The sequence below is a fragment of the Macrosteles quadrilineatus genome, unplaced genomic scaffold (genome assembly GCF_028750875.1).
Source record: "Macrosteles quadrilineatus isolate MER2022 unplaced genomic scaffold, UCM_ALF_1.0 Scaffold_1__1_contigs__length_201487025, whole genome shotgun sequence".
NCBI classification, from domain to species: domain Eukaryota; kingdom Metazoa; phylum Arthropoda; class Insecta; order Hemiptera; family Cicadellidae; genus Macrosteles; species Macrosteles quadrilineatus.
The window spans coordinates 154231809-154292756 of NW_026542594.1; the positions used below are offsets into that span (position 1 = coordinate 154231809).

The following is a 60948-nucleotide window of genomic DNA, read 5'->3' on the forward strand; positions in this document are numbered from 1 at the left end:
AATTCGCTAATACTTCCCTATAGGGAAATTCGCTAAAACAGACATGAACAGCGATTTAGATGGTGCAGCAAACCTTATCTTAACCAATTCTAGATAAACTGTCGTACAGGATAACTGCCAGCGCCTGGGCAAAAGTCAGTTTATTAACACTTATTTGTAAACTAGTTAGTTTAACCGGTGTTTTCTAAGAATCTATAATTAGAGAAGAGAAGAATCTATAGCATTATTAGATTTTTTATGGATTAGCAGATGTAAATTAATTCTGGATTTTATTTTATGAAAAACTGTTAATAAGTGGGAAATAGAAAACTCATATCAGCAGCATAGACATCAAATTATTCAAAACACTGGCTCATCAGTGGATAAGGAACCTGCCCAGAAGTAGATCTATGTTTATTCTATCGTTTTATGTTTGGCTAAGCATGGGAAGTGTAATAGGCATTATGAGAAAAGAACTACTGTTTTGGAAAGAGGTGTTGGATAAAATTTATTCTTAAGTAAAGTTTGACCTCCAGTGTATGGCATTGGTGTGTATGTTATTGATAGATTTTCCCTTTGTTCCAGATCTTGCAGTTTTAAGGAAAGGAGAGTGTTGATGATCACTATTCACTTCTGTATTTGTCAGTTCCTACTCACCAGTTACCAAATCTAATTATAAGTGTTTTTTTTTCTACTTAAGTTTTTCCTAATTTTAATATTATTTTGTGTATAGAATATTATCAATAGGATATTTTTTAGTTAGTAATATAAAGTTAATTGCCAGTACAAACATCTTGCCTGTATGTAATCATCTCCATGTTTGATTACCTCTCTCATGGATGTTTTCAAAGAGCCTCACATAGGGATACTGTATTTAGGAGGTAATACTAAATTGGTTTCATAAACTCATCATACAGCTATACACATCAATACACCATCGTTTATTGTATAATATTGGTTGTTTTAATCCAACATAAGCCACTTAGTTATTATGAGTGTATTATTTCAATAAGCAACCTTGATGTTTGTATTTTTCTAAAAAAAAATAGCCTTTGATTTAATAAAACCGTTTATACCCAAAGTAAAATTAACAATTTTATGTATTTTATTTCTCTTTCCTTATTTTATTCAAATTCAAGCGCATTGTTTGAAGGTGATTTTTGGTGATGCTAGTAAAATGTACTCTGTTATTTGAGGGATTATGTGAACATTTACCTTCCAAATTTTCCATTTCTTTATCCAATTGGGTATGCAATCCAATGATTTTATAGTAAAACAGTAGCTTTGTCAATGTGAAAAACATTGATGTGAAATTGGGGGCTAATTTCCACATTTGTTTTAAGTAGATACATACAGTACCACCCAGTGGTGTAAGTACATTGAGCGACACCCCACTCCTTCCCACCAAAACTTCACCACTTATGTTTTATTTGTTTATCTCAGCAAAAGCCGAGATTTTACGAAAAATTTTAGAGACAGTTAGAAACCAGCTGTTAGTTAAACCATAGACAAAATTTTTGTCTATGGTTAAACCAAATTACATTAAAACAAATGTAAAATGATAGTCAGCTGCTAGACTTTTTAAAATTAAAACTTACATCCTAAAAAACTGAAACGCCAAACTGCCTTCGACATTCTCTTACTTTCAAAATTATCTTTCTTTCAACACAAAAATCGTGAAAATCCATCAAGTGGTTCTGGTTGAGTACGAATCGTGAAATGAAAAACCCTCTCACAATGTAGTACATAAGAAGAGCATTTAAACCCTAGTGGAAGACATCAATAGAAATCAATAGAAAAAATCTATTGTTATCACTAGATGCTTAGTGATATCAATAGATGTTCATGGATATCATTACAAGTAAATACAAACAAATAGACATCACTGAAAACTTAGTCTATACATATCACTAGACATCTATAAACATAAAATATATCAATATAGATCATTAGAGCAAACAAATCGTTCATTGATATCAATAGAGAATATTTTTTTAATATGTTAGATGTAAATATAAATCAATAGACATCAATACGGGTAAATAAAATTCAAAATATCTCTCAAATGTATCACAAATGAGCATTATGGATTATACAAAATATCAATGTAAAGTGGTTAAATAAACAGTAATAAAAATGTTATTTTTTGAAAAAAGGAAAAACTTTAGTTTTAGGTCATAGACGTTAGCTGAGTGAGGTGCCTAAAACCATAGACAAAAAGAATTAAATATAGACCGTCAGCTGTGCTGCGGTTACCATAGGTTCTGGCGCACACCGCTTGGAGCACCACGGTAGTTACGGCGTACGCGCTACATAAACTACAGCGGTGTGCGCCGGAACCTATGGTAACCATGGCAACCGCAGCACGGCTGACAGTCTATATTTCATTCTTTTTGTCTATGCTAAAACTCAATATAATTTAAAAATATATCATTTTAAAATTGTTGTAAAACAGTTACAACTTGTATTAAATCTTATTTTTTAAACTGCCAAAAACTGATTGCTAAATAATTTTAAAATTGTTATAAAACAGTTTACAACTTGTATTAAAACTAATTTTCTTAAACTTCAAAAAACTGATTGTAAAACAATTTTAAAATTGTTGTAAAACAGTTACAGCTCGTATTGAAACTTATTTTTTCAACTGCAAAAAACTTATTGTTAAACATTTTTAAAATTGTTTCAATCTTATATCAACATTGTTGTAATATGAAGTTTAAATCAAAATGTTTTAAAATTGTTATACAACAATTGTAATACAACTTTCGACAACTTTTAACAATTTCTTTCCTAATGGGTTATTAGGGATAAAAATTACTCACAAATTCATTATTGAATTGAATTCCTTATTTCTAGAAATCAATAAAAATAAATTGTATTGACACTATTCACATCACCCAAGTAGCAAGAAAACAGTTTGAACTGGTAATAAAACAGTTTTGAAACATGTTGAAGCATATAGGTACATGCTTGAAATGACACAAATGCCATTGAAAAATCTTTTCAAAGTTTAATTATGAGGCCTAACACAGCTTCTCGCATTCAAAGTGGCTATCATTACTTAGTCAGACATGAAGCGTCCGTGGCGTAATGGCTTAGACATCCGTCTACCATGCTGGAGTCCCAGGATCAAATTTCGGGAACGCCTAGAGCTTTTTGACAAGAATTTTTTTACTTTTTCATTTTTATTTTATTTTTAGTGCATAGTAGATGTGATTCAATGTGTTGAAACAAATTAAAAATTGTTTTTTAACAAGCTACAAATTATTTTCAATTAAGCTAATGACTCGGATCCTATATTTACTTGTATTGATATGTATTGATGTGTATTGGCCCAAATACACATACGTATCAATACGTATCAATATACAATTTTTGTATTGATATATATTGATCACTTCCACTAGGGAAACCTTTATGATTATCATATTGTTTGACACATCATTTTTTTATGAGGTATTGTCTTTTTAGAAGCTGCCTTACCTTGAGGAGGAGGAGTACCTGAAACTGATGAAGTGATTTTGAGCTCTCACTGAAACAGTGTAATATGCTAGCTTCCGATAATTTTTATAACCAAAACCTTTGGCTACTTTAGAAAACTGATGACTAACTAAAATGCTAAACAAAAGGAGCGTACCTCCAAATGTATTGTAGCAGCATATATTATTTGGCATGAAAACTGTTTCTGATACACATATATTTGGTTTTAGCTATTTGTCTTGTCTCTTTTTGTTTAAGGAACCTCTTAAAAAATTATAGGCCTACAACTATTTTTAAGGGGCATAGCAAGTGTTTGGATGGAAGATAACCGTTTCTTCTAAAAAAATATTATTGTAGAAACTCTTTATGCTTATGAAAAATGGTATAAAAACGCCTTGATTCACCCGCCCTTAAAGAAAGATCATGGCACGCTGAGCGACACAATCCGTGTATTGTGTATATTACAAAAGACGTTACAGTACTGTCCATATAGAGAACGTGTTAGTAAGTTTGGGCCGTTTTAATTTAAGATGTTATTCATTGTGACCCTTGGTTGGAATAAATTATAGATAAAATAAAAAAATTTTACAGTATTTTAAAAAGAATTTTTACATACCACAATGTTTTAATATATTAATGATGTGGTTGCATACAATGACCTGACAAAGTTCTAAGGAACAAAACTAAATGTCATACCAGCAACTGTGGTTGGATAAGGTAATCCTTTTATTTTATCATCAATTTAAGAATTAAAACATACACACTTTTAAGGTTACTCGTTTGAAATGTGTTAACTAAAAAAAAAAATAAAAAACCACAAGAGATTTTGTGTAGAGGTAATTAGACTTAAGTTAGTTTTTATTTATATTTACAAAAAAATTTAAGTTTTTTTACACATTATTTAAATGTTGGAGTTTTTATTATTGAGCACATCGCAACCATGTTATCGCTATAACCTGTGTATTGATTTGTATAACTAATAACGGTGTGAGAAGAAGGATTTGAGAACGGGTTATTTTCTATTTGCTTTTTACTTTATGGAATCTAAATAGCACCAGGTTCAGGTTGCAAACTTTGAATCTATTTGTCAATGCATTTTACTTTTACTTTCTTCCCCCTATACCATAGTATGAGAAAGTATAGAGTCCATCAAAATTTTTGAGTTTGATTTTTGAGTGGATTTATACGTTTTGGGACCCCCTGGACTCAAACAAGTGTGTCTGTCTGTCTGTATGTGTAGCTGTGTAAAGAACTACAGACCACACCTGGGGTCAAATGTTGGCGAAATTTTGTATGTAAGTACGAATCCGTGGTACCTCCATCAGGTGTTTTTTCATAAAAAAATTTAATGGGGACTTTCTAAAAAAACCCATAAATTAACAGTAAGATCGCCCTAAATTTGAATATAGCCCTTTTAATTCCGAACAAAATGGTAAAACTCCCATTGCTGTAAAAACTACGGTTCAAAAGTTTTTACAACTTTGGTGACTTTCCCTTTAAAACATAGTTACTGACTGTTTGACTGCCACCGCTTACCCATGATAAAGGTTGTTGAGAAAGTATTTGTCAGATTGCTGATTTAGTTTATTATCAATTGTATAGGCTTCAAGGCGCTGTATACAGTACTGCATTGTTGTGGTAATATAGATCAATAGTCGAGGCTATTCTAGGTGCGTTAGTTGGTTGTGTGGTGAATGTTGAGCTCCGCGGGATGCACGATAGACACAGTGCTTTGCAGTGATTGTGTCCTTCAATGTGAATGCGAAACGCGATGTCAAGCGACTGGGGCTGAAACTCCCGCGAGAACGTCTTTACTGTAGACAAATTTGGGATTGTCAGGAATAAATCTCTCCTCTTCAGTTCAGAAATGGTCTTACTTACTTCTGCTTTCGTAAACTATGTTGGTGTTATTGTAACAGGCAAATGAATGAAACCTGGATAGCTCGGACTTATACCTAACCTGACTAGCTTGGTTGGAAATTATTCAACTTTTTTACAACTAAATCTCGTGATATTTCAGCTATTTTTATACTATCTTTAATGCAAAATAAAAGTTTGTATCTACGGTATCTTTAGGAGATTTTTTTTCAGTTTTTTTAAATTTTGATTTACCCATTAAAGCCATTTAAAATAACGGAAAATCCGATTAATAAAAAACTGCTCCAACGATTTTGTTTAAAATTTAGTCTGTTATAGTCCTTTTAACTCTAAACAAATTAGTTTGACCATTGCTTTAAAAATTACGATTCAAAAGTTATTGCAACTTTTGTGATATTTCCCATTAAATATCATAATTACTTCCACCCAAGGGTTGTTAACGGGCTAATTGGAGAAAGTATGTGGCAAATTGCTGATACCTTTAATTTTGATCAGAAATCAAGAATCAAGTATTAATTGCAACACATTAAAAAATATAGATTGCATAGTTGGACGTCAACACATGAATATGCTTAATGCTCCACAGCAGTTAACATGGACATCCAGCCAGAACACTAAAATAAAATAAAATTTACAAGATATTTAACAACCAGTAAAAAGTTTACTTTTAAATAACTTTAAATCAACACAGTGTGCTTCAGCTGGCAAACGATTAGCCTACAGTTAACGTTTTTGACCCAACATAAAAAATAGTATTTTTCATCACTAGGGCCTAAAGTGACTCTTTTCACCCCAGCAAAAGTTTTACGATCGAGGCGAAGGCGAGGTCGGAAAACGAGCGAGAGCGAGGGTTGAAAATACACTTTTCCTACAGTTACCTAACAATGTACATGTCTCTCACTGATTTGAGAAAGCAAAGTGGCCAAACTCGCTCATCAGTGAGACAATGTTAACATTGTCTCACTCCAGATTTGCAACGTGAAGGCACGAAATAGTGAGCGCGTAAGCAGGCAACGTCGTATGCGCGCGAAATACGTTGGCAGCACTGGCTGTAAATCAGCTGGTCAGCTGTTGCACTATTGTATATGTCACTTCACGTTATATTAAAAGTTCACTTTTGTGTAAAAATAGGTTATGTTTCTTCACCAATTTACTAGTTTTATGGTAACTGTAGGAAAAGTATAATGTGCAACTCGAGTGCAAAGTACAATTATTGCCTCACTCGAGAAACCATTCCTCACTCGCCTACGGCTCGTGAGTAAGGATTTCTCTCGAGTGAGTCAATTGCCCACTTTTCTCACTAGTTGCACAAATCTATTTCCTACAGTCACGTGACAAAGTGAGCTTTCTTAAACTGATTATGCCACAGAGCTTTGCTAATTGCTGCATGCTGCATTTACTTACTTTTGCCGCACTGTTTTTACGATTGCCGCACTCCAGTAGTCCGACCAACAACATAAATAAGCAGTTGACTTTTAGTCCAGTCAAGGAATGAGGTGTAGAGTGCGTGAGTTGGTAACTAAGCCATTCCTTCAGAAACTTGTTCAGGAGGCTTAGGGTGTTAACATACCAAAAGTCCTGACTCCTAGGTGGTGAGCCAGGGGGTGGAGGGGGGAAAAAGGGGGGGAGAAAGGTACGCATTTTGGGTTTTTTGATTATATCTCAAAAACTATCAACTTTTTGTATACTATAGTAAATTATAAAATTGAAGAAGATTAAATATTCTACAAGAAAAGTATATAATGTGTTTATTATGGTTCAACAGTTTACGAGTTATAACTTATTTAATAAATATCTTATCAAAATACTCCTTACATAAGAAATACATGTAAATTAGTATGTGAAATGGGGCGAATCCTATCCGCCCAAAGGAAATATAACTGATATTCTGGAAATCTTGACAAAATTTTCAGTAATTTGACACTTTAATCATTAAAATTTATCCAAAATTAAGGCGAGGGCGAGGTAACAAAATGTTGAGTTTTGGTGTTTTTCTATTGGAAATATAAAAAAACCTCAAATCATCCCGTTTTAAAACGCTCACCCTCGCTTTAATCTTTGACAAAATTTCATGATTAAAGTGTCAAATTACTGGAAATTTTGTCAAGATTTCCAGAATATCAGTTATATTTCCTTTGGGCGGATAGGATTCGCTCCATTTCGCATACTAATTTACATGTATTTCTTATGGAAGGAGTATTTTGATAAGATATTAATTAAATAAGTTATAACTCGTAATCTGTTGAACCAAAATAAACACATTATATACTTTTCTTGTAAAAAATTTAATCTTCTTCAATTTTATAATTTACTATAGTATACAAAAAGTTGATATTTTTTGAGATAAAATCAAAAAACCCAAAATGCGTACCTTTCTCCCCCCCTTTTCCCCCCTCCACCCCCTGGCTCACCACCTAGGAGTCAGGACTTTTGGTATGTTAACACCCTAAGCCCCCTGAACAAGTTTATGAAGGAATCGCTTAGTTACCTGCTCACGCACTCTACACCTACTTTTGGATCATTCATTGACTGGACTATTTTATTAGGCACGTAGTACGTGTACGCTTGAAAATAAGTTGGCAGATACTACGACTACGATCAGCTGATGCAGTGTTTCTCATTTCGTTCAATGCTTGGATTTAACCATAAAACATATATTAAATTTAACCTAAAAACGTGTTGTATCTATCTATATCTTATCGACCAAATTTGAAGATAAGGCATTTATCATGGGGTTAGCGAGTTCCAGAGTTAGCCAATTCTGCGGACCCAATAAAAGTTATGCTAAAGAAAAATATTGCTAAAATTTATAGGGTTATTCATTTGCACAGTATTACGGTATGATGACCGACGGACGAAGGAAAAATGGGCTTCCCTTTGAAGTAAGAACGTGGCCTTCTCAACAAACAGATAATTTCTAAAAAAAAAAAAAAACACACACAAATGGTTCAAATGGTTCACCTAAACATGCAGGCCGTGAGTTGAATGTGAGGTGGCGGGGAGACCGTCTTCAGTATTGTCCTACACCCAAATATCTTGGTGTCATACTGGACCGCACACTGACATTTAAGGCGCATTGTATTGAGACAAGAGGTAAAGTCTCAGCTAGGAATAATATCATCAGGAAGCTCACCAGCAGATGCTGGGGTGCTAACCCTAATGTCCTCAGAACCTCAGCTTCAGCGTGTCGGCTGCGGAGTACGCTGCACCAGTATGGAATGCATCGTCACATGCAAAAAAGGTTGACATTGCAGTAAATGACATGGCTCGGATTGTAACTGGGTGTTTGAAACCAACCCCAATACACAAACTTTATCCGATCGTAGGGATCGCCCCTCCATCAATCCGACGTGATGTCGCTGCTGACGCAGAAAGGACTAAGCAAGAGACGAGCCCTCGTCACCCATTACACGGCCACCAACCTACAGAGCGACGGCTTCGGTCCAGAAAGAGCTTTTTATCACGGACACGAGTCCTGGATGGATCACTCTCAAGCAATTGGGTGGCAAGGTGGGAGGCCACGTTGACTAACCCTCCCATACCAGCCAGGGAGGAACTGGCTCCTGGTGGAGGCCTTCATTACACGGTGTGGAAGACCCTAAATCGAATCAGGGTCGAGGTACCAAAATGCAAGACAAACATGCAGAAATGGGGTCTCTTACCAGACGAAGAAAACATCTTGTGTGCGTGTGGTGCTGTTCAGGATCCTGGCCATCTGCTGATCTGTCCACGCCTAGACCAGTCTTGCACATTAGATGATCTTTTACAAGCGAATGACAAAGCCATATCGGTAGCTAATTTTTGGAAAAGCGAAGTCTGATTTCCGGACACGGAAAGTAAGTAAGTATCTTCAGTCTCTTAAACGTGGAGAAAAGACACTCAAGTATAAGGAATAGTGATGATTTGATGAATGCTCTAAACTAGTCCGATTCTTTTAGTCTTTAAAAGTGTCAGGATTAAATATCTCAGGTAGTATTGCAAGGGTTTCTCATACTAACAAAAATATACGTTTGATACATTACTAATTCATAAAATAATATATTGTTTAAACTTTATCTTTATATCTTTGTAGCATTTGTTGTAGCTTGATTAATACTTCAACTATTTATTTCTGTTTCCATGGATATAAAAAAAAACATATATTATATAATTCAATACGCAGCAATTTAAACTTTGAAACGTTTACAAAAGAAATAACTGTATTCACCCGGTGTGAACCAGGGAATGTAAAGTTTGATAAAACTGCTCGACCCGGAAGAAAAGGAATTTGAAGACATAGAATCGAAACATGATACTTGGATACCGAGAACACCGCAGAAACCCTGTCCTCTCCAGATGATTGCACGCTACGTAAATATTAGGTACTACACGTTACAGTAGGTAACGTAATGTAATAATAGTAGTAATGTATTTAATACTAAATCTATTTTAAGGGTTGTTTAAACCATAAAGTAACCAATCTGATCAGTTATATTCAGCAATACAAAAACAATCCATTTCTTGTTAGAAATTATCCAATGCTTAACTTATTGGGCTACGTCCACATCCCTACATTAAATGAAGGTGTTTACCGATCATTAGTTTCACCTTTGTTGTGGATTGAACCACGGATAGCCTAATTGAAGGAAGTTTATTTAAACCGTTCCTCGATCTCGGGCAAGATCGAGTCACAGTTTTTCAGAGAGTATTCAAGTTTTCAAGACTTAACATAGCCAGAAGATGGTATATATCGATAAAAACAAATATTTTCTGAATTTTACTTCATCTAAATACTTTTGTTTGGTTTCATGTATGTGGTCGTCTATGCGAGAGATTATAAAGATGGATACTTAAACACGAGTAGCGCTGGAAATTGGAAGAAGAATATACGAAATGGAAAATAACATTTCTAACACGAATCTTAGGTGAGTTTCATCCTAAACTTCAATTTTTGTTACAAGGTTAGGTATAAATAATTTCACATTTAACACCTAAATAAATGTTATTAATAAAGGAAAAACTTTAATTTAAAAAAGCATTGATATAAATTTACAGTACCAGTCTGCAGTTATAACCTTAACCGTGTCACATCATTTTCCGACAGAATGCCATTTACAAAACACCTCACATACATTTGAATCAATCGAAATGTCCAACAAAATGTTTACTAGTGAAGAGATTAAATGCATACTAAGGGAACATATAGCACGAGTAGGAATACGCTTTAGTAACACCCGTTATGATTGAAACTTCTGACAGATTCTGTACATTTATATGTATTTTTTTAATATGTCAAATCAAAATAGTATTCAAATTATCGAATTCGGCATACTCATAAAGCTTGTCCCCTCCAGATTTGTTAAATTTGTAATATTTAATTTCAGTTAGCCAAACACCTTGTACAGTTATGTGCCAGAATTTAGGATAATATCGTGATTTTAAGTGAATGGCAAAAACTACAATTTATACTAAAAAAATCTTCCATTTATTAACAGACACACGAAGACACGTATGAAATGAAGATGAAATCTTCCTTGAGAACACATCACAACCTATGAAAGTGGATCACACGACGGAGGGAAATTAAATGTCGTTTCATTGAGTGCAGAAAGCAGAAAACTTCACGAACGTATAAGAGCCTAATGAGGAAATTGAATATGTACCTTGATTTGTATTCGAAAAATTAAGTATATGTTTGTCTATATTGTATTGGCGTTTATTATCTATCTATCTATCTATCTCTAATATATAAAATTCTCGTGTCACAGTGTTTGTCTGCAAACTCCTCCGGAACGACTTCACCGATCGTTATGAAATTTGGTGTGTAAATTCTGTAGGTATGCGAATCGGACGTAAACTATTTCCCGTTTCGAAATTCTTAAAAAGGGCTCCGCCCCAGTGGCTCTGGAGTTTCCCATGTTAACCTTATGAGAAATGGAATTAATGAATCTTAACAGCTGTTTCAATTAAACAAGTTGGTTCTCGTTCTATGATGTTCAATAGCATTAAAGTTACAAGGATTACCAACAGGGTGCAGCACTATTATTTCTTTTACATTTATGACAACAGCTAATTTGCAACCAAAAGGTGAGTGAGCGTAGCGAACGAACTTCAACCTGGAGGCGAGTTAGCGTAGCGAACGAGCTAACCTGAAGGCAAGTGAGCGCAGCGAACGAGCTCCAACCTAAAGGTGAGTGAGCGTAGCGAACGAGCTCCAACCCAAAGGTGAGTGAGCGTAGCGAACGAACTTCAATACTATTATAAAAAAGAGGTGGTTGCTGTATGTGTGTATGTGTGTATGGGAAAAGTAAACTCGAAAAATACTGGTCGGATTGGGCTGAAATTTGACATGATGATAGCTCACATTCCCGATTAACATATAGGCATATTCTTATTTCAAAAATCCTTTCGGGCTCCGCCCCAGTGGCTCTGGAGTTTCCCATGGTAACCTTATGAGAAATGGAATTATTGAATCTTAACAGCTGTTTCAATTAGCCTAAACAAGTTGGTTCTGTTCTATGATGTTCAATAGCATTAAAGTTACAAGGATTATCAACAGGGTGCAGCACTATTATTTCTTTTACATTTATGACAACAGCTAATTTGCAACCAAAAGGTGAGTGAGCGTAGCGAACGAACTTCAACCTGGAGGCGAGTTAGCGTAGCGAACGAGCTAACCTGAAGGCAAGTGAGCGCAGCGAACGAGCTCCAACCTAAAGGTGAGTGAGCGTAGCGAACGAGCTCCAACCTAAAGGTGAGTGAGCGTAGCGAACAAACTTCAACCAGGACGTGATTGAGCCATGCGAACGAGATAATCTTGAAAATTAAGAAGTTAAACGGGGCAAAGCCCGCGGGTTACAGCTAGTCTATATATATAATACGCTAAGCCGATTTTTGTGAACAGAACTCCTCCCACATTTTTGGTCTGATTTTGGTGATTAAAGTGTCAAAAAAATGGCCCTGATCTGTAGTTTTGCAAAGTGTTTTTGGGTTTTTGAAATCTTTATTAGTTTGGGCAGGATCTTCCATCAAAGTTGGGATTTCTCCCATAAGATTAACATGGGGAATCTTAATATTTAATTGGAAACTTTGTCTCCACTAATTTGAGAGAACGGCTGGGCGTAGAAACTTGGTAGAGGTGTCAAAAGAAAGGTCTGTGTAGATCATTTATCGAAAGAAAACCGAAATAAATTCTCTTAGGGCTCTGCTCCAGAAGCCTTTAAAGATCCCTCCACAGATTTGTTTACATTTTGGCCATGTGGATAATACTTTGAAACAGCTGTTCATTTTTAAATTGTAATTTAAACAACACACATTTTATTGGAAGTTACTGAATTGTCCAAAATAAGTATTTGCAACGCTATTTTCTGATTTTAAAATAATTGATTTTCGTCTGTATCATGTCATGTTTTGCATTATAGATAGATTATTAAATTTAATCTGCATAACACTGATGAAATCGTAGAAGTGTGTTCCACAAAAGATCCAGGATCCACCAATACGATTTTAATACTATTCAAAGATTCTTCCAAAAGCATTCTTCATTTTATTATATTCATCAAAAAGATGATAAACCAGTTAACATAGGAACAATAACTCCTATGACGGAGGGTATAAGAAATATGTTATTCTTTGAATGATCAACCATATTTTGTAACTAGCAAATTTCCAGAGTTCGCGAACCAGCATAATCGGATTATGGGAATGGGAGTTTATGAGGGGTGTGGTAAAAATTGATTTTCCCATTTTTGACCCTAAAATACAAAAATTCATAATTTCTCTCCAAACCATTTTGTAGAGCTTAAAAAATAAATAATTTTGTATATTGAAGCGTTGCTGTATGCCCAACGGGTCTGCAGGTTTGCTGCGACGAGGGTATATTATTAGTTTGCTTATTCCCCAGGTGTTGTTACGTATAAAGTAGGGATGTCAAGTCGCCTCGCTATTAGTCCTTGTAGGCGCCTTAAAATAAGAAAATAAATAGCAAAACCTAGAAATAATTAGAACACAGATGAAACCATTGTTGTTCGATAGTGAAAAGTATTGTGAATAACATATCAAAAGTCTCCAAAAATATCTTTGGTGGAACACCACCATTTTTCCAAAATGGCGGCCAAATCCAGTAGTTTTTTGCTTTTTATTGAAATTCTGACTTTCCAGTCAATGTTGGTGAAAAGTCGTCAATACATTTAATGTTCCTCCTGAAATTACCTTTAAAATGATACCAAATACATGTACCTACAACAAAAAATAAACCCCGTAGAAATAATAAAACATTTCAAATAAAAATATTTGTTATAAATTAATGTAATAGTCCATAAGCAAACTAAAAATAACGTACACAGGGATCGTATAAAAATTTGCAAGTAAACATTTTATGGTTTTATTTTTATTGTTGTGGTGTGCAGAGTGACATACCAAAAGTTGCAAAAAATCAGTCCACCGGAAACCCCTAAATTAAGGGGAAAATGGCGGCTTATCCCAATATTGGACAAATTTTGCAAAAAAAAAGATATCACATGTTTTTTGCACATTTTTCAAGATATTGACTTGGAACCACGACAGAAATTTTTTTGGATGGTCCGTACTTAATTTCAATAGGGGACGCTTTTTGGGCCGCCATCTTGGATCAGCCATATTGGATCTGCCATATTGGATATAAATATTTTTAAATGTAATTATAGTGTGACACATCATTATGAACTAGATTTCCACGCTGATTTCAATGCTGAAATAAGTTTTTAAATGGCGTTTTACGATTTTAAGATATATAAAAACGAAAACTCTCCCCCATACATTTCTTATGGACGTTTCGTACTTTGACAATTTAAAAACACATTGAAAACTACCACAGCCTAAGATTGTACCATCAGGTTCAAGTATGGCGTGGAAATAGTTCACCAGCAGATCCAACAGATGGGAGTGGTGTTTGACTGATGGTACCTATGACTAACTTACTTATAAATAACTGTACTTATAAATAACTGTAACTGTGTAACTTGGAAATTTTATTTAGATAAACATAGGATATGGCCATTAACAAATTTCAACAAACGTTTTATGGTTTTATTTTGTAGTGTTGTGCAGAGTGAAAAGGGGAAAAACTCGCCATAGCTATTCGTTTAAGTATTGCCTTTTATTTTAGCTATGGATTCCTTATTGGGAGTTATTTAGAATTGGGGATAAATGTCTTTAACTAAAGACAAATTTCAAAATAATAATTCATTCAATAGTTCATTGAAGGTAGGCCTACATGAACAGAAACTGATAAAAAAAGTTAAATTTAATTTTGTGTTGGGGTTTGTGCCTCGTCTACAACTAGTCTGTTTTAACTATAAATAAAACAAAATGAAAGCTAACTAAAATGACAGCTCTTTAATCACTGAATATTTTAAGGCTAGAACGAACTGCAAGCATTAATAATACCTGGAGAAGAATAATCCAAACACATTTTCAAAGTACGATACGTCCATAAGTGATGTATAGGGAAGAGTTTTCGTTTTAATATATCTTAAGCAACGAAAAAACCTATTTAAAAACGGATTTCAGCATTGAAATCAGCGTGGAAATCTAGTTCATAATGTTGTGTCACAACACTATAATTACATTTAAAAATATTTATATCCAATATGGCAGATCCAATATGGCTGATCCAAGATGGTGGCCCAAAAAGCGTCCCCTATTGAAATTAAGTACGGACCATCCAAAAAAATTTCGGTCGTGGTTCCAAGTCAATATCTCGAAAAATGTGCAAAAAACATTTGATATCTTTTTTTTTGCAAAATTTGTCCAATATTGGGATAAGCCGCCATTTTTTCCTTAATTTAGGGGTTTCCGGTGGACTGATTTTTTGCAACTTTTGGTATGTCACTCTGCACACCACAACAATAAAAATAAAACCATAAAATGTTTACTTGCAAATTTTTATACGACCCCTGTGTACGTTATTTTTAGTTTGCTTATGGACTATTACATTAATTTATAACAAATATTTTTATTTGAAATGTTTTATTATTTCTACGGGGTTTATTTTTTGTTGTAGGTACATGTATTTGGTATCATTTTAAAGGTAATTTTAGGAGGAACATTAAATGTATTGACGACTTTTCGCCAATATTGACTGGAAAGTCAGAATTTCAATAAAAAGCAAAAAACTAGTGGATTTGGCCGCTATTTTGGAAAAATGGTGGTGTTCCACCAAAGATATTTTTGGAGACTTTTGATATGTTATTCACAATACTTTTCACTATCGAACAACAATAGTTTCATCTGTGTTATAATTATTTCTAGGTCAAACCATATATTCAGGGGCCTATTGGTCAACTGATGATTAACCGATCATTCAATGTTTTATCCAATCCACAGACTTATTGCGCAAATCGTGGATAAGTTAAAGTAAATTTAACTCGTGGTATTACATTTTTTGTGTGAAACCACTTGGTTCTGAGCAGGTCAGATTTCATTTTTACGCGTTGTTTTTAGCTCAATCCTCCTCCACTTGTATGTGAGTAACTTAGTTTTCAATCCATGTCGTGTTTTACCCTCCTGTTACGCGGCGTCTCCCCTCTGTCATACAGGTCACTTATCCACTCCCGCCAATCTGCGCTGGACCCCCGCCAAAATTGGCTAATTGATCGCGAATTGAGCTACAATCGCACCACTCAATCTGTCTTCACCAAAATGCCATCATTATGACAGCCTTATATCTTGTTTCACTCGTTGTTTCTCTCGGTCTTCTTTAGTATTTTGTCTTGGAACTCGGACCAAATTACATACGGCGTCCCTTCGATATGCGTTTGAGTCTTACATAAACTTTTCAAATCCTGGGAAATAGTAGGATGTCGTGAAGATCTCTGGGATATAACATACCGGTGTTTCTAAAGGACCCTAGATTTACTGGGAGATTATGGGATATCACATGGCTATCCACAATATCCTACATGATCGCGGGGACATTCAATTTATTACCCCTAGACAAAATATAGATCTGTAATATTGATATCGTAATGTTATTTTATTTAGAAGCTAGGTTTTTACCATTATTTAATCTAACTTTTAACTTTAAACACAAAACTTACGTGCTTACGTATTATTGATTTAAACTTAAGTACCTTGCATGGGTATATGAATCCTACCCACGCACGGGATGACGGGGACATAAAATATCGTGAGGATGTATTATGTATTGCCAATATAAATATGATAGATTTAGACATCCCAAGGATATCCATCGTATCCCGGTAAAGTCCGAGGGAAAACATGAATATGCAGGGTGAGGCAGTAAAGCACGATTCCGATACCAGCTGACAATTAATTGGGGGACCCCTAAGAGTTTAGGGGAAATGACCATAGGCGTCTAGACAAGTGGAAATTTCAGTAACCATGAGACTACTGAATTGCTTTAGCGTTGGGCCGTAAGTAAGCGTTGGACGAGTGCACAACACGCGTTTGCTGTAAAGGCATTTTACAAAAACGTGGATATTATGGTTTGATCAAAATATTTCTATTTCGTGTTCTCTTCCCGTTACAAAGCACGGGTACAACAGCTAGTATTGACAATATAGGCAAGCATGTTTCTTTACAACCTTTTTATCAGATGGTGAACATCACAGAGAAAATATCCACATATCGGTGGAAATGTATTTTCCACAGAATGTCTTTATAAATTAAAATAGGCTAAAAAGACATAAAAAAAAGAATTACAAATTTTTAAAAACTAACGTGGGTTTGACGGGTTGCCATGCTGGTGACGAAATAACAACTAATTATGAAAATAAAATCAAAACAAATGAAAAATATTCCAATCACATGTATTATTTACAGTGTATGTTAAATAGAGTAGTCTGTACATTGCATAGTTTTTGCCGAGTTTTCAACCGCTGGACCTCAACTTCATTGTACACTTCATTGTGCATTGTTCACTGGGAAATCCATTGTAAATTATAAGAAATGCACACTAATCAATGCAAATACATTAAGGTTATGTGAAAAAATATTTAAAGGAATCAGCAAAAATAGTAATACACAATTGCTAGGCAGCGGTCTATTGCAATTCTAAGGATATACTGCTTGTATATTTAATGGTATATAAATGTTTTAATTAAATAAGCGATTTTCGGTACTAGGGCTGGAAAATTGTAATTACAACTATAGCTGCCATTTCAACCCTGGACAGCAATGCGTAGCTTTCAGCCTCCAATTAACGTCTGTAAAACTACTAAAACATTGTAGTGCGGTTAAAAATATTTGCAAATCATACTCAATTGACTCGGAACACTGCAGTCCTGATTTAATTAAAGGTATTATTAAAAAGTACTCGTGCAGTAATCAACTAAACAGGGTAACGAATTGAAGGATAGATACAACTAGACTATAAGGACGCAAAATACGCGTAGGTACAACTAGTCGTAGGTACAACTAGACGTAGGGACCACTAGACGGAGGGACCACTAGTCGTAGGGACTAATAGTCGTAGGGACAACTGGTCGCATCCGTACAAGCTAGGTGATACTACTTGTCGGTGGGATACACGTCTAGTTGTACCTACGTCTACTTGTACCTACGTCTAGTTGTACCTACGACTAGTTGTCCCTAGGGTTCGAGGTACAAGTAGACGTAGGTACAACTAGACGGAGGGACAACGAGACGCGGTCCCTTTGTGCTCAGCGTACTTTCCGTTGTGAGTCCAGTCTATCGCCACGGGCTCCCTACCATCAATCCTCCTTTGGGTAAACAAGCCACTGCTAGCACGACAAAACGCTATAAAACGATTGCAGACGTTATGCAAACGCTAAAAAACTTCATGGGCTGATTTAAATTCATAATTCAACAATGTGTGCAAAACCAAGTAGGCATACGCAATTTTACTGACAATGTATAAAAAAATATTTTTAAGATAAAACATTAATTTCCACTCATGTACTTCTTTTTTTCTAAATTAATTATTAGTGATTTTTAAAAATCGTGCCGTTTTACTGCCTCACTCTATATACTTTATAACTAATATTTGCGATGGAATTTTATACTGCGACTGTGAATATAGTTTGCAGCTTTTGTCTTATCAAATAGTTACAGTAACTATTTTCAATAGTTGATCGAGCTAATATTAATCACTTGAATCGTTATTCCCTTATTTATGCTAACCACAGCAAATGGAATTCGCTGAACTTTTAGCTACACTATACCACAAATTCATTATCAATAACATTACAGAGCGACGGTAGGCTGTTAAGTTCTTGGTCAACAATACGGTAAAAATGAAGTTTAGCAAATAGTTGCCAGACATCCCGCATTTTTCTGATAACGCTCATATCAGTTACCAGAAAAGATGATCAGCTACTAGAAAGATTAGTCCATGTTTAAACTGAGTTCAGATTGACAATAAGGCTGATAATGACGCTCCTCCATCGGTTCTATGTTTGATAGGTCGCAGCAGACCTGGGATCACATCTGGTTGGATAGCGGTTCTAAGGATTGGGAATCGGAACTTACTTGTTTCGTTGCTGAGCATGTTAAATTATTCACACGGCGTTTTTCTGATGTTTTGTAATATTTGACTATTTGTAGGGCTACATAAATTTTAAGAAAATCGCCGAACTTTCCAAGCGTTATTTATTTTTCCCGATCAAAAGGTTGACTTTCATAATACTACAATTACAGACATAAACACTTCTTAAAACACAGTTTGTCATCAACAGTATCTATCAGGCGAAATACATAAATTATTGGATTAATAAGTAATTGATGGTTTAGGCTACACTATTTACCATGTATATCATTTACTAATTGAATATACAGTCCAGAGGGAGATTACGCAACCCCAGCAGCTAAGGTGCTTTGTGTAAACGTAAAGTAGCTTGTAATTGTAAACACAAGCCAATGTTGTAGATTAGTCTAGTATCCCAAGGCAACCGAGTGAACTGATGACGCCGTGTGGCTGCTACGCCCGACAGGGAAACCCTAATCTACATCATTGCCGAGAGAGTACTTCAGTTTCTAAAAGGAACCTTATGTCTTACATGGAACAAAAAATCTGCAAAAACTTTAAATATCTATCATCGTTGGGTGAACACTCCCAGCTTGTCAGTTGACCCATGCATTGCTATTAAAAAAACTACAACTACATCGTCAAGTGAATACTACCGCTTGTCAGTTGACTCCTACATTCAAACCAGGAATAGGAAAGCTACAACTACATCGTCGGATAAATACTACCATTGACAGGTTGACCCTTATATTGTGTGTGGGCTGGAAAATGCTACAGCTAAACATCGTCCGCTTAACATTATGCACAAGCACACACTCAACGATAAGTACGAAGTGCGTCGCATCTCGCATCCTAACAGCTGACACGGGTAGTGGTCGTTATGCAATCTCTGCAAATTGCATTGTCCCCCCCTGACCTTTCTGCGACCTGTCAGCGTTATCCCCCCTTTCCCCGTGAACTGATAAAACCGGTGCCCCACAGCCGCGCAGCCACAGAAATGGCGTCCATCCAGCTCGGAACACTCTTAGGTATGTACCTGTATCACCAACATCAGATTAAACCTCACACTCTAGGTACTTTTTTGCGGTCGTTGGAAACAAATAAACATATAGTTTCGTTTAGTACCCACATAAATGGTAGCTGCATTGATTGTAGCCTATGTGTAGTGAATGGTAATTAATTATGAGTAACAATAACACATTACTTCAATGTTAAATTGTATGTATAAAATCCATATACATTTTTGAAATATTTTTCTTTCACTAGAAATATATCTTCTTTTTGTTCACATCTCAACAACAGATATCCATCAAGGTCGGAAAAATAAAGAAATGGTCCATTTTGTTATTATTCCGACCTTGCAATTCCTAATCACTCAACGTCAATTATTCCAAAAGAATTTTCAATACAATGCCGTCAAACTTTTTAAAACCTTCCTCCTTCCCTAAAGACCGAACAGGATTTAAATAGATATCAGAAAAGACAAAGATTTTTTTGCTGGATAATGCCTTCTGCAGCGTTCAGTGAGTTTCTTTGCCATAGAACTGGTAGTGTAAATACAGTAGCATAGTTGAAAGTTTTAATTTAGATAAGAGGTTTTTGTTTAGTTTATGTAAATATTTCATTGTGTTTTTGACGTAGCTAATGCATTTTATGTTAATTTTGCTGAATAAACTACTTATGACTTAGGAAATTTCTCTAAACACGTCGGCGTGCTGCTTTAGAACTTCATTTTGGCTCGGATAAATCAACGGGATAAACCGGACTATAAGAGATGAGTACGAGCGAATTATTTGTCACGTTTATCCTATCCCATCCCATATTAATATGAGTAAAGTTTGAATATTCGTCACTTCGATCTCGGCATTATCGGCACAAAGAAACATGTTTATACTTACGGTATGACTTATTATGGGTAAAAAATAAGTTCTAGACCAGTGGTATAGCCAGGAAACCCCTATTTTTGCCATGGCAACTTTCAAAAAATGTATTCCACCATTACGGTCGACTGATCATTTTTATTTCATGAATCACGATCGTTAACATGATTGTAACATTATGTTTATACAGACAAAGAGAAAAGAATAATCAGAAATCATACTATTGAGCATATTATACTACAAAGATGAATGACAAATTAGAATTAGGCCAATGTCGAGTAGTGACATTTATGAGAGAGTAAAACGGAATACTCGCTTAACTTTAACTCTTTATCTGTTTTTAGATGTATTTGATAGCAGATTTTAAATAGCAAAAATAGCAAAGCTCGATCCCCTGGTACGGTATATTAATTGAAAATTAGACATTCATCCGAAAGAGTTAAATTATTGATCAGTTAAAACAATAGGTTAAGGTTTTAATTACTAAAATCGTACTAATGTGGTCCTGGGCTAGAGAAAAAAATATGCTGTACTAGCTAATATACAAATATTTTCTCCTGTCAAATCCTAAAAAGCACAGCAGACAAAAATCTGCCCATTCTTGTACAGTAATTTGAAACAAAAATATGATTTTTTTATTGTCTTAGATATCACATTTTGAGTTTACATATTACATAAATTAGTAGTTTTGTTATTCATTTACTTTTTCTGTTTGGTTCTGTACGATCAACCACTTACTTCTAGTTTATATATATATACATAAACATGCAGATTTTTTTAGAAGCATTGCTTTGTCATTTACTTTTATGAATTATTCAAGCATTAAAATTATACACGTGTATAAATTTTACGTAATTTATTTCGAACATTGTAGACTACCAATTTAATATAGTTAAATAGAACCTTTTGTACTTTTGTGTCAAAATTATTTTATTTGTGATAAAACTTGATTTGCTTTTAAGTTCTTAAATACTTGTATTTTATTTAAAAACCAAAATAAACTGTTATAAACTATAGGCTATGAACGACCGTATTCATTACTAAATGTTGTACAAGAGAAATTGGTCATGAATCTAATAACAAACACTAGTGAAGCCGTACCGGTACGGCTCAACGCGCCGCAAAATAACATTTATGATTTACAAAACAAATCCATCGTGTTATATATTGACTCTTTAAGTCGAAAATAAAATACGGTAATGAACGAAGCCTTAGAAGGAAAGTAGTCCATCCATTATATCCTATTTTATTCACAAAAGTACTTCCTTGAATAACTTACTAAGTGTTTTAGTCGTGAAATCACCTTCAGGAAAATTACCCTGGTCAGAATTTTACGTGATGAATATGGGTATATGGGTACACCATCAAAATATGTAGCCATACTTAAAGCAACATATAGTTGCCAATGACTGAAAACTGGTCTGGGTAAGAACAGTGCTACTACTCTTTTAAGTGATAGCCCATTTGCTTTATTGATTAGGTATCATTGCAAATGATAAAGCTAACGAAAATTGGCATCTTTCCATTTTAAATGGTAAGTTTGTTTCCGACGGGCACATTCTTTTCTCGGAATCAAAATATGTCCCTCCTCACTTGTTCCAGTTAGGACTTTACATTCCATTAAATTGTTACCCATTTTGTTCACTTGGAGGGGAGCCTTGTTCCATTAATGAGGACCTTTGGAGTATTGATATTCCTCATCAATAAAACCACTGCCCCCTTTCTTAAATCAATCTATGTCTTAGCAATCCACTGGCCTCTGTATTGTTTAAAAACTCTGTTGGGCATTCTAGATGGGCATTTAAATTATCTGCAAGCAAACTATCAATGCTTTCGTACACCTTGGGCTCACGTGGCAATTTACCCAAGACTTTGTTGTCAATCAAATCACATTCACTTTTATTTGGCGCTAAAATGGCTTTGTCTTTCATTTGAGCATTTTGTATACTTTCAACGACGTTTTGGTAGATGAAATCAACAGGGCATCCAACTCCAAGCAATCTTGCTAGCAAAATAGGGAATCCATCAGCTTTAGCCTATTTGGACACTTTAATTTTATTCTCGTGCACGTATTTGCGTCATGAAGGTTCATATATAGCTCTGCTCAAAGTTTTGACTCTTCCCTATGAATGAAACCGAGACGTTCACCTTCAATTCTGGTAAAAATGTCAACTATATATTGAAGTTTAACCTTACTACCACAGCTACCTACACCTAAACATATGGCTATCAGGCTTGTGTGCCGCGAACTGCAGTTGTGTCAGTGTCAGTGTAGTTGCCCGATCCGCATTTTGTGGCATTCCTCGTTACCAACCCTCATCTCCATAAGGGAAAAGCGAGGGATAGGCTATTGGATCAAGACCTGAACAGTGTGCAACCAAATCTTCTGGGGTCCCATTTTTTAAAGATAGGTACACACAAAAAAAAATAAAAAAATTATATAGCAACAAACATGAAGTAGTAGTCACAGAGGATTTGTTTTGTTTTGATGTATAATTGTCTGGTAGATCAGCTGTTTCGTTTCAAATTAATGAATGTCAAAGATTTGTGATTTTAAATATTACAGTACAGTTTTGTAAATCATGGTAACTTATTCTCAACTAAATTTCACTATTCCCAGCATTAAAATAAAGTTGTATGATCCATTACACTTAAAGGTACCCAATACATAATTAAAATTTAATATACATTAACAGTCATAATAAACAACAATTTCTTATGTAGTAGACTTTGACTATTTTCAACTAAAAACATATGTTTTTATAAATAAAAAAATATCTCCCATGTTATCCTTATGGAGAAAAAACTGACTTTAAGGGCCTCTGACGCCCTTACCAACGACTTTATCAAAAATCTAATACCGTTGGCCACAACTACACGTTTTAACCTTTATTTTGAGACCTCAAACGTCAAAATCGGGCGAATAATAACGGAGGAGTTCGATTAACAAAAAAGGGCTTAGCCTATTATACAGAAGAAATATGCAGTTGGCGGGAATCATCTATTGACGTAGGGGGCACAATTTTTTTGAATTCAACGTTACATTCACATTCCCCCCCCTTTTCCCCCTGCCCCCAACTTTTTTTTTTTAAATAGCAAGGTACCCCTTGTGACATATCAAATAAAAGAGCATGAAAAAATAAAATGTTTGATGAAAAAAATTGAAAATCGGTTCATAAATTTGTGAGATATTCTCCCCCTCCCCCCCCCCCCCCCGGAACTTAATGTTTTTAAAGCATGGTACCCCTTGTGACATATCAAATGAAAGAGCATGAAAAAAGAAAATTTTTGTGAAAAAAAAATTAAAATCGGCTCATGAATTTGTGAGATAATCCCCCCCCCTTTTCCCCTACCCATAACTTGTTTTTTAACAGCAAGGTACCCACCCTTGTGACATATCAAATGAAAAATAAATTTCACCAAACATTTTCTTTTTTCATGCTCTTTCAATTGATATGTCACAAGGGGTACCTTGCTATAAAAAAAAAATTAAGTTCCGGGGAAGGGGGGAGGGAATATCTCACAAATTTATGAACCGATTTTCAATTTTTTTTCATCAAACATTTTATTTTTTCATGCTCTTTCATTTGATATGTCACAAGGGGTACCTTGCTATTTAAACAAATTAAGTTGGGGGCAGGGGGGATAGGGGGGGAATGTGAATGTAACGTTCAATTCAAAACAATTGGGCCCCCTACGTCAATAGATGATTCCCACAAACTGCATATTTCTATATATTGCAGTTTTTATATAAATAAAGATGCAAGTTTTTAAAAAAACACCCTGTATATATAGATATAGATAGATAGATAGATAATATTAATACATCATGGAAATATTGATCACATTTCTTAGATGTAACTCACCAACATATTATTATGTTTCTGACTGTTGTCAATAATTGTTGGTTTCATTAATTTTCTGCCTAAATTTGAATAAATTTTACTCATAATTTATTTTTATTTGAAGTGCTTTTGACAATTAAAATAAGATTAAACCCCTCTTTTTTTGTTTAAAAACTGCAAAACTTTCCACCCCCGCCGTTTGTTGGGGGATATTCCATACCCCCCATACCCACTGGTGTTGGCCCCCCCCAACCCCAAAGGATTTGGTGAAATGACGCCACTGTTATAAATAGACATTTTCAATAATATTTTACACTCTCTACAGTCCAGTGTAAGGTAGACAAAACTTGTGTAAAATAATTAAATTTTTCTCAAAAATAACAAATCCAAACTTTCATTGTAGATTAAGGGCTTATACACGTTTTTATCCTGTGCCTACTATTTTTATTGGAAATTTAATGTGTATTCTGAAAATTACAATACAATGAACTCTGAAGAAAAGCTACATTTTTAGTGCACTTATATGGCCATTATATCTAAGCATGGACTTAGTAGTTTAACATGTACATTTTTTAACACTAACTTTGTTCCACCATGTATTTTGATCAAACTTGGAAAATGTATTTTTTATACTTAAAGCTATTATATTTTACTAAAAACACACTTTATAACCCTCCATGTAGCATCAAACCTAATTTACTTGTTTGACCTAATGCTATTTAAATGGGGAATACATCTGGTGAGCTTAAAGGAAATAGTTTAATAAAAATTTAATCAGGCAAATGGAAATTCGCTGAGTCTGCAGGTTTGCAGCGACAGTGGTATTTTATTTAAATTGTCAAGAGAAAAGCCACAACGGGTTGAGCTTGAGCTAGTGTGAGCATAAAATAATGTGAGAATAATTATAATTGCGGGAAGTAATTTTTAGTTGACATTTCAAACCTATGCTATGACAACTTGAAACAGATTTGCTATACCATAATTTTTTATATTTTATAATTTAAACTTTGAGTAATTTCTAGCATTGTGATGAAACGTATTGTTCAATACTCATATCCTAAAATCCAATTTCGGGCTTGTTAGAAGTTTTTGCACCGAAATGGATTATTTTTGGCACAGATTTACTAGAAATATATGAGAGCTACATTAAAATGTATGCATGTCATTTTGACTAGCGTGACATAAGTAAAATTATCTATCAAAATCATAATAGAGTGCCGGACAATGAACACATCTGTCTAGAATAGTTCCACTTGAAACCATAATTGGTTTTAGTTTTCAGACAAAGTTTTTTACATAGAATAGAAAATGTTGGATTGAAAATTACAATTATATCCAATGTGGGAAATTTAAGTGAAGTGGGATGGGAAAATGAGTTGTGGTATGGACTCAATGTTGATACCTACGTAGAAAAGCTAACATAACGAAACATTAAACATATTATTTTTCAATTGTAGTGTTGGCGTGTGTGTGTGTTGTGGTGCTGGGAGCTCCCAAGAAGGACAGCTATGGAGGATCAGTGAAGAAGGCAACCTCCACCACCACCAAGCCTCCCAAGCCCAAGTGTGACGAGAAATGTCCAGAGGACTACACTCCAGTGTGTGGCAAGGAGAAGGACAGCACTGAGAAACCAAAGAGCTTCGGCAACATCTGTGTCATGAACAAGTTCAACTGTGAACATGGCACCAGTAAGTGGACCAACCCAATACTACTGTACTGGTATTCTTTCAACCAAGTGGGGGCTTCCTTTCAAACTGGCTGGGTGGCCAAATGGTTATAGTGCCTGCTCAGCAATCGAAAGGTTGCCGATTAGATCCTGACACAGATAAAACATACTCCCTTAGTAGATTTCTCATCCTTATAGAACAGCTGAAGACAATTTTATTGTTAGTTCTGTACAGTTTATGTAGAGGTTGTGTTTTGTTTACAATTTGTTTCCTGTTATTACAGTAATTTAAAACCTCGTTTAACCAAATAATACGATCTAATCACAAACAATAACTTGTCCCTTAGTTATATAACCAAACAGTAAAGCCCAAATCAAGAAATTAACCCTAATGGAAACAAGATTTCGTCGACACTAGCGCCAAGTGTCACTGTACATGAACTAGACACGAAAAACAAACTTCAAAATTACAATGGGATGAGAAGTCTACTTGTGTTGGTTAGTCTATGATCCTGAGAGCTTTTTGATTGTTCGAAACTGAACCAAGCTGTTCCTGATCATTGGGCTTAAATAATCTATTTTTACTTATTTAATACGCAAGCAGGTTCTTTGTGACAATTACTCCTCCGAAACTACTGAACCGATTGACATGTTTTTGGTGTCATTGGAAAGAGCGTAACGTGAAGTTTTGCAGGAAACTTTCATTTCAGGGAAATAATTAGAGAGTGAGGCCTGGGGCCCTTTAAAGTTTCGTATTTCTCCGTAAGATTAACATGGGAAACAAACATTGTTATGAATCTCCAGATGTTGTCAGAAATTAAAAGTGAGAAGAAGAACATATGCTAATTGTAAACATTCGATGTGTAAATAATCCATGTTGCATTAAAAATGTGTATAGTTTTGGATGCTGGTTTGTGTTTAGTGATATAAGTTATTAATTATTGAATTTTGTATAAGTCAGGAAATGTTTGTAGAAAAACACTAAAAAACAATATCAGCTTATGATACATATTCACAGGAAATGTTGATTACAGTATATTGAACTGTTATATACATCGTGAGTATTTCCATAAGTTACACACCGACAATCTTTGAGCTGACTCTTTTTAACTCATTGTAAATGTGACTGTTATTCGTTTTGAAATAACTTCTGTAATACTTGGCAATTGCTCGAATTCGAGCAACAGGGACACTAGTAAATAAATAATAATGTGTTATATTTTAGATATGCATATTTGTGTGATTACTTTAGCCTTTTAAGCCCTTCAAGTTGGATACTCCTACTGTATGCATTCCATGTACAGATTCAATATTCGGATGTGCTGTGTGAAAAGACTTATGTAGGCATATCAAAAAGCAATAGACCTACAGTGTTGAACAAACTTTTAATGTGGCTTTTATAACAGCTTGTAACCATTCTAAATCCTTTAAGAAAACATCACACAAATGAAAAAGAACGTTTTTATCAAGGTAACTGATTTGTTTCAGATCTTATCAAGGAGTCAGACGGAGAGTGCAAGGACGGAAGTGGAGTCAGGCTGGCTTAAACAAAACTGATTTTAAATATTTTGTATTAATTTTTTTACAAAACATTTCTATGTTCAATAAATAAGTTATTGTACCACAGATGTTTTATTTCCCGGTTAATGAGATTTATTTAAAATAATTGTACTCTGTGTTGTTCATGATTTAGAAAAAAAAGGTGTTAGTAAAATAGTTTGCTAATCAGGGCCGCTCTAATAAATGGGCCTGGTGGAACTGGGTCCAGGGGGGAAAGAGGTTTTGGGTTTGTTGGGGGCGCTAGGAAGAGGAAAATCTCCTATGAGGAAGGATGGAGGGAGGGGGTTCAATTATCTCTTATGCCCATAGCATGTCACATGCTAACCATGGCCTATTGCTATAGTGGTAGCAAAACGGGAGTGCCAATGGAGACCTGTGGGGGTGCGTGCGTTTAAAGGGACTTGACCTGGTCTCCATCGGCACTCCCGTTTTGCTACCACTATACTTAGCTGGATGGTTCTCAAACAATTAAGTCTTATTCTTTGTTGCAGCTAGTAGCTAGATCTTCTTTGTATTTATTTTGTTTTACCTAATTTTTTAGACCAAATGGTTAAATTTCCATATTTCCCTGTCAGTATGGATTGGTTAGATTATCAAACATATATTGACTTTATCCTGTTAAATAACAATCTGTGTGAAGACTTTCTTCTAAAATCAAAATTTACCATCAAAAATAATATGTATTAAATAAATTAGGTTTGAATGCCATTTTGAAATTTGAAAGTAATTGACATAGGCCAATTCTTTTTCACTCAAATGTCTTGAAAATAATGGTGTTAAACATTGGTTTACTTGCATTATGTAGCACACATGAGTTTTTTCTTAAAACAAAGAAGAGAAGCCAGAAAATTAAAGGACTTAGAAAAGTATGTTTCAAAAGTGCAGACTTTTGTTGCTTCCTTTGGTTTATAATCAAAGAATAATTTAGTTTTACAAAAACCACATGACTACTTTTATCCACTATAGTGATCACCACCAACCTCCAATCCCAACTGGTTGGACAGCAACAAACAGCTTCTAAAACACTTATTCCTCTCAAAGGTATTCTTTGAGATGGTGTACTTTTACATAACACTAACGCTTTCTATTAGGAGTAATATGTTTTACTAACATGACTTTGACATCAGATATTTTACAGCAAAAACCTGTAAGCGATCCGAATATGTTGAGTTTACACCCAACCAGGCTTACTAACAACTGTTTTACCGGTATTTAATTATGTACTTATAGTCTGTAATATTTCCTTTACAAATTACTAAAGAATCTAATTATTAGGAGCTGCTGTCTATCAATATGCATCAGTCTTGTAAGCATAAGATGAACTAGAGGTATTCAGGTAATTAGTAGCCTGAGTAAGTAGAGATAGATACAGTGAGTGATGGACGGATGAAGGTCTGATCAACATCAGGATGTCCTTCATTGTATCAGGACAAGGACATCCAAACTAAATGAGGATAATCAACAACAAAGCAATAGCTGAGTCAGTATGTAAGCTCTAACTCTGCCAAGGTCATCATAATACAATTAACAAACAATAAAGAAATTAAACTCTTATTGTAAGAATTATACATATAACTAGTGGGAAAATCATAGGTTTATCCGGTTAACAAAATGTTTGTTTCTGTTTGTTAATGTGACTTATATCATATAAAAATAGAGTCTGTATTAATCTCAACATTAAAATTTTTAGTCGGAAACTCTAATCACATTTGAAACAATTTTGAGGATAAATTAAAGATTAGGAAATGTTGTATTTACTAAGATAATTATTGAAACAAAGTTGTTTTAACGCTTTTCCCACCACTGCATGGAAATATCACATTGCATGTTTTCAATTCACGCGTTGCAGGGCTAAAGTGGCTCTTTTTCTCCCTAGGGAAACAAAAAATCAGCTGGAGTGGAGGACATGAGCAGTTTATTTTTAGTTGTAAAGTTCGTTCAGTGATTTTGCCAAATATATTGTATCATTATACAAATTCGTTCAGATCATGTTAGGCAAATATTTCATAACAAATTGACCTTTTATTGACATCCAAACGAATTGAAATGTTAAAAAATTTCAGTAACTGTATATACAGTACGACCCCTCATATCCACATAGTCAACCCCTCAGGATATCCAACGTAGTGTCTGACCATCGCGTCTGACCATAAGTGTGGCCACAGAACTCCTTTTTTTTCTGGTCGGGATTCCCAGTCGCCAAGTTCACGATTTACTAGGGGTCTGCTGGTCCCAAATCTGTTTGGGTCTGATCGGGTTAACAGTTGGCCCAAACACGTACAGGCAAAATATGTTGGGCCAAGCTCGGTTCGAGTCCATATTTTTGCAACTGCGGAAAGCGTTAGCATAGTTGTGCAATCAAAAATTGACAATGTTGCACAGAAGATGTTCTCAATTTTGCTGTGAATGTCAAAGATGTTAAAGATTTTGCTATGAACTTGGAAGATATTCACGATTTTGCTGTGACTGGGATGGATGTTCTTAATTTTACCTTTTACCATGACAGCAGAAATTTTTCACAGTTTTGCTATGACGACTGAAGATGTTGTCTATATTCCAAGACCCTAGATGATGTTCAAAATTTTGCCTTGACTGCAGCTGCAGATTGAAATTAGGTAAAATGTTCAGTATGATTCCCGTTTTTTTTTTTTTTTTTTTTTTGTAATTTATGGTCTGTTCACACCCTGCTAAATAGATTTTTGGCTAAAGAGAGACTATTTGATAAATGATAATGTATTAATTGATGAGTATATTGTTTAATGGTGGAATAAATAAACCTTCTTACTTGTAAAAAGAGGTGTTTTCTCCCGATATCTGACTTTTCGGCCCAGTGCCGGTTGGATATAAGGGGTTCTACTGTAGTATCGAAACTGAAGGAAACCATTTTGGGAGCTGTTTTATATAATAACAATGTACGTTTTGTAAATTATTTAGCTTAAAGAATGGTGCAATATGACAAAAAATGCAGTTCATCACACAGGTGAATAGTGTCCTTTCAGCCCTCATTTCCTAGCCATCATTAAACTTGGGCTCAGGCTGAAAAAAAGGTTCTAGTGAAATATACTATTTTGCCAAAAAGTATAAATACTTCTATTTAGATTGTTGTGAAAAAAAACAAAAGTAAAAGATAGCAATTATGGAGGGATACAAGGTAAATTTAAATCATTCTAAAATATTTAAATAAATTTAATACATAGAATTTTCAAAGGCAAATAAACTAATGTACAAAATTACTGTATAGTCTTTGATGACTTAGATGGTTTTTTTAATGTGTACATCCCGCAGCACAGCAAGGGATCTGGAAAATAAAAGTACAATTCAAGCAATTACTGCCATCAATTCTCAATACTTTTCTCAACATGTTTCGCCTAGCTAAACCAAACACTGTATACTTTAAGCAAATATCTTGACTTTAAGCGTAATATGTGTTCTTCATTCATAGGAGCCACATTTAATACAGTATCTCTGTTGCTATTGTTTTTTTACTCTATCCCCCTATATACAATATGGAGAAAGTATTGTTTTCATCAAAATTTAGGAGTTTGAGTTTAAGAAGGAGATATTCGTTTTTGGTCCCCCTGAACGAAAAAAAAAAATGTAACTAGTCAAAAACTGATAAATGAAAGAAATTGAACAAAACAACCATTTCTCTAGTATTTGCTAACAATTAGTTTTGATAGTTTATTTTCTTCACAACTCACATCAGCCGATGGGTTCAGTCTCTCTACGCAGCCAATCAGCTGTATCATTGTGTCCCAGTTTGAGCAAAAGTGGAGTCAGTTTCTCTCTAACCTCCGTGTGGTACCGGTTCAGCCATTCAATCTATTACATTGCAACTTTATTACAATAATAATTAAATAAGAATTAATAATAGGTACCTTACTTTATTTGAAATCAAGAGACCCAAAAGAGTCTAAAAACATACAGCTTGATATTAATCTTTCCTAAGTTTGATAGGATCTCAGATGTTTCCCTCTAATTCTTAAATTTTAATCAATCAACCTGTTATCAATCAACCATTATTTAATATATTTGCATGTTGCTACCCCCCCCCCCCCCCCCCCGGACTCTTTGGGACCGAGGCCAGTACGGATAACAGGTTTTCTGGTTACCCCAAATTTTTTTTTTTTTAACGGCGGACCGTTTAAATGCATACTGTATACAATATTTGTCTTAAATTTAGGAGAGCATTGTATTTAGCCATGTGATCACTGGTCTCAAATCTTTCCCACGAGAACAGTCGTTTCAGTACTGCCCACTTCCTGCCGATCTAGTCCCGTTAAACCGATGTGCTGATAAAAATTGTCCGGTTAAAGAGATGTCATTTCCACCGAGTGTAGTCCGGTTAAAGAGATGTCATTTCCACCGAGTGTAGTCCGGTTAAAGAGATGTCATTTCCACCGAGTGTAGTCCGGTTAAACCGATGTCCACTTAAAAGGTGTCCCGATAAGAGGGAGTCTACTGTAGTAAGACAACAAAAACTACAGTGCAATTTTATTTAACACTTTAAAGTAATCTGTATTTTTAGATATAATAAAATTAATTAACTAACCTCTTCCTTAGTTAGTAGCTTAGGTTCTAGCAGCTTTACTTGAATCGGAGCTAGAGACACTACTTCAAAGCTAAGGAATTTTTTTTTCTGATACTTTGTTTTTGCTGGAATTATCCTTTGGATGTTTTCAATACGAATTCCAAACTGTCCATCTTCATAATATCCTGGTTCTGAAAACATAATGAAATCACACTTACACTGTTGAATGTTTATTTACATTTAGAAACATACTTATTTTGCCACACTTAACTATTGCACTACTCAATAGTTTTCTGCAATTAATCTATTACGATCTGCATTATATAATTTGTTGAAAAAATTAGAAATTTTCTCAAAAGAATAAAAAAATATGTGTATGAATGGAGATGAGTGTAGGAGTGGCCCGATCTTGAAGTCTTCTTAGTGACTAAGGCCGACTTATTCCTTGGACACAGCTGTTAATTAATAGCCCATACAGCAAATGGCAACTAAGAGACCTACAGTTTATAGTGGAATCCGAACCACATTTTTGCCTCTGGTGTATATGAATTGGTCCAATTTTCAGGATAGTACTGCGGATAGTTGTAGTACTCACTCGTGCGAACGTTACCAGGGATAAGAGATGACAATATAATACCAAATTCATATGTATCAATTATGAAAAACAAACCCAAAATGTTAAAAACTAACTAACCATTGGAGAGGAACATGCCCTCTTGCAGGCCAGGGTCATCCGGGTAGGGTCGCCATGAGATGCCCATCGGACCTTCATGTACATTGAGGTAAGAGCCGATGCCGTGACCAGTGCCATGCATGTAGTCTAATCCTACAGTCCACAATGAGTGTCTAGCTAGGGTGTCCAGGCAATTACCCTGTCAACAGGACAATGATAGCCAGAGATGTCAAATGAAACCAAGACTTATAAAATATGGTGGTGGGTGAAAATAAGAGAATGGAAGTTTGGCTGTCTATAGGGAGACTAAAGTGTATGCCAGCGTCAGAACATTAACATGCCCTCTCTGAGTTTTTACAGAAAAAGAACATTGTATTTTAGCTTGTAAGCTTATGTTTTTTGTAGGTTTATGTTTTATGACCTTTGACTGGTTACATTCTTGACTGTTGCTAATACATGTATAATGTCAGTGGCAAATAAAGATTTCTATTCTATTCTATGTACACTGTTAGAGACTATACTGATGTCTCATGTTACAGTGTTTTCAATAAAGTCGTTTGTCGTAGGTGTGGTGTTAATAAAGTCTATGTATCTAAGTTGACAAAATAAAAAATATTTCTTAAATTAGTAAAACAAAATTAAAAAAAAAAAATTGAATAAAGCAGTAGGTTAGATAATGTTCTATGGATTGTACAGTATTAGTATATTGCCTAGATTCCATTTCTAAAATAGTGAACCATGTTTTGTGTGATAGTTGTTTGAAACTTAGCCAATTTTAGCCCTGATCCCGCAGAATTTTGGAAAAAAACCCAAAAATTAGCGTGTATTTTACATTATTGTTTTAATTATGCAAGACAAACAAGCAACGAAGTTTTAAGATTTTAAATACCAATACAAATTTACGTCATCTTTAAATTTAAGATAGATATCGAAAACGGAGAATTATATGTCTTTGTTTGTTATTTTGTTGTTTCTCTAATATAAAAATTCGACAGAGTTTTACAGCAACAATTTTGACATACACGGTCTACAGTAAAACTAACCTTAATTTTAGCTGGGAATGCAACAGATGCAAGAGCAACATGGCCTTTGAACACTCTGGTGAAGCACTCCTTCTGGTAGTCTGTGGGAGTGCCAAAGTGAACTGTGCGAGTGATGTCCGTAGTGCCATCCCTTCAACATTCATGTAAATATCAAGCCACCATACATTCAAGTTTTGAAATAAATAAACAAACTTTTTGCCTAAGAGTATTAAGTCTTTAGAAGATAAGAACTTTTAAGTTTGCTTATGAAGTCTATGATTAGAGATTTCTGTGTATGTAAATGGTTTTATGAACTATTTGTCACTTCGGCCTTATTTTATTTTTACTTTTACAAGATTGTTGAAAAAGAAAATTGCTATGTATTTTTACTCTATGTAAGTATGTTGTTTTGTTACTTTTACTCTGAAGATACCATACACCATTGTGATGCATTTTTATGGCAATAAAATGTTGTCATTTTGTAAAAGATTGCTCATTTTCAATAATTTGTATTATAAAACTATTATTTGTATACAAGTAAAGACTATGCAATTTTAGGTTCTATTGGATCCAGCATGAAAAATAAAAATGTACTCCCATAGCCATAAAGGTACAAAATAATTTAAATTCAATTGGACGAACGGCAGATTAATTTTCAATCTGTATCCTAAAATTCACGTAGCCAACATAAGTAAAGGAAAAGTCCAACTGTGCAAGAGTTTGCTTAACAATAAATACCAACATCAAAAAGTTAAATTTTTGCTAAACCTACAATTTTACATATTGGTTCTACGACTGAGCAAACGTCAAATCTCCAATTTGAAATATTAAGTACCATAAATAAGTGTTAAACTGTTAAATTATAAAGATAAACTTACTTGTACTGAGCTCCAGAGTCACACAGATACACTTGGTCTGTTGTGATCTGTTTGTCTGTCACCTCAGAGGGCTGGTAATGGATCACAGCTGCATGTGGTCCAGACGACGAGATTGTAGGGAAACTTAGACCAACAAAATTCTCTTGTTCTCTAAAAAAGTTCATTACACATTAGATGTGATGAGACATTTTTCTTCCAATGAAACTCACATCCATCATGTAAAAGACACAAGAAGGTTTCATAAATAATAAAAAAAAAAACTGTCGATGGGTTCTGGACAATATTCTACTTGTAAGGTACATTGTCTTAGTTGTCTAGTGTCAAATGATTATGTGCCCTTATCAGTTTGAACATTGATGGGTGGGGACACTATGATTATACCAACATAGGATATTTTTTTACTCAATTTGACTTACTTTTAAAACTATAATTTCAAGATTAAAATATCCCCGTCACAGCAAACCTGTAGACTAAGCGAATTTCTATTTGCCTGATTTGATTTTCACTTAAATCTATTAAAATAATGTTAGGTTTAACGAGTGCTTAGGTTTATTGCAATAAAGAGGACTATAAAGTATGTTTTTTAGTAAAATATTAATACATTAGTATTAAATAGGCTAAATAAAAAAAATTATCAAGTTTGATCAAAATACAATAGTAACGCTAACTTATTCTTCATTTTGAGTTATATAGGAATTTTTAATTTACAACTTTTTGAATTTTCCCCATAACCAACAACTGTACTGTACTGTATTATGGCTCATAGCCATTTGTACTGTCCTATGGGAGTTAGGGGTAGGTGTTGTTGTAAATGATTAATACAAGTTATATTTTAACTGCTTAAGAGGGCCGCGAAGGGTACGTGGTGTTTACCGGGATAAGACATGGTGTAGACTGATGTGAGGGGAGGGGATTTAGGCTATGTTATGAAAGGTGGCGTGATATAGAACGTCATGGGAATAGCCATAAGCTCCTTTATTTGAAACATCACCTGATTTTGCATATTGCCAACGTGAACATAGATTATGGTAACATTACTAAGTAACAATGCTCTACACAAATTACCTGCGAAACTCCTCTAGTCTTGTAGCTCCAGATATCTCTGTCACATTAGCACCTTTTCCCAACTGTTTCTCCAGCCAGGCCAGATAACATACAAGAGCAGCTCCGTCTCTCACATGAGCATCTATCAGACCTAGACACAACACAAAGTCATATCACAATGTGAGACCATCTCCCATTCTCCTTTACCCCCCTTACGTTGCCAACGCTGTTTGCTCAAAGAATTTGTTCAAATAAAAAAAAAGTTTAAGTACCACTTGTTGCCACTACCTCTATACATACACTTTAGAAGAATACATGTCAAATTATTGTTTTATTTTTCATAGGCTTGTTTTCTTTAGGTTAAGTTTTATGTATAGTTTTCATTCCATTTACTGATGTACACTATAAAATAAAGACGATTTAATTTGATTTGGTGTAAAGAGTTCTTCAATAAGGAGTTCTTTTTAGCGAATTTCCCTATAGGGAAGTAGCTATTACCGTAGGTGGCACGGTAAGACCTAGGCTCGGGGCCAATTTACTTTTCATTTTGATGTCCCCAGAGGCCAAAAATATATATATACGTCCGTAAACTCAATAAGTTGAGTAATTTTTGTCCGATTTTGATGAAATTTGGTTTAAAGGTGTAAGGTGGGATAAACTTGAATGAGTTCGCGAACCAACATGATCAGACTATGTGAACGGGGTTTTACGGGGGGTTTTATGGGGTCAAAAATGGTTTTTCTAATTTTTGACCCTCAAAACACAGCATTTCCCAATTTCTCTCTAGACCTTCTTAAAGAGCTTAAAAAACAAATAATTTAGTATATCAAAGTGTTTTTGTACGCTTAATGGTAACGGAGAAAATTCAAAAAAAATTTTAATTTAAAATTTACATGTTATTCTTATAGATAATATTGTCAAATGTTGTAGCTTGCTTGTTTATTGATATATTTTTATCAAAATTGGCAAATTTATTTATTTTATACTACTCTACTAATATTTTACAAAAAAAAAAACACGTTATTAGTTTCCTTGTAGCAGCAAACCTAGATAGGTATCAAACCTCATGTTTTTTTAAAATATATTTAATTGAAAATCATTACAGACAAATGGAAATTCGCTTAGTCGGCAAGTTTGCTGCAGCCTTATTATTTACATTTAAAAATAATTAGCCTTAAACAAATAAATGGTAAGTATTTATATCTCACCTCAACTTTTTGGATTGAATTTTTACTAACCTACTGGCATACTTAGACACAACATTTCCGTCCCCTCGCTAATGTGTTGCTGGCATTCCTAGATGGAACTGTTCCACCCTGGGACATTACTACTAGTTCAAACTTATTCTGTGAATCGCAGCACTTGACGGGTCAATATTTTTTTCTGTTCATCTGAAATAGTTATTGTGTATATTTCTGGTTTGTTTGGGAATAAAAAATATCAGTAAACAACTAACGAGAGTTTTGAGGTTATGTTGTGTGTCAAAACGCCACACGACTGTCTTGTTGAAGATGAAGTGGACTAGACCAGTATATAGATAATTGTGAATTAAGAACTAATTGTCTTTGAATGTTTGAGAGTAGAAAGATAGTAATTTAAGACAAAATAATAATGACAATTGAAGTTAAAGTTTTTGTTACAGTTGTTTTTGTAAGTCACTAAAAGAGCAAAAGAATAGAAAATCATATAGGCCTAAGTAGTTAGGTATGCCATTTCGGTATGCCAATGGGTTGATAATAAAACATTTAACAAATATGTACTATTGTTTAAAATACTTTAGAAACAGAAAAAAAACTTGAGGAAGGAAAGAAGAAGAACCAAACAATTTAAGAAACAATTGTAGATTGTCTTTTAAATCACCTTAGTTAAAATTACAATAAAGAAAATTTGCTTAAAAATAAATACTCGTTTTATAAATATTAAATAACTAATAACGGATAGGATAATATGATTCTACTGAGTATTAACACATTTAATTTTAAAATAGTGTGATCTTACCCTTTACCTCAGTAGGATTCTTCAATGCTTTCATCGCTGATATTGGTGACTCATCATTGATACGAGAACTTTCAGGAAATATAGAAGCAACAGCATAACTGGTTAAGTGGGGTATCCAGTACTTTTCACTTGAAGAACCTTTCTTTACCTAAACAGAGTAAACTAATGTACTTGTGTATAGTACTGATGGTGATATCACTTAAAGACCAATGAAAATAAGAAAATAAAAGCGAATCATTATCTCCACCAATTTTTAACTACACATCACAAGTTGAAAATTAACATAAAAAAGTATTAATAAAAGTTGTGTGAGGGATGAGTATTTGAGGATATCTTATTTTTCTTTTGTTCAATCACATATTTGTTATGGAATAGTTTTGTGGGGTCACTCTAGTGCTGTACACGACATTCTCATAATTCAAAAGAAAATCTTGAGAACTATGTGTAGAGTGGATGAAGTGGAACACTGTAAACCATTGTTTATTAGACTAAATATCATGACAGTAATAAACCTTTACATCTACCAAGTACTTATCCACACAAAACTACACCTTTCAGATTTCACCACCAGAGACCACTTTCATGCACATGACACCAGAGGCAAGGCTAAGCTGGATCTACCCCAACACAGGTTAGCCAAAACAGGTAAATCCTTTAAAGCAAACTGTGTAAGGTTTTTTAATAGGCTCCCCCAAACTGCAAAACTCATCCCATTTAATCACTTCAAAAAAACTATAAAAAATTGGCTAGTTGAAAACCCTTTTTATTCGCTTGATGAATTCGAAATGTCAGAGTTTAATGTTAAGTTTTAACCTGTTGTACATAGTTTTTAGTTAATTTTAATTTAATGTATTAGCATTTAGTAAGAATTGACTGTTCCTATTTCTGTATTGCTATAGATCAATGGAATAAATACTCTTGACTCTTGATTAATTTCTCATAACTTTTGTCAGTGATGGTAACTTTGAAATACATTTAGTACCCTACTTGTTAGTATTTCTTGGTAATTCTGGATTTTGATTGCCAATGGATTTAATAGTGGTCTAGTCAACAAGCTTCGGAGTCTGGCACCCTGTTTTTCACCTGTGCAAATCATGCATAATGCTAAAATGAGCCCCATACCCCTAAATAGTTTGAGGATACACACAACTATTTAGTTAAACAATTCTAATGTACAAGAGAAGTTAATGCTCATGTAAGTAAGGGAACTTTCTCCATAGGTTTTATATCCAAAGGTTATTGCATTAAGAAAGACATTTACAAGTACAAGAACACTTATTATAACTCTGAAACAATGGAATGAATACCTTAACTGTTGTTTTTCTTTGTTTTACTCGTCGTGTTGCCACTTTGTTATTGTTCTCTTTACTATATTGTTATTAACATACCAGGTGTCCCATAATACACACATAATTGCATCAGCCTGAGAGAGCCCATGTAAAATAATATACAACTACTATATGGTAATAATATACACCAATATTCTATACTAGCGTTTTTATGCGATGTACCAGGGTAAATAAACTCATTATTACTGTAACAAGAAAGTAAAGACTACTTTTTGACCAGTATGACAATATTGCCTGGAATCCCAAAATGTGTTGATTTGGGAGAAGCTCGTAATTGTTTAATGTAAAGCCCCATCAAGTGACACCTTATTTTGAGGGTCTTTAGTTAAAAAGAATATAGGCGAAAACCAGAGGTCTCTACCTCAACCCGGTACAAAATGGCGGCAGTTTTTAGTTTTCAGGCATTACATTTAACATATTTGAGTTGCTCCAATATGCTTCATTTGGGGTTCCCAGAGGAAATATTGATACCAAATAATAATTAAAAAGTATACTGTTTTTCTTTTGAAGCTTTCCTGGTACAACCTGATAAAATGTTAATATTGGATATTATAATGTATTTTTATTTGGGAGGTAGATGAAAACTAAAAACTGATGCCATTTTGAATTACGTTGAGATAGGGGAAGTAGTTTTCACCCCCAAAATACGCCATTTTGGGGTCCCAGGCAAAATTGTCATACTGATCAAAAAGTAGTTTTTACTTTCTTGTTACAGTAATAATGAGTTTAGTTTTCCTGGTACAACCCATAAAACCGCTAGTAGGGGATATTGGTGTATATTTTTACATGGACACTCTCAGGCTCATGAAAAATAAAAAAATGGTCGCCATTCTGTAATGGGTTGAGATAGAGACCTCTGGTTTTCGCCGATATTCTTTTTAACTAATAGCCTTTAAAATGATGTGCTACTTGATAGGGGTTGCTATTTAAAAATTGTAAGTTACCTCAGCAACCCCAATTTAGTGGGGGGGAGGGTGAATAATGCCCCCAAAAAGTACTTTACATTACTCTAGTAACGTGTATCGAAGCTCGTTTAAATATATGTAGCCATTTAGAAATAAACAAGGGGGTGACTATTATGGGACACACAGTATACTATCTTGCACAATTTGTCCAAATATCTGTAGGGCCTACATTATTATTGAAATGGAATTCTCTGTTGGAATTTTAAGTAAAATAAAAATTGTATGCTTTATTTTTTGACAATATCAAACTGAGGACTAAATGGCATTTGCACTTCAACCTGTAAGTTATTCTGGTGAAAAAATGTAAATGTCCTGCACTACATGGTAGTTTTAAAAGAAAACAAAAATCACTTAGATATTAACTTACGACATCTCCAAGGAAGGTAACAATATTCTCGTACGGCTGTATGGTGACGTTGAGTTCTTCTTCAGAAAAGTGACTGTGTATTGCAGGGGTGAGTTTTCGAGAGTCAATGAACACATTAATATCCGTAGAGTTAATCACAACATACGCAAAAAATACTGGATTGTAAGGTATGTCAGAACCTCGAAGGTTGAGTAGCCCTGGAAAACAAAAACTATTTAATAAAGATTGTATTTTTTAACAAAAGTCAAATACTTTTTCCTAAGTTCATCTTCATAGTGAAACCCAAAGAAGAATATATACTACTTGCAGCAAACACTTGCAAGTGGATCCAATAGTCAATGATGGCAAGCAATGTCCAACAAGGATAATTAAACTATAATGTTGAGAAAAAGAGTTTGTTGCCTTCAGATGACTAGTGTTTTATACTTTTCAATTGTTTGGAAACAGGTGTGAATGAAACCACTAAAACTATGTATTACATTCACACATTTGAAATGTTGTTAATACTAAACACATTTTTGGTAGGTTGTTGAGTATGAGCAGTTTGAGTTTTATCAATATCAATAAAACAAAGTGCAACTTATAGTAATAGAAATATACAGGTAATCTAGTTGTTACAACCAGTATCTTCATAAACGTAGACTAAGTATTTTGGTTAACTTTTTAAGCAATCTTTAAGATACCGTATGCAAAACATTTTCAGTAGATTTTAAAAAGATTTCAGCAGATTTTCAATTACAAAGAACGAACCATTCATAAATTGATACTTTTATGCAGATTGTTACTGTGACAATCTAGGAAGTATGAACGAAGATGTTTATATAAACACATGACTTACATGCCACTTCATCCAAAGCGCTGACAATAAGCATTGACACATTTTTTTCTTCCATTTTCTTTCTGACCTCAGTGATTTTTGTATGACTACTTTTACCTGCAAACATTTCTTTCATTTGTTATAATGGTCTTAATAAAGATCAAATAGGTATTATCATTATAGTTCAATTTAGCAGCTAAAAGCATGATTCAGGAAATTGTGTCACACTAAAAAAAATCATAATAACATGGCATAACAATGATAAAAATACACATTAGTGCTGCAACGTTTGCTGTAACACTAGGTACGGGATATCCAGTTTCTCTTTAGTTATGGAACTTTCAACTTTTTAAGTTTAGAAATAATATTAACTAAACTACAAGAGCAAATTAAACATTTCACAGATTTGATTAAAACCGGGATTTCCTAGACACGGAAGAGGGGCGCTGAGAGTGGAGAGCAGAGAGCGGAAAAGCGATTAACATGGCGTTCTGCTCCGCTTCTAGGAAAACAGTAACATTAAAATTACCTAAGACAAGAGGAGTCCGCTCTCTGCTCTCCGCTTCCGTGCCTAGGGAAACCCAGCTTAACTGTATTAAATGCACATTTCCAACTGTCATGTATGCTCCCGAAAGTAGAACAGTGCAGAGCCACCTAATCAGTAAGACAAAGTTGTATTTTCAAGTATAACATGGACAGTCTTTGCTATATTTAGAATTTAACTAGGCCTGTAGATTATAATTCCTCCAACATTTATCTAAATTTTTTTTACAATACAATGGCTGTCTAGAAAGTACGCGACGTTTCGCATCTGCGCCGCTAGAGGTGGTGCTATCACAGCCATCTTGGCATTAAAGTGTTCCTACATTTAGGATGATCCAGTAAGGGGATTATGCCCATAATATCTCTTGTACTTTGTCTGCAGTTGACTATTAAAATTAGCACTGACATAGTGAATCCTGCAAGTTGTGACGTGTGCTCTGTGATCAGTTTTGTGTTAGCGATAAAAAAAAAAAAAAATTGTAATTTATTGCAAGATTTGTAATAAAGGAGTAATGAGTGTAGGTTGTGTGTACAATGAAGCATTAACTTTAAAAATATCCAAACAAATGTTTTAACGATCAGGACCTATCATTTTGTCTAGCGGCAGCCTAGTCTAGTGGCTGTTGAACTAGTATGAAAAGTCGACAAAAAAATCTGGGAATACTGCAGTGTCACAACTATGAAAATCATTACCGTGATTAATTTCCCAAATTTCACAGAGATTGTTTCATATAATTGCATAACAAACTTGGCTACCGCAAATGTTATTTTCCTACAGTCACCCGACAAAGTTGGCTTCCTTGTACTGTTTATAGTACAGAAAGCTGATAATTGCTGCATATTTATACTTTGTCGTACGGTTTATACTTTGTCGTACGGTTTATACTTTGTCGTACGGTTTATACTTTGGCGCACATCAGGATTCCAACGAAACAACACAAAACAGTGTGGTTCTATTATGCACGTAATCCGTGTACGCTTGGAAATAGGTTGGCAACACCTAAAGATTATAATACTATGAGCAGCTGATTGACTATTATAACTACGATTTAACCTGTCATTTCGTGTTTATAGTTTATGTTCTCTTTTTGGTATTTCTGAACTTTCTGGACTTCTCTTTTAAACGTTTTTAAAACATTCCTACGATCTTAATAAACAAGAAAATACCTTTAAAGCATTTTTTTAGGTGCGGAAACCACTGCAAATTACAAAAATATACAGAACTATTTTCTCAAGTCGCGGAGCACATTGCTTGCCGAGGAAAAAATAGCGGAGTGATACGGACCGGGGACTACTTTCTCTAGGGCACCTATTTGTGTTGCCAGCTGAACCTAAAAACATGTTGTAGTGTTTGAAAGACTAATTATTTATATGCTATATAGTGACTGTAGGAAAAATATAATGTGTATATTCCACATCATTCCGCACTCAACTGCGGCTCGTGCGTAAACGTTGCTCTCGTGTGCAGCAAAGTGCCACTTTGCTCACTAGTTACACAAATAACTATTGGTGTATTCCAAAGATCTTAACAGATTATTAAAAAAAACTGAGACTTGCTCCGGCACTGAAATTCCTGGAAGACTTTAACAACAGTGAAAACCAAGTTAAGTCAATGCATGACTCTTCCCTCAGCCTTCAATCATAACTCCTTTGCTGTAAAAATCCCAAATCTAGCGATAAATTTTAATTAGCGTGTGAATTTTTGGAAACAAAAATCTCACTATAGAGCTCATATTTTAACAGCACTTGTTTTAACAATCTATTGCAGACAAAGTACTGAAGATATGAAATTCCTGTTACCATAGCTGGGTGTATACTAAATGTAGTAATGCTCTCATACTAAGATAGCAGCAAAAGCAATGCGAAACATCTGTTACTTTCTACGTACGGCCCTTGTAAATAGGTATCTTGATTTTTTTTAATTTGTTGTAAGTAGCAGACAAGAGATTACCAGAGTATCTGATGGGGTGAGGTATGAGAGGAGAGTCAGGAGGCGCAGGTCGTGTGTCCCACAGCTCGTCCACCAGGTTGGTAGACACTGGCACAAGAGAGTGCTGTCTGCTGTGTAGTTCAGTAGACCAAGTACACCAATCTCCTACAGACACCAGTGTAGGGTCTACCCCGACCCTGCTGCCCCGAGGTAACTCCTTGCTCAACCAATCTTCCAGCTTAGGAGTCCCCACAACACCTGCGACATAAACAATTTGCACAGTAGATCAGTACTAATTAGCATACTATTTTAATTGTCTTAAAACCTTAAACCAGTTGTACATAAACACCAGTATAAACATTGCATTTCACTTTTCACAACAATGATGTCTTCAAACTATGTAGTGATCTCTTGTCATCAACTGTTTTAAATACGGTAACATCAGCTAATAAGGACAAAGAAACATTATTTTGATTAAATAGTAAATTAATATCTTTGACTATTGATATAAGCCTAAATAGACATTCATTCGTTGATGGTAAAGTTGTCGCCAGTTTTTTTTATCAAAATGTACATACTGAGGTTGAAGTGAGCCACCAACAGATTGTGCTGATGTAAATTGTTGATTTCTGTTGTATATTCAACCTTTTTAATCAAGTAAAACTGGTAGCAATAGAATCAAACAAGGCAGAACAACAAGACAGACAACAAATAAGGCAGAAAATAGAATTATTGACACTAGCTCAATCTGTGTATGGGTCACTCGACCACGTTCTTTATTAAAAATTTTGCAGATGGTCCATATAGAATGATGTCTTCTTCAGCATACAAAAGTCAATGGTAAAATCTACCAAAAACATCACTCTATTTCAATGTCAGTGTAGTTTGAAGCAAATATTTTTACCTTCTTTCATGAGGGTCCAGTTGCCGTCCAACTCGTCGGAAGCCTGTAGGAAGTATCGGCCATCAGTCCACAGACAAGCGGCTGTCATTGTGATGACTGCAGTGCCCGTGGAGCCTGTGAATCCCGAGATGAAAGCTCTCCTCTCATAGTTGGGTGCGAGATACTCACTCTAGCAAACCACATACGGCAATAAAATATCAGTCATACTTACATTATATTTTCTGCAGTGCATAGTATTTCAAATTGGCATTCTTAGTTTCTTTCAAGAGTAATCAACAGAACTGGCCATAGATTTGTGCATTACTTTAAAAAACATCTACTTTGGTGGTTCAGTTGTTTTACTGAATTATCCAGGAATACCTAAGAATAAAAAAAAAAAAACATAAATTTGACCAACTAAATTTATAGAAAAAGTAACTTCAATTAAACTGTTATTATTTATTTGTGTTTTATCTATGCCAATGGCATTTTTAGGGTTTTGAAAGGGAACGGTCAAAACCCTGGTCTTATTACGCCAACCTTTTTGTTAGATAGCATAATTAATCCATGGCCCAATGACAAATGGCATCTGGGTCTGGTAACGATCTCGCTGGGAATCGAACCAGTGATCTTCAGATTTGAAGACTAGCACTATTACCACTCGGCTATCCAGACAGTAATTAGTTAGTACTATTCAATGAATAGCGATGAACAAGTTATGTACTATAAATGAACATGAAATATTAAAATACTCAGAGGCTGCCATTCATTCAACAGTACACAGGTTTAAAATAGGCAAACAAATCTTAAGCTGTGCATGAGAGTGGGTCATATTAAAATTGATACTGGTTGAATCACAGGTAAGGCACTGATCAATTTCAAAATATTACCTATCACTGCCATATACCCTTAATTAATTAGCATTACTGGGATCTAAAAGATCCAAACAAAAAGTATTGGGTAACTTAAATACAGTGACTCACTTTAATTTGGACACATCTGAGCCCTTGTTTGAACTAAAAATATCCAAATATCCTTAGCCAAAATGAAAATGTGTGAAGTTTCAAACCTCATATTACCTGGGTAAAATAAGTAAACTACAGTATTATGGTAAACAATGAATTAATACAGCATTAAAATCTGTATATACTGAACAAAAGCTGAATTTTAATTGGTACAACTACCATCCTTACATTGTGAGGGTCTTTCTGAGGAACGATGTAAGCTTGTAGAGGCTCAGGGGTGAACTTGGTCTGCTTCATGAGACCTCTCAGTTTCTGCAGCAGAGGTCCCGTCGGCTTCCTGGTCCCCATTGTAGCACTGAAAACCAACACAGCTTTGTAGTATCCACTCTCACCACTAACACTTTCACTTAGTATAGGACTAATTCTTTCTTATAGGTAATTACTGCCACTGACATATCACTTGATTTGAGCCAATAATTTAGGTTCAATGCAAGAGAGTTGAGATTTAGATTTTCATCGTACCATTTTCAAGACTATTAAGAATATTAACCACATAGACAATATTAGCTTTTTCAGTACAGTAATTTGAAATTTAATAAAAATTGTTGACTGAATTATTGTAGGTACAGCAGCATAAAACCAAAAGCTACTTGGAACAATTACTTATTTATTTTAAAGTTATTTAATCTGAATTGTGCGATGACCAGTTTTGAACACTTTCTTTAAGTGTGTTTATCTTTTGGCGTACAGACCTTGGTGCAAGAGTCGCAGGTTGAACGTCCATATCTTAAATAAACTAAAAACATAGATAAGTACAGTAATTTAGAGATTAAACCTAACTAGTTTACGAAAAATAAAGTTTGTTGAACTTTATCTAAAGCTGTGTCGGGGTTTACTAAATGAATATACAACAATTCAAAGAAGAATAGTTTTGTCAAAATGTTTCAAACAGTTTTCAGTGTTAACAACAGATAAGTAGTTTGTTTTACAGAATATGCCTTGTTTCACTTTTGGAGGCCTCGTTTACAACAAAAAACGAAGAGGATAAGCCAAACATGTTATTTTACAACCTTAATTGAAAAATATATATTTTAATTAAAATTATTTTATAATTTGAAAAAGAATCATGAAATATTATTTATTCCGGTAATATGTGAGTAAATAGCCTACCGTACTGTATCCTAAATAAACTTTTAAAAACAGATACCGTATACATTAATTTGCAGATTGAATCTAAAGATTGTTTGCAAAAAAATTAAGTTTGTTGATCTTATAGATGCCCCTTTAAAAATAAAATAGTTTAATGTTTAAAATTAACTATACTTTATTAGCAACCCAATGAAAATAAAAAGTAATTTGTTTTCAAATAGGTCTATCTCTTTCACTAGCCTACCTGCAACATGTGGAAAATATTAATAAAAACACAAAACCAGAACTGTGGTAGAAAGGAATACCCATAGTTAGTCTGTTAGGCCACTGATTGATGTCAACATACAAGATTTTAGAAAGTGTAAAAATGTCCTTTATACAGGTTGGAGGCAACTTCAAGGTCAGATTGGGAAAGTTGTTTGAATAAAGGTGTGCAATGATGTGCAGAATATTTATTTTCCATTGTGTACAATTTAATATCCCTGCTGAACAACTTTGCATCTACTTATTTTGTGAAATTGAAATTTTCAAAGGTCAAACGTGCAAAATACATTCTCTACTGCATGGGATATTTATTTTTTTAAATACTGAGGTTCACAGCACTTTCAAGCAATTGAATGCGCGGGAAACTGGCTGTGTTGGTCTAGTACTTTATTGTGTTTTCTGAAAATATTCACTTTTATCACTGGCAACATTGTTTGGTAAAGCTATTCAGTTATAAAAATGTAATTATTTTCTTCTTTACATTATGTTATACAGGGTGACAATTAAGTCTGGAACCTCTTTTAGCGAATTTCCCATATAGGGAATAAGCTACTACCAAAGTAGGCTTACTCATGGCAAGACCTGGACCCGGGAGCAATTAACTTTTTCCTTTTTAGGTCCCTAGAGACCAAAAACACCAACCGTTCAAATTCATATACATGTACATTAGCACAATAACTCAAGCAAAAATGATCCGATTTTGATGAAATTTTGTATAAATGTGTAAACCTACATTTATTCGAACGAGTTCGTGAACCAGCATGATCGGACCATGGGAATGTGGGTTAATGGGGGGTTTTATGGGGTAAAAATTGGTTTTCCTAATTTTTTACTCTAAAAACATAAAACTCAGCAATTTCTTTCCAATCGATTTTGCAGAGCTTAAAAATAACAAATAATTTAGTATATTAACTTAAAGCGTTATTATGCGCCTAATGGTTACGGAGAAAATTTCAAAAAATTTAAATTTAAAATTCTCATGTTATTCTTATGGAGAACTAGCAGACTACCCGTCCTTTGTACGGGGTTGCCATATAAGTATAAAATTCTTATTGCAGTTATACTCAAGCTTTGCGTTGCAATGGGGGAGGACACAGTTTGATAAAATTTGCTGCTTCTTTAAATTTACGGAATACTATATAGTATTACACATCTACCATAGCCATAATGTTCTACCACTTCACCTAAACAATAGAATAAAATAAATGATTAAAAATTCACAAAATATCACAAATTATTTATGAAATTAAAAACATAAACAGAACTGTAAACAATCCTACTTTGACAGTTCTCATTGTGTATCACATTTTTTTGTTGCTGCTTAGTTCAAATTAGGCCTAGCTGTTTTCATAAATGCAAAAAAAATAATAGTGCTGCACCCTGTTGGTAAATCTTATAATTTTAATGCTTTTGCATATCATAGAACCAACTTTTTTAGTTGAAACCGCTGACTAAATTATTTAATTCCCTTTAAATATGAGTACTCATTAGGTTAACATGGGGAACTACAGAGCCACTGGGGTAGAGCCCGAAAGGATTTTTGAGATAATAATATGCCTATATGTTAATCGGGAATGTGAGCTATCATCATGCCAAATTTCAGCCCAATCCATCCAGTAGTTAATGCGTGATTAAACTTCAAACAAACAAACAAACACACAAACTTTAGCAAACTGTTGTTGTTTGCTTGTTAATGAGCATATATAAAACAGTGAGAACGTCACAATTTCTCACAATCTTTGGCTTGAATCACTTTTAATACTGCATAAAATTTCATTTTGTTGTAAAGTGCGGTAAGTAAATTAAGAATTAATTATAGGCCATAAGATTTTATGAACCCTCCATAATGAAAATGGAGAAACAACAAAATTATGTTACACAACTTATTAACTTCTTATGAGTTTTACTACATATTGTGTAACTTGTGTGCAAATACTGTCAAGTGTGAGTATCATCATCTTAGATATGTCAATGTCATATCAAATACTATCTCGTTTGTCTAACTTTATCAAATACCTATTAGGTCAACTGCTCATTACACAAGTTCACATGATAGATCGTTTTGGTTTACTTACGAAGTGAATATTTTTCAGCTCTTAAATATATAATCTTGAGAAACATTGTGGGCTTGATTTAAGCATTACTTTTCTAGGATAAAAGTTTGTTGGAAGAATAAAATGCTCATGTCACTTGAGTATGCAATATTGTGTGATCAACTTGTGTTTGAGTAACATGAATTGAATGTATAGCTTAACACAATTCTTTGCAGTTTTTTTTTTTTTCGAAGACTTGATTATGGACCCTACCTAAATTAGTTGTGACAAGATCATATAGCAAAATATCAGATAAATAATGTTATAAACTTAACATTTGCTTATTACATTAAAACGGGACCCAAGCTATGGCTCACTCGTACTAATGAACTAGGATTTATTGCTGAAAAACGAAACGTTTTGTACCAACAGCATAGCCATTATAGTAATATATTTATATCATTTTATAGCCATGTGGCGAATCCGGCTTTCCCACTTTAAACTGGTAGAAGCCACTGCTGCCTATATATATGCAATCTCCCATTACAAAAGACTATATATCCTACTGTGACGATTTCCCCTTAGATATAAATATTTTAATTGAAATAATGCTCGCACAATTCAACACTTAAATTATTATTCAAAAATGAATATCTGAAATGTTTTTTCTGTAGGAAAACTGAAAATGATGAAAATAAAACCTTGCCATTAAACCAGATTTTGCTGTTTTTTGGCCAGCTAACAATTTTAAACTAAAAAAAAATATTAAATAATGGTTCAAGACCCATGAAGGCCTATCATGGTGAATAGTGCTAATTAATAACAATCTTTTTCTAAGTTTTACCAGGTCAAATGTTGATTTATACACGTTGTTATGCTTCAGAAAGTTGTATGTAGGTATTGCAGATTAAATTGACGTTTCTTTGGATGGTAGCTCATGTTCTTTATTAACAGTTTAGTGAATATGACATTTATGGTTTGTGATTTGTTGATTTCAGGCTTGAGTGAAACACAATTTAAATCAAAATTTTACCTGACCATCTTAGATTTTGATTGAATTTGGTATACTAGTACGCCCTATAGCCATTAAGAAAAATACAAAAATTTTACTTGATATCTCAACTATTTTCAAAATTACGGCTTGTTTAACTATACAAAAAATGCTTAAAAAACAACCTGTTGATGAGATTTTAAACTAATCTAGCATCTCTCAAAATCAAGCTAGGAAGATGAGAGTGGTGTAATTATGCTGCATTTAATAAGCCCTTTTTAAAAATATATACAACACCATAGAGATAACAATAAAAAACTTTTTCAAATTTCAAATTAAAAAATTAATTTACATTTTTTTTTAAATGCACCGCTTTAAAATTGTTAAAAAATTCTCAAATAATCTTTGTATAGTTATAATTTGATGGTATTAATTTCATAATGGGTCATACAAAAAAATGCAATTATAAACACACTTAGCCTACATCCAGATTTTCATTATGATAGAATAATTCGTCTCGTGTGGGTTAAGAATCTTAGATAATCCTTATATATAATACGTGAAGGCGATTTCTACAAAACACTACTCCTCCGTTAATAATGGACGGATTTTTACAAACGAGGTGTCAAAATTAAGTATTTGTTGTGTAGATGCCCCCTTTCACCAATTCCGGTAATAAAAGTTCTAGGGCTTTGCCTCATAGGCCATCAAAATCCCAATGTATTTCTTACTAGCTGTACCCGCGGGCTTCGGCCCGTTTAACTTCATAAGTATTCGCATGGCTCATTCACGTACTGGTTGAAGTTCGTTCGCTACGCTCACTCACCTTTAGGTTGGAGCTCGTTCGCTGCGCTCACTTGCCTTCAGGTTAGCTCGTTCGCTACGCTAACTCGCCTCCAGGTCGAAGTTCGTTCACGACTTACCACCACTTACCATCTTTTGTATATTTACCGTCTTGTGAGTAACAGTATAAGCGTAAATATATGTTTTAAGTGTTATAAGACGTATCTTTATTTACTTTCCGTAAATTTAATAACACGTACAATGCTGATCAAGAAGTTATTTAGTGAAGCTAGTCAAGCAAAGTTAGCAGCAAAATATAGGGATACAAGAATCAAGATTGGCCGGTGTTTCCGGTAGCCAATAGGGTATAAGTAGGGACGCCATTCAAGATTCTTGTCATTCGCCTATTGGGTCTGATGATGGTTGGAGTGTCCAATCGAAATCGATCACCACTTACCATCTTTTGTATATTTACCGTCTTGTGAGTAACAGTATAAGCGTAAATATATGTTTTAAGTGTTATAAGACGTATCTTTATTTACTTTCCGTTACTTAAACTGACAAATAATTTTTATTAATTGGGCCTACAGCTGTTCATAGTAAACACATGATACACACAAGAGCGCTCGTTTTCAGAGTGAGTTTGTTTCCAGTTTCGATAACTGGAGTGAAGTGATTGATTACATTATCTTTCAGTTGACTCTTTCAAGTCATTGGAAATTGAAACTGTTATTTATTTTGAAATAACGCACTTAGTAGAAAAATATTCTTGGGAAATTCATTCAACATAGATACTTTGATATTTGGTGTGTGTTTGAAAATGATGCAATAGAATACCACACAACAATAGATTATAAATAGACAATACAAATTATTGAAAATATATTGAATGGACAGAGAGTGTATACACTGCAGAACATTAAAATGGAAAGATGAGCCTGGTGGAATGTGTTGTCCTGGTGGAAAGGTTTCTTTACCTGTATTAGAAGAGCTGATACAGCTATGAAAGAACTATACTTGGAGAAGCTGAAGAGTCACAGTATTTTCAGTTCCAAGATTTTTTTAGTCGAAGACTAAACAAATGGTTTTAATTTAGTTTTTAATTGGAATTTTATTGCTGTAGAATTTTTAATCGTAACATGATTTTTTTAACTGTGTGTGACACAATGAATAATAATACCTAATCGATTATCTTATTTTTACAATATAAAATAGGTTTACAAACCTTAATTACGTCATCTATCCTAAATTTGTAGTCTGGGCGACTAGTTTCATCGTCAAGCCTGATGCTTCATTAAATTATTGGAACAAAATGTCGTCGTCAATACACAAATAGTCAACACATAACACACACGAACACGGGTACAATACGAATACATTTACATAAAAAAATGTGCGGCCGGCCATTACACGCGCGGTGACGTACTCGATGCGACTGTACCCGACTCCTGTCTAGTGACCAATGATAATGAAGCAACAGGCTTGACAATGAAACTGTGGTTTCGAAACTAGTCGCCCAGACTAAAAATTTAGGATTGATGATGTAAGTAATTAAGGTATTAAGATAAACCTATTTTATACTGTCAATATTCAATCCTGGAGGCAATGATGAATAAATCTTATTTTTGTGATTGTTGCGAAGCCACTACGGTACGGATAATTATTGTGATGATTGTAATTTGTAATACTCTGTGTTATGTTAGTTAAAGGTTTAATTATATTGAACTTTGTCTTTCTTTAAACAGATGATTACAAAAAATATGCTTCTATTCCAATTTGTAAATAAATAAAGATTTTTAGTGTTGCTTAAATGTTCACCAAGGAACATCAGTTTTTCATTTACAGATATAATAAATAATTTAAACTATTCATTTTGAACATTGGTGCCGAAACTTTTGCGAATCAACTAAATGTCGACTACTGGAGCATTTACAAGGTCCAAAGTCAAGAAGTCTGCTATAAAATCTCAGGATTTTGATGGTAAAAATAATGAGGCAGTAAGTGATAAGCATATTCCTTTGTCGGTAAGATCTCATAAAACTAGCTCAAGTAGGAGTAGGAATGAAAGTGTTTTAGAGGTTATGGACGAATTGATTAAGATACAGGAAGAAGAAACGTCCCTTGTTGTATCATGTGCTAAAGCAAAGGCGGCGGCGGAGAAAGCAGAGGCAGAGGCAGCAGTAAAAATAGCAGCAGCTGAAGCAGAGGCAGAGGCAGCAGTAAAAATAGCAGCAGCTGATGAAAGACTTGCCCGAGTGGAGGAAGAAGCCAAGCGGAAGGAAATAGAAATGAAGAAGAAGCTACTTGAAGACAGACTGTCATCGCTTAGCAGGGGATCGTCAAGAGTCAGTATTCAAAATTAACAGTTTAAATTATTTTGCTAATAAAAACTCATGTTTTTTTCATTTCATTTATTTTGAAACCAATAAACCAGCTGACCAAATTATTATTAAATTAGACTGAATCATTGTTCCATTGCATACTAAATATTCATTCAGCTTAAAATATTATACTATAACAAAACTATTTAACATTTCTCCGGGCCACAACATTTTAAACATTAAGTTTTACATATTTGTTGGTAGGTCTTCTGAAAATTCCTTTATTTAGTTCAGACGTCGACAATCTTGACTTTGCCACTTTTGCCAGGATAGGTAGCTTCTTTAACCTTTTGACAACATGCCTCTTGAATCTGTGTTCCTCGTCTCCTTGAGTATAGACAGTTGCTTCTGAACTTGGTGAAGGTCACTAGTCTTGAAATCGTACTTTCCGTCCGGCTGACCAAAGAACTGTCTGTCCGTCTCAATCCATTTGTAAGCTTTCAAGAAGTCATTCAGCGTATTCTTAGCACTGCCAGAGTCTGACTTCAGTTTAGTGATCTTGTGCTGCAACTCTATCATTTTCCGCAGCATCTCACTTTCCTTCTCTAATGCTGCTTTGTCTTTCTGTGTTACTGTATTTTCATTGTTCACTTTTGACAAAATATTTTTCTGATCAATTACTTGCTTATGGAGCGTCTTAACATCTGTATGAGCTTGATTTGCTTGCCCGGTATGTTCTTCAAGCTCTTTATTATTCAGTTGTTCATTGGTAGCCACACATTTTTCGATTTCTTGCTGTTCGTTTTCAATGCTCTTTACCAATTCTTCAATTTCTGACCTTGACGTTACAAACTTCTGCTCTTTTTCCTTCCACTTATTTCTGCTTTCCTCTGCCTTTTTCTGTAATAGTTTATTTTCTTGTTCTGCAGATTTTAATTCTTTTTCTCTTGGTTTTTTTACATCTTTTACTTTAGCTTCCAGCTGCTTAACCTTTTTTGAAAACTTCTTTTCTTTTTTCTTGCACTCACTGACTCTCATGAACAATTGTATCCTGGTCTTCGCCATTTCTACGTCTGCTTGTCTGATCTCTAGCCTTTGGTTCAGGGAGTAGTGCTTGTCAGCGTCCTTATGAATTGTCCAGATCTTCTGGTCGATGTTTGCATATTCTGTCTCAAGCTGGGACGAAGCCTTCTGACTCTCTGTGAACTCTAAAATTTTCATAAACACTGATCCTCCTCTTTTAGGTGCATCTTCAGATAACATTCCGCCAGGTTCAGCGAGGTTTCTGTCCAAAGTGATACATTTCTCCCTGCTACAGTTGTAGTATGTAATCTTGGTGGCAGTAGACATCTGGTCACACTCAGACACTTGACCAAAGATCCACTTTATCACTGGCTGACTTAACGCAGTACAGCACTTGCCTGTACCAACCAGGCTCTGAGCTATTAGACTATTCTCCAGTATCTTCTCAGAATTGGTTTGATGGACATAAATTGAATAAGATGATGAGCAGACAGCTCCGAAATTCAATAATGCCATGCACCACTCTTCTACTCTTCCACTTTCTTCTCCCCGCCACAGAAATTTTAAAGCATCTTGATCTTCTGGAATAATCTTTATTCTCAAAAACATCTCTTCAATATCTGCTGCGTATGCGATTTCATGTTTTCTGAACTGGAACAGAATACTTATCAGGCTATTGAATAAATTTGGTCCAGGTAGTAGACAACTGTTCAGGCTCGTTCCATGTGATTTTGACGCAGCATCAAACACAAAACGGAACTTGTCTGGTTTTCTGGGATTGTAGACAGGAAAGTGAGGAAGGTACCAGGTTTTCTCACTTTTGTTCTTCACCTTATCCAAATTTAACTTTTTTGCATATCCCTTTTCAGCATAACTTGCTATTTTCTGATGATATTGTTGACATAGTTTTGGGTCCTCTTTCATTTTATTTTCAACGTAGTTAAATCTCTTCAATGCAACGGAACGACTTTCTGGTAACCATGGTTTGTCTTCTTTCCATAACAAACCAGTTTGCCAACAACCATCTTCTGTTTGTGAACAGGTATTTTCCAATATTTTTTCTGCTCTAACCTCTTCATCACTTTTATTGGATTCCTTAATCGGGCAGTCGATAAAATCCCTCTCAAAACTTTCTTTAACTAGTGAGTTAAGCTCCAACATATCTGAATTTGTTTCATGTTTAAACATAACAAAGTCGTTGTCTATACGAGTTTGATAGTTTACATTTCCAGTAGGACCATTTATTGTCCAACCTAGTTTCGACTTCAAAGCAATCGGTGCATTTGTAGGTCCAATGATTACTTTCAGAGGCACTGTCAAATGTACATGTTCATGTCCAATCAGTAGTCGTGGACGACCACGCTGAAACACTTCTTCAGGGATTTCCTGTAAATAAGACCATTTATTTTTCATTTGTTCTGAATTCATGGACTGTATTGGTAACTGCAAGGCTGTCAAAGTCTTCACGTTGTTTAGAGTCAAGTGTTCGCCTGTATCTCCTATAACTGTCAGTGTTACAGCCTGAGATTCTTTTTCTGTATAAACAGATCCATCTGTCCAGGAGAAAGATACAGGTTTAGTAGGTCCATCAATTTCGAGTTCTTCAACCAATCCCTTTTCGATGACAGAAATAGTTGAACCGTCATCAATTAAAGCAAATGTTTCAATTTGCTTGCCATTTTTTCCTACCAATGTTACTGAGAGAACCCTCAACAACACTCTTGCAACAGGTTCTTCTTGAAACCCCATATGTTCACTGTGAATTTCCAATTTAGGTGTCTCTTTATTAGCACCTTCTTCTTTTGAGGTCACGTGTAACAGTTTATTATGGAAATAGGTGCAGCCATTAACTCCACAAGCAAGTTTGTTACGACAAGTCATCGCTCGGTGTTTAGTCTTCAAGCAATTGAAACACAGACTGTTACTCTTGACTGTCTCCCATCTTTTATTTACATCATACTTTAGGAATTGCTTGCATTCTGTCAATGTATGGTCTTGTTTTTTGCAGCAAACACATATACGTTTTTTAAACTTCTTGTCACCTTCATGTTGTACTAATACAAAGTTCTTGGAGTTTGATTCATTTCTTGATGACATGTTTTTAAAGTTTCCACTAGTAGATGTACTGGGAGCACATATAATTGCTGCATCCGCCACAGAAGAGAGCCACGTCGAAAAGCTGTCGAGGCCAATTGGTTGTTTCAATTGAGACTGTGGTGAAGTGACAAACATTCCCCAGTTGAGCTTCATGTTGGTGGACAGTTTTTCTGTGAGCTCTTCCATAAGTTGTGGGTTAAACAAGTAGTGGTCCTGCTTCAAGGATTTTACCGTAACTACTAAGTTCCTTACCATGTCACTAAAAGCAACCAAAGTGTCAGGCTTGTAGTCCTTAGTTGGTGGTCGACCTTTCACGCTTGCTATGAGATTTTTAATAATTATATCTGGTCTTCCAAAACGCCGTTCCAACAAATTAACAATTTCTGGTACGTTCTCAGGATATATCAACAGTGCTGATATCATTTCTTTAGCTTTTCCAGTAATACACTTCTGAAGTCTTTGAAGATTCTCCAAATCAGTGTAGTCATTAAATTCAGTAGATCGCCTGTATTCAGCTATCCAAGCGGGCCATTGGTCTAGATCTCCGCTGAAATTAGGTAGAGCTGACAATATTCTCGCCGGCATCTTCTCTCTAAATATCATTTTATCAGGTTGACAATCTCGAGGGAAACACGAAACATCTCGAGGAATTCTCCTTCCTTCGCTGAAAGCTACAGTCCTTGCTTCTCGAGGATTTTCACAGTTTTCTTCTCGAGGCTGGAAACTAGACTGTACTTCGTGATGCGGCAAGGATACCTCCTGCTGTACACTCTTCATAACATTTACTGGAACATTAGTACAAAGCTTCAAAACGTTATTTTTATTAATGTCTTCAGCTTGATCCTTTGTCTGCATCCACTTTTCAACAGTTTCCTTTGTGGGCAATGGTCGTGGAAGAGAAGAAATTGAAGTCCTAGATGATCTGCTACTGACTCTTGACGATCCCCTGCTAAGCGATGACAGTCTGTCTTCAAGTAGCTTCTTCTTCATTTCTATTTACACACCTAAAAATCCTGAGATGGCTCCTCTTCCGGCAAACAGATTAGAACCATATGGACGTCCATTCACCTGTGTGGCTGTGGATTATTTTGGGCCTCTGGAAGTCACTATAGGTCGCAGAAGAGAAAAGCGATATGGAGTGTTGTTCACATGTCTGTCAGTGCGAGCGGTACACTTGGAGATTGCAGCTTCTCTCAATACGGACTCGGCAATTCTTGCGATCAGGAGATTTGCAGCAAGACGGGGTTGTCCTTCGGAATTGATATCAGACAATGGTACCAACTTTAAGGGCGCAGAGAACGAATTAAGAAAAGGACTTGAGTCGTTTGATAACGAACAAATTAAAACGTTCTGCGTGGGGAAGATGATGAAGTGGACTTTTCTACCACCGGCGAGCCCTCACATGGGTGGTGCGCATGAACGTCTTATACAATCGGTGAAGAAATGTTTAAGAGTGATTTTAAACACCCAAGCTCCTAAAGAAGAAACGTTGACTACTCTATTATGTGAAGTAGAATACATAATCAACAACAGACCCTTATTTCCTGTATCAGACGACCCTAATGATGAGCTCCCTTTGACACCAAACCACTTTCTCCAGGGAGGAGCAGATAGAGTCACACCAGCTGTCATTATAACGGAGAAGCACCTGCATAGACAATGGAAGATCGCACAGGACATGGCAGACAAATTCTGGAAACGTTGGCTGAAAGAATATGTGCCTTTACTAAACAAACGCTCCAAGTGGCACACAAAACAAGTAAATCTGCAAGTCGGTAACTTGGTCTTAATAACTGATGAAAACCAAGCCAGTGGAAGGTGGACAAAGGGTGTAGTCGAAGCTGTTTACCCTGGACGAGATGGCCAAGTGAGGGTGGCAGACATCAAAACGTCCACCGGCACCTGGAGAAGACCGACTGCTAAACTAGCCAAGCTGATGACTTAAACTCGCCCCGGAGAAAATGTTATGTTAGTTAAAGGTTTAATTATATTGAACTTTGTCTTTCTTTAAACAGATGATTACAAAAAATATGCTTCTATTCCAATTTGTAAATAAATAAAGATTTTTAGTGTTGCTTAAATGTTCACCAAGGAACATCAGTTTTTCATTTACAGATATAATAAATAATTTAAACTATTCATTTTGAACACTCTGTTTATTTCTTGTGCTGAATAATATTTATGGTTATACCGTCGCAGGCAAAGCCGCGGGTACAAGCTAGTAATCACAATATTTATACTAGGCAATAAATCCCAGGTTCTCTGCTGAACTGTACCCATTAATGTAGCCTACACTTCAATATACTAAAACTCTACATAAGTTAGTGATCTTCTTATATATAAATAAAATTAGAGTTTTGTCTGTACATTGCTCAGAATTATATATTTTTAGGTTATTTTTACGTTTTATACATTAAAGAAGCAGAAAAAAGTCTTATCTCTATTTCTGTCTGTCTGTCTGTCTGTCTGTCTCTCTATCTGTCTTTCTGTCTGTCTGTAACACTCAAGATGGCATTTTACGCAATCTTCTCCGTGAAAACGAGAGTACCTATCAAGATCCAAGTCATTTTAATCTTTTCACTGGATTGGCGAGAGTGTCTTTAGCGATTAAAATATGGCCTCACTACTTTGTAAATAAAATTACGGACGTTCAAAAATGCAGTTTTGTGCGATTTTTGTCAAATTTTTGTTTAATTTTTATCACATAATCGTCTATGAAAAAACGAACAGCTGTTCAAATCAAGATTATTTTTTCTAGCTGTCACTGATATGTTTACAAATGTTGTTTACAAATACCGCAACCATTTCAAATCACGTTTTGAAAGCAAATCCCAACCAAGTAGGATCAAAAACGTTTTTCTTACATAACGGATTTAATAGGCCTAAAAAGTTGCAAGTGCAATATCATAGTGTAACCCGTAAATGAAATTAAATACCTAGGCATCATCCAGGTCAGGAACCAGAAATTCTTTGTGTATAAAATTGTTCTTGAGTTTTTATAACCAAACAAAAGACCTTGAATCAGTGTTGTGGCTGGGACACTTAATGATCGTCGCCAATAGCTTACAAACAAGGTTTCCACTCATTGACAGCGCTTAAATGGCGATTGTGTAAAGTGTAAAGTAAAAAAATCACAACTGCAGTGGGTGATTGTAACAGAGGTTTACGGATGATGCTAAACTCGTTTTCTAATGTGTCACTTTCTGTTTCTACTCACCGTGTAAGTTAATGCAATCGCTGGACCATACTGCCAATAGGCCCATAGCCCATCTCTTGAGTACGTACGCCTACTTATTTATACATCTAAAAACCTTTTCGACGACGATCCTTGGTAGGTACCAGTACTTTTCCATAGAATACATGGCCTACCTACTTAAGAAATAAAATTACAAATGTCCAAAAACCCAACATTGTGTGATTTTTGTCACATTCAACTGACTACTATTAGATCCCCGTACGTAGAACGGGCACACAGCTAGTTTAGAAATAAGACGATTCAAACATCTCAATAGAAATGTTTTGTTGAATCTTTGTGAAATTACTCAGCCATTGGAATGAACAAACTTCAAACAAATCTCATGAATCCTGAATGTGTGCAACGTAACACACCAAAATATAAGTTGATCTAAATGCGGGTAATGTAATGTATGGAAAGATTAGCCTGCAGAAGATTAATAACGGCTTTTTAATTTTAGGCGGGTACAGTTTCTTAACTGGGCTACGCTAATATTGATTGAAACTATCGATTCGATTAGTAAACCTTCATGCGATTTTTTTACCATCAGCAAGTTTGGTTGGTTAGGTTAGGTTATGATAATTAGATTAATTTTATAATAGGCTAGATATATTTTTAAATATCGATTATTAATCAATATTTTCAATTCGATAGTTTCAATCAATATTAGCGTAGCCCAGTTAAGAAACTGTACCCTTATAGGCTATCTAAAACGAATGCCAATATTAATTGTTGGGCCTAGGCCTAGTTAAGATAAAGCTTTTTGAATTTCAACCCTCGGGCGTTTCTATAATTTAATTAACAACTAAGGGAGTTTTGTTAATATAAATAACCTACCTTTTACACAAAGAACGAAAAACTAGATATTTAATTCAGGAAATAGACCTTTCACTAACTTAACCTATTGCAAGTGACAAACAGAACAGAACTAGAATTTGGAACTGGAAGAACTACGAAATAACTAGGAAATTGACACATGCAGCAGACGATGAGACTGGTAAAAAAACATAGTCAGTGAACAGAATTCGGAATTCGGAAACACAACACGGGAGAGGCTTGAGGGAGAAAATAGGACGTGTTGTGACGTTCAAGAATTGATCATAGACTTTCATTTTCATTTATTTTACGGACACTCCATTTTACAAAGAAATACAAATCCACTGGTGTGTGGTGTGCTCAATTTACTTTGATCCATGATATTCTCCAACCGGCGGATATCTATTACTATTGTACCAACTACAGACCTACAAGGGCAAATGCATGCATAGACTATATTGACTAATATTAAACCTTTAAACTACTCGGTTGAAGTGCATGACTGGGCAATATCCGAT

The 60948-nt window shown here is 34.7% G+C and overlaps 2 protein-coding genes across 3 annotated transcripts; one reads left to right on the forward strand and one right to left on the reverse strand.

The window, feature by feature from the left end:
* Nucleotides 1-19667: 19667 nt before the first annotated feature.
* On the forward strand, nucleotides 19668-27819 carry LOC128983031 (uncharacterized). The gene is made up of 3 exons (XM_054402156.1): nucleotides 19668-19830; nucleotides 25985-26215; nucleotides 27682-27819. The coding sequence occupies exons 1-3, from the start codon at nucleotides 19683-19685 to the stop codon at nucleotides 27738-27740; spliced, it is 438 nt and encodes a 145-aa protein (XP_054258131.1). The 5' UTR covers nucleotides 19668-19682; the 3' UTR covers nucleotides 27741-27819.
* A 3105-nt stretch (nucleotides 27820-30924) lies between these two features.
* LOC128987810 (xaa-Pro aminopeptidase ApepP) lies at nucleotides 30925-60551 on the reverse strand. Of its 2 annotated transcripts, none has more exons than XM_054408848.1 (14): nucleotides 60452-60551; nucleotides 45947-46073; nucleotides 44775-44943; nucleotides 43892-44128; nucleotides 41419-41514; nucleotides 40581-40777; nucleotides 37900-38047; nucleotides 35923-36052; nucleotides 34858-35007; nucleotides 34001-34130; nucleotides 32979-33156; nucleotides 32306-32475; nucleotides 31455-31575; nucleotides 30925-31051 (listed from the first exon to the last, which is right to left on the reverse strand). In XM_054408848.1, exons 2-13 carry the CDS (start codon nucleotides 46064-46066, stop codon nucleotides 31456-31458), a joined length of 1845 nt encoding a protein of 614 aa, XP_054264823.1. In that variant the 5' UTR covers nucleotides 46067-46073; nucleotides 60452-60551; the 3' UTR covers nucleotides 30925-31051; nucleotide 31455. The 2 variants fall into 2 exon arrangements, with proteins under 2 accessions (XP_054264823.1, XP_054264816.1); XM_054408841.1 differs by lacking the exon at nucleotides 60452-60551 and adding an exon at nucleotides 47112-47201.
* Nucleotides 60552-60948: the final 397 nt, after the last annotated feature.

What these genes read in the sequence shown, in the direction of transcription:
- LOC128983031 (XM_054402156.1), top strand. Translation starts at nt 19,683, where the DNA reads ATGCAATCTCTGCAAATTGCATTGTCCCCCCCTGACCTTTCTGCGACC. An exon ending in CCAGCTCGGAACACTCTTAG is followed by an intron (nt 19,831 to 25,984) that starts GTATGTACCTGT and finishes TTTCAATTGTAG; the next exon opens with TGTTGGCGTGTGTGTGTGTT. An exon ending in CAACTGTGAACATGGCACCA is followed by an intron (nt 26,216 to 27,681) that starts GTAAGTGGACCA and finishes GATTTGTTTCAG; the next exon opens with ATCTTATCAAGGAGTCAGAC.
- LOC128987810 (XM_054408841.1), bottom strand. Translation starts at nt 47,176, where the DNA reads ATGGGTATTCCTTTCTACCACAGTTCTGGTTTTGTGTTTTTATTAATA. An exon ending in ATATTTTCCACATGTTGCAG is followed by an intron (nt 46,074 to 47,111) that starts GTAGGCTAGTGA and finishes GTTGGTTTTCAG; the next exon opens with TGCTACAATGGGGACCAGGA. An exon ending in TCACCCCATCAGATACTCTG is followed by an intron (nt 41,515 to 43,891) that starts GTAATCTCTTGT and finishes AAATGTTTGCAG; the next exon opens with GTAAAAGTAGTCATACAAAA.